The sequence below is a fragment of the Carex rostrata genome, chromosome 18, assembly GCF_964058835.1.
Source record: "Carex rostrata chromosome 18, lpCarRost1.2, whole genome shotgun sequence".
Lineage (NCBI taxonomy): Eukaryota > Viridiplantae > Streptophyta > Magnoliopsida > Poales > Cyperaceae > Carex > Carex rostrata.
The window spans coordinates 1718929-1789803 of NC_135935.1; the positions used below are offsets into that span (position 1 = coordinate 1718929).

At 33.1% G+C, this 70875-nt stretch overlaps 7 protein-coding genes across 10 annotated transcripts; 4 read left to right on the top strand and 3 right to left on the bottom strand.

Annotated features, from left to right (window-relative positions):
* Nucleotides 1-776: 776 nt before the first annotated feature.
* Nucleotides 777-5155, bottom strand: LOC144569503 (Tetratricopeptide repeat (TPR)-like superfamily protein). Its single transcript, XM_078319881.1, has 7 exons — nucleotides 5011-5155; nucleotides 4226-4541; nucleotides 3077-3367; nucleotides 2667-2915; nucleotides 2242-2366; nucleotides 1793-1891; nucleotides 777-1687 (listed from the first exon to the last, which is right to left on the bottom strand). Exons 1-7 carry the CDS (start codon nucleotides 5058-5060, stop codon nucleotides 1063-1065), a joined length of 1755 nt encoding a protein of 584 aa, XP_078176007.1. The 5' UTR covers nucleotides 5061-5155; the 3' UTR covers nucleotides 777-1062.
* Nucleotides 5156-7312: 2157 nt separating this feature from the next.
* Nucleotides 7313-12924, bottom strand: LOC144569504 (polyamine oxidase 3-like). 3 transcript variants are annotated; one of them, XR_013516079.1, is made up of 11 exons: nucleotides 12539-12924; nucleotides 11124-11239; nucleotides 10614-10702; nucleotides 10411-10524; nucleotides 10232-10319; nucleotides 10056-10141; nucleotides 9831-9933; nucleotides 9645-9742; nucleotides 8832-9261; nucleotides 8211-8319; nucleotides 7313-7951 (listed from the first exon to the last, which is right to left on the bottom strand). XR_013516079.1 is itself a non-coding variant. In XM_078319882.1 (10 exons), the coding sequence occupies exons 1-10, from the start codon at nucleotides 12549-12551 to the stop codon at nucleotides 7628-7630; spliced, it is 1461 nt and encodes a 486-aa protein (XP_078176008.1). In that variant the 5' UTR covers nucleotides 12552-12924; the 3' UTR covers nucleotides 7313-7627. The 3 variants fall into 3 exon arrangements, 1 of the variants encoding a protein (XP_078176008.1); XR_013516080.1 differs by having other exon boundaries at nucleotides 8211-8339; XM_078319882.1 differs by lacking the exon at nucleotides 8211-8319.
* Nucleotides 12925-39374: 26450 nt separating this feature from the next.
* Nucleotides 39375-45197, top strand: LOC144569505 (glycolate oxidase 3-like). 2 transcript variants are annotated; one of them, XM_078319885.1, is made up of 12 exons: nucleotides 39375-39486; nucleotides 39705-39880; nucleotides 41618-41742; nucleotides 41856-41902; nucleotides 42155-42232; nucleotides 42591-42715; nucleotides 43283-43349; nucleotides 43439-43501; nucleotides 43725-43794; nucleotides 44070-44170; nucleotides 44308-44412; nucleotides 44836-45197. In XM_078319885.1, exons 2-12 carry the CDS (start codon nucleotides 39744-39746, stop codon nucleotides 45022-45024), a joined length of 1107 nt encoding a protein of 368 aa, XP_078176011.1. In that variant the 5' UTR covers nucleotides 39375-39486; nucleotides 39705-39743; the 3' UTR covers nucleotides 45025-45197. The 2 variants fall into 2 exon arrangements, with proteins under 2 accessions (XP_078176011.1, XP_078176010.1); XM_078319884.1 differs by lacking the exon at nucleotides 39375-39486 and having other exon boundaries at nucleotides 39631-39880.
* Nucleotides 45198-45308: 111 nt separating this feature from the next.
* On the bottom strand, nucleotides 45309-46538 carry LOC144569506 (uncharacterized). The gene is made up of 3 exons (XM_078319886.1): nucleotides 46350-46538; nucleotides 45951-46023; nucleotides 45309-45732 (listed from the first exon to the last, which is right to left on the bottom strand). The coding sequence occupies exons 1-3, from the start codon at nucleotides 46409-46411 to the stop codon at nucleotides 45517-45519; spliced, it is 351 nt and encodes a 116-aa protein (XP_078176012.1). The 5' UTR covers nucleotides 46412-46538; the 3' UTR covers nucleotides 45309-45516.
* Nucleotides 46539-48500: 1962 nt separating this feature from the next.
* Nucleotides 48501-50369, top strand: LOC144569509 (Signal recognition particle, SRP9/SRP14 subunit). The gene is made up of 4 exons (XM_078319889.1): nucleotides 48501-48679; nucleotides 48824-48917; nucleotides 49032-49141; nucleotides 49910-50369. The coding sequence occupies exons 1-4, from the start codon at nucleotides 48677-48679 to the stop codon at nucleotides 50096-50098; spliced, it is 396 nt and encodes a 131-aa protein (XP_078176015.1). The 5' UTR covers nucleotides 48501-48676; the 3' UTR covers nucleotides 50099-50369.
* A 1306-nt stretch (nucleotides 50370-51675) lies between these two features.
* On the top strand, nucleotides 51676-55082 carry LOC144569507 (Glycine cleavage T-protein family). The gene is made up of 4 exons (XM_078319887.1): nucleotides 51676-52165; nucleotides 52891-53108; nucleotides 53508-53626; nucleotides 54351-55082. Exons 1-4 carry the CDS (start codon nucleotides 51856-51858, stop codon nucleotides 54898-54900), a joined length of 1197 nt encoding a protein of 398 aa, XP_078176013.1. The 5' UTR covers nucleotides 51676-51855; the 3' UTR covers nucleotides 54901-55082.
* A 6365-nt stretch (nucleotides 55083-61447) lies between these two features.
* On the top strand, nucleotides 61448-64898 carry GLX1 (glyoxalase/bleomycin resistance protein/dioxygenase superfamily protein). Its single transcript, XM_078319888.1, has 8 exons — nucleotides 61448-61551; nucleotides 61651-61775; nucleotides 62060-62124; nucleotides 62285-62500; nucleotides 63464-63511; nucleotides 63615-63722; nucleotides 64161-64313; nucleotides 64653-64898. The coding sequence occupies exons 1-8, from the start codon at nucleotides 61454-61456 to the stop codon at nucleotides 64698-64700; spliced, it is 861 nt and encodes a 286-aa protein (XP_078176014.1). The 5' UTR covers nucleotides 61448-61453; the 3' UTR covers nucleotides 64701-64898.
* The last annotated feature ends 5977 nt before the right edge of the window (nucleotides 64899-70875 follow it).

A 70875-nucleotide genomic window follows, 5' to 3' on the forward strand; every position in this document is an offset into this window, starting at 1 on the left:
AATAAAAAAATAACGACAATTAAAATACATTATATAATAATAACAATTGTTAGGTTTCAAAAAAATATATACACACAAAATTTTATACGCATGATTGATACTTAAGAATATGTAAAATTTAAGGTTTCATGTGTAAATTTCATAAAAATAAATAAAATATGTGAAATGAATAAAGTTTAAACCTAGGCCACAGACTTGTGTACAGTACAAGCCTACTAGTCCTTTTTTTAGAAGAATACAGGTCTACTAGTCCTTTCATTTGGTACTATGTCGCATTTAATGCATGACAGTGTAAAAGATTGAACTTTGAACCGTTTAAATCGTTTTTTTCTTTAAAACCGAGTAGCTGATTTTTGAAAAACCGGTCTATTAAACCGGATTTTATCGGTTCAACAGCATAATCAGTCTTTAAAATGAACCAAACCGGAAAGGCATCCGGGTCCGGTTTTTTTGGTTAAACCGCTGGTCCGGTCCGGTTCTGATAACACTGTTCTGTACATTTGTTCGCATTTTATCCAAAATCAAACCAAAATTTGATATTATGACCTGGCCTATTCCGAAGATATGCTCCACATATATCAGAAGATTTATTCATGGTATTAATATCACATCCCATAAATTACTATATCAGAGAAACCATAAGCTTAGTGCAATGACACGTGACCCGTCTCTCTACTGAGAAGTCGCAGTTTCAATTCTCTAGAATAACAACAGATTTATGCTGGGTGTACTGGGGCCTTTTAATCAAATAAAAAAATATGCTTCGTACCATACCAAAGTAACAACTGATTTGAATTAAAACACCAAAATGTCGTAATAAGAGTTAAAAAAAAAAATACTAGTTACATGGCATATTAAAGAAATCTTATAGCTGCAAAAAAATTAAGCTAAACTATCTCAGGAAAGAAATGGAACTAGCAAAAAGCAAAAATATATCCTGTATATTCCAAAGTGAATGTATAATAATACAGAAAAAATGCATTTTACTGTTCGGAGCAAGGGTCGCTCATAGAAAGGAAAAGGCACCTCACATGACAATTTCACATGATCAGAAATTCAACTCTAGTTGGTAAGTGCCAGTTCTTGTTTTTCTTTAAATGAAACCAAATTTAAATCATCTTCATTGACATCGTCATCGTCATCGTCATTATCAGAGCAATAATCATCCGCACTAATTTCATTGGAATCACTCTTAATTTCTTCGTTGTCTTCTTTTTTCAAGTCCCCCTCAATTGCATTCACTTCACCTCCTTGCAACTCAAGCTGTTCACAACTCGCTTCAATACCCACCAACTCATTTGCTTCCTGCTTTTCCTCCGGTGTCTTAGCCAGAGACAAGAGGATATTATTCGCTTTCTTATCAGGTTCAATTTTCTTTTCAACCATCTGCTTGTACCAAGCAACTGCACTGCCAAAATCCAAATTATTTCCATGCGCGTCCATCAGGGTTGTATATATTGTTGTATTTGGGTTAACACCTTGCACTAGCATTCGCTCATACACCCTAACCACTTTCTCTAGATTATTTTGTTTTGCATACCCTTTCATGAGCGTACCATATGCTACCACATTTGGCCTTAAGCCATCATCTTTCAATCGACGAAAGAATTTTTCGGCACCAACCATATCACATGCATTTACATAGGCTGCCACCATGGTCGTGTAAGAGTACAGATCAGGTTCGCATCTAATTGAAATAAAAAGACAAGATTATTATTCTACTTACAGTAACTTTAACATATAATTTAACATATATTTTTTTTAATTTAAGTATGCTATACCCCTGCCATACCTGTTTCGTCTCATTTTTTTGAAAACCGTTTTGGCTTCTTCGACCATTCCTGATATAGCAAAAGCATCCAGTAATATGTTATATGCTTTACGTGTTGGCCTGGTGAAGAGAAACCAAAGATTAGCCAGAATAATAATTAATTAAAGTATCAACAGGAAATAAATGATGTAACAAGTAAAAAGAATTAATCAGATAATTGTATTTCGCAATTGGGTATTTTCTCAAATCACAGTTTCTTTCCCATCAAAATCAAAGTCATAGAATTACAGTAAAAGAAAATTCAAAATTATAATGTTAATCATCATGTTGAATTTTTCTTCAATATTCTTACTGATTTAGCTTCTAAACTATAAGAAACTTAGGAAAGATTGTTGGCTTTTGTAACAAACAGGGTTTAATATATGTTTTTCTCTTTGTTGTTAAATATATGAATAAGAGGGAACCATTACATGACTCCTGCATCAAGCATCTCCTCAAAAACTTGCAATGCTTCACTTTCTCTCCTGGCCTTACCATAAGCTCTTATCAGGAGAGAATAGCTTAATACATCTGGATTAGCTCCTGATCTGTACATCTATAGAAAAAAAAAGAGTTTTTGAATAAATACCTCCAAAAGAAGCTTTTACAGGCATCTTCTGTATGATGGCTACATATACCACTGGAAATAACTATTACAAAACTTTCACAGATACCTATGTTGTTATTAGTTCACTTTCATTTTGGGTTGGTAAAAAATGTGATTAGCTCAGTTTCGTTTGAAGTCTTCATCTTGACAGGATTAGATTTCTGTAATCCCTTCTTTTTTACTACGTGGGCTACCTTTAAGTTTAGCTGTACATTTTCTTAATTTAAGAAAGAGAAGAGACATGTATACCTGATCATAAATATTAGAAACTTCCTTGTAGTCTGTTTCGAATGACATGAGGGAATTAAAAGTGACTGTCGTTCGAGGGATTCCCCTCTTGGCCATCTCCAAAAATAATTTCTGGGCTTGTTTGTAATTTCCCGCTTTCTTGTACATGTAAATCATCATGTGGTACATTTTCTGATCTGGTTTGAAAGGAGACATCTCTTCTTTCAAAAGGCTCTCAAAAACTGCCTCAGCTTCCTCGTACTTGTCCCCCTGAATATAAATACTTCTGGTTATTTGCACAACAAATGATGAACAACCCCCTCTCCTCCTCTCTCTCTCTCTCTCTCTAAAATGCTCTGCCAAATTCATTTTTATTTTCTTTTTGCATAATTGAAGTTAATTATCCTATATGAGAATGAAAAAGAACATACCTCAACAAAAGTTTTTAGTATAATCTGATAAGTCAATGGTGATGGTGAGGGACCCACAGACTGCATCTCACGAAATATTGCCTCGGCTTTGGTGTAATGCTTGGCTCTCCCATATGCTTCCATCAATGCTGTATGAGAAATTACACTTGGTGCAAAACCACTTTTATTCATATATTTCATGAGTCTCTCAGCTTTCTTAAAAGAGGCTAATTTTCCATAGGCAGTGATTAGCATTAGAAAATCCATCTCAGAGAAACTCCACCAATGTTGTGTCCTTAGCCATTCAAGGATCTAAGAGAGAGGTAAAAAAATGGTTACTGCTATATCCAAGACCTAGTTAAAAATTACAAGTATGCTCAAACTCTGAGATGAATTAGCTTTAGTTCTCTTCTTTTCTAGCAGGGTTAATCAACATAAGGTGTACCACCACTAAAAGCATATCTACACAGTATAAAGATGGTATAAATACTGACATGAATGATTCAATATTAGTTCTCTTCTTTTCCTTAACTAAAAACTGATAATAAATTAGGGTCATTTGACTCGTTGTAAATATGTATTTATCAATGGAATTGTTAGTAGGCATTTAAAGCCACTAGCCTTCAAAAAATAAAAATAAAACTGATAATAAGCACCATGCAGTGATGCACAATTTATGTTAGGCTCTAGCTCTATAAATTTGCATTACTAGTAACAATATAATAATTAAAACATAAATAATAATTAGGTCTCAGCATATATTGGTATTGACTAGAATGCATCAACACCATTTGTCTATTAGCTTTAGTTAAATTTACTTGCAACATTTTACAATAGATAGATGTGCACATTTGATTCTTTACCAGTTGATAACCTTGAAAATGAGATATCCTGGCAGCTAAGGCCCAGGAGTGCAATATTTGAACTGAAACTTCATACTTTTTACTAGGAAATTAATACAATATTTTAGTTTTTTTTTTTTTTTGGAAAAAGAAAAATCCAATATTTGTTCATATTTTGCAACTGAACGCTATACATTTTGAGTGTTACCATTGAAGATCCAAAACAAGTAATTAATATAAAGGACGAATGGCTGCCTGCCTTGTTTCATCAGCTACTAGACTTAAGCCTAATGTATTAATTCACTCAAATAATTCAGTAATCAATTACCTCACTGACAATATCCCATTTCTTCAGCTGCTTAAACCTGACAAGAGTTCCCAAAACAAGTTCTCTTGGGAGAACGTCCACTTTGTTTTTTTGTTTCCTAAGAGACTCAACAGCTGAGCCAGACTGCTCAATTTCGGTCATCAATTTTCTCCAAGTCTTCTGTCTTATCTCATCAGCTGGATTTGCAAAAATCTCTTCTTTCTTTTTCTTCCGCATAAACTTTCGTGGGGCCAACATGTCGTAGCATACCACCTGAAGTCTCCTTGCATGGTTTGTTGTTTTCAGGTTTTGAAGGGGAATAGGTAGTTTTGTTTTTCTGATAAGAATTCAAAATTTTAGTTGACAATTTTCCCAGTTCTGTTGTAACCAAACAGAATTCAAGTAAAAACCAGAAAAACAAATTCCTATTTTGAGCTACTCTATTAATAGCTTGAATTACCCAAGAATTTAATTGAGGAATAACACGATAAAAATTAGAACCAGGGTTTGACTGTTATTTACTGCCAAGTATTTTTATGCTAAAACACCAATTTAACTTCCATGACTGGAAATTGAGGTAAGTTTTACACATCAAATTATGTAAGTAAGAGGCAGGACTCGATCCCTCTTCTAAATTTAGTGAGCAAAATAATAAATTCTCCGGTATTTCTTAGAAGGTTATGCATCCCCCCAGTTCAATTCTAAATTTCACGGCTTCTCAAACAACGAAATCATACCATCTCGCACGCACGCACGCATGCACAACACAATGAGAGAGAGAGAGAGAGAGAGAGAGAGATGGGTACCGGATATTTGAAGAAAAGGAGAGAAGTGACTGAGAGCCAATTGCTTCCATTGATGGGGAGTAAAACAAGTAGAGAAAACCTTATCAGCTCTTGTAAAACCCCACGAGAACCCCACTTTCGCTTTCACTGTACCGCTTGCTGCCTGTGGATGATATAGCGGGTTAAATAATAACGAGTCGTGACCTGCAATTAGCTATCTACACTATATTCCGCCACGAGACTAAATCATCAAAGCCCCAGATTATCGGATTTATCCATCTGCATCAAACGACCCGGATTAAACCACCTGGGTTTGTAACTTAGTTGTGTTGTTCTCTCTCTTTCCACCCTGTTTGGATGGAGAGTAGAGGAAGGGAGGGAATGGAAAGGAACAAAAACTTTTCGTTGAATCGTGTTTGGTTGATAAAATTATGTCGGAGGTGAAAAGTTTAATCTTGTATCATTATAATTAATAGAATCGGTTTTCCTCTCAAATTGAAGTGTAACGGATGTAAATAAATTCTGTTACAAATACTTTTAGAAAAAAATACACAAATATCCAACCCTATATCTTATATATATAATTCGCATATAAGATTTTTTCCTCAAACCTACAACAGTCACCGAATTTCTCATTAACCTCCTAAATTTTAATCAACCAAATAAAAAATAAGACGGAAAGAAAAGTTAAATTTATTTTCTCTCATTAATCATCCAAACACAAAGAAGTTAAATATATTAATCTTCTTTTCTATTCCATTCCATTCCCTTCTATTCTTTACCTCCCATTCCTTCCTCTACTCTCCATCCAAACAAGGTGTTCTGGTTTTTGTGCGTATACCCGAATTTACTTTGAACTTGTTTAAATGGATGCTTTATTATTTGTGAGCTCAACTTCTGTGTGTAGTAAATTGGTGTATTGTGTATGCAATTTTTTTGTTATATGTTTTACTCATTTACCAGATGAAAGTAAAAAATGTATTAGGTGGTAAAATTAACGGGAGAGATCCCTTGATATTAATTTATTTTGAGAATCTTGACAATTTTATCTCAAGTTATTCAAATAACGTTGTAACAAAAAAATATTTTATAGGAATGTTGTTGGATATCTAAATAGAGTATTAATCAAGTTTAATGTAATTTGCATATTGTTTAGTGATACATCAAGAGCTTCTAAAATCAAATCGTTCTCATTTTTTTTGTAAACATGATATAGGCAAATATAGATAATTCCTAAAATGTTTGATTATAAATTTAAACTTAATTCTAACGATTGTTAAAATTAACAAAATTATTAATTCTCAAGTAATCATCTTTATAATAAATAATTGCAGAAGTATGTAGAAATTATATATAGATGATTTAGGTATGCAAAATTACCACACTATTTGGAATGCTCATTCATTGTTCATTTGTGGTCCTTTTTGCAGTTAAACACATTTTTAACATAACTAATCTTACTACACAAAATGGCACAACTATAGTTCTTTAAAAAAAAAAATTCAAAATGTATTTTCTTTAGTTTAGATCAAAATATATGGCCAGCTTGCTCATCGCATTAAAATGATACCTTAGTATTGTGATCATCACAGTAAATGGCATGTACTAACTACAGCAAATAGCTTCTGGCATTTTGGTAAACTATTTCTTGTAACATTGTAAAGAAAAAAATAAACGTAAACAACTTGCAATCTTTTATGGTTAATATTGACGATTAAAGATTACACTTGTGTTATATTCGCGGCTTTGTTAGAAAACATAATTAATAACAGAGACTACATAACCGTTGAACAATATATTGCATGTGCATTGATTAATCAGATAATTGCAGATTTAATTTAGTAAATATGCAATTAACAAAATAAATTGAGGAAATTCGTCCGGCTATCCAGATCTTGATAATATTAACTCCTTCCATCTTAAGATTTACAAAATTTCACGGGTCTATCACTTGCAGTTGACTTGTCACATGTCAGCTCGCCTTTAAAATATTAAAGTTCAATGAAATGAAAGAAATTAGTGAAATGATGCGAAATGGATCATATTTTTCTGTGTCAAACCTCCAATTAGTCAAAGTTATATCTGAATACAAACCAGACACGTGCCTCTTTCAATTTTGCTTTGACAGAACGATAATTGATCAGGTACTATCGCAAAGAGAGAAATTCATTAGATTTTGGCACGTCTGAGATGATTAGTTAAATCAAGCACTTCTTAGTTCTTACAAGAGAAGCAAATTCTTAGATTAATTGACTGGAGCTATCAAGCAAGCTTCAACTCATTCTCGAGAAAAGCTTTGTTTCAAATTAGATGCACGCAGGTATTTAATCAAATATAATTTATTTTAAGCAAAACTATAATAGCCAAAGAACACTACATAACTAAGTTCTTATAACAAACCAAGCACAATACAAAATCCACTTTATTCCACATCTTATATATTGCCTTCGTATACCCCACAAAATATCACATAACACATCTCCTCATGCTTAGAAAGCCAACAAGAGGAAAAGGCATACTTTAAATATTTTCCTTTGTCATCGTTGTCTCAAGCAATCAAGGGCAATGGTTACACAACTAAAATTGTGGATAACATAACCAATAGGATAAAAACCTTCATTTAGGTATCTTTAAATACTTAAAGTCTTGATATCAACAGCGGCACAGATACCGAGGCAGCTTCCTCTGCCATCACAGGATGGAACGTCATCTCCAGTGAGTTGAGATCTCCGTATCTCTCCAGGACACGCATGCGGCATTCTTCAGCAGCCCTGAGACCGGTAGAATATGCAGCATGTACTGTACCAGTGTACTTTATACAAGTAGCCTCACCAGCAAAGAATAGGTTGTCTACTGGTATGCGAAGCTTCTCGAATAAATCACGAGATTTGCCAACTCCATCATATGTGTACGAGCCTAGTGAGTTTTCATCTGTTCCCCAGTGTGAGACTAAGTACTGGATCTGAAAAGAATAAGATAAAGAAACAAAATTAGCCAATACTTGTAAATTATTAGTTCCTTGATGAAACAAGGGTTCAAATCTCTCTTTTCTTGTACTGGCTACAGATAATAGGTAGAAGTGGCAAAGTTATAGGGGTGGTTGTTCAGAATCTGTGGTAAGGGAACTCTCAGATGGGCACGCACATGGTTTTGTGCATGCCAATATAAGTGTTGTTATGGAAAATTTAGTTGCCAGAGAGTGTAGTTGCGAGTTGCCTCACCAGAGCCTTGCCGTTGTCGCGGTACCATCATCCGATGGCGGCCGGACACCGGTCGGAGTTGTGAGTGAGAAACGGTAAGTCCACTTGCGAGTAACTTTTATACCTGCAACTATAGATGCAACCTCACCCCTGGGTTATCCCACCAAACAACCGTAATATCAGCGCACAACCCACAATTATATGCCAAGTTTTTTCATTTAAACAAACAACAGAACTGGTGACTAGCGAATCGGTTGTTTTTTCAACACTGAAGGTAATTTGACAAAAAAACACAAACTGACAGACAGCAATGAATTAATTGAACTTTTTTTACATTAGTCAGCGAAAGCCCTACTGACATTGATTACTCTTTATATGAAACAAATAGTGTCCCTCATGTACCATACCACACTTAAAGACTTAAGAGAACACCCATATTGGTAGCATACCATGAGCAGTATCAATAGATAACTCGCTAATACGTAAGTAATGGATAAACCGCTGAGATATGATAACAATGGAGCCCACAAATTTATTAAGATTTGGACCTCCACTCTTTATCTACAGTCATCAATATTATCCGGGCTATACTACTAATATTGTGTTAAGTATAAAAAATAATAGATAAACACAAATACGCACCGGTTCACATGCATTAGGTAGGATCTTCTGTAACTGAGAGAATGCAAACTTCGCGGCAGCCTCATCTGACAATTTCTCTATATCATGAGCAAGTTGGCCAGCTGGCATGTAAACAAGCACAGGATACCCAGTTGCCTTGTGTAAATTAAGAAAATAACTACATCCATAAGTAGTTGATGAAACTACCCCTAAAAACTCCACATTTGGCCAGAATACCCTCTCAAAGTGTAATGCTATTTTATTCTCGGTGCCTACACTAAGGTCTCTTATTGCCTCTTCCTTCCATTCTGGTAGTCGAGGTTCAAATTTGATTGTGTTTGCTTTGAGGACACCAACCGGCACGGTTATCACAGCTGCGTCAGCCACAAAAGTCTTGCCACTTTCTACCATTACTTCTACGCCATTATTGTGGCGTACCACTTGTGTAACCCTAGAAGAGAAACAATTTCTTTTTAAGTTAATATAACAGTCATGTTTGTGTCTCAATGTTAACTTACCAATCTCATACACCCAAGATCCATCTAATAACCATTAGGTGCGACAGCAGTTGAGAAGGAAAAAAGGACCTCACAAGGTAAAAGATTGCAATGCAAAACTTTGATCTCATATTTATGCATTTCAGATAAACTGGATATTACTTCAAATCACATTGCCAGAAAAATAAATACACAATCACTGCTAATGAAAGCACCCTTCATAATTCCAGTATGAAACATAAAAAAATTGGGGGAAGTAAACTTCTATTACATGGTGTTTTCCCTTGATATAATGTGCTGAAATAGCCCAAAAATGTAAAACAAGAACTGTACAAACCTATGACGTAGGCGAATATCGATGCCTTTAGCGAGAGTGTTTATGACAGGCCTGTATCCACGCACCATTAAACCATGCCCTCCTGGAAGAAGCTCTTCCTGTATTTATTTTATACAAATTATGGGTTACTATGCATTGAAAAAATGTAAGAAAGAAAATTAAGAAAAGAATATAACTTATGTTTACCTTGTCCCAGGATTGAAGAGATATTGTGTCAGCATCAGTGGCAAACCATCCTTCCATACGGCATAGGTACCACTGGAGCACATCCTGTGCAAGCCCTTCTTGTCTGAAAGAAAAAAAAATGATAAAACAAATAAATTAAGAAAGAAGCAGAATAAATAATCAATAAAATTGTGAAGGAAGTCATTTGAAAAGTCCTTATAAAATTAAGTTATTGTTTGTACAGACCTAAGATGTGGATTCTGTTCCAGTACTATTGCAATAGCCTTTGCAATGGACATGTCTTCACTATTTTCCGTTCTTAGCTTATCAGTCTGTACATGAAGAGAAACAGAAAATACTATTAAGGGAAATACACATTTCTCTTATAATTATCAAATATAATATTTTATTAAAACAGGTACCTCCTTGAGTATTGTCTCAAACACCACTCCTATATTTTGTACAAGCTCTTGAGGCACTTGATGCCCACTGGTGTCAAAGAGTGCATAGCTATGCATAGATAGCAACAATTATTCAGTCACATATGATATACACTGAGACCAACTTTTTCTTTTAAGAAGAATAATACAGAAGTCAATACCTCTCCAAATCATGATCAAAAAGTACTGAATCATCTCCACTGGTACGGTATAGAGGAAGGCCAAGCCTTCCTATCAGAGGTGCCAAGGGGTTCTCTTCGCACACACCATGTAACCTAAGAAAATTGAAAATTCATACAAATGATAACTCGAGTGTAAACTAATTTTACAAATTTGAAATAGTTTCAGAAAGATTTCAACTCACCAAGAGGCACCCAGGTCGACAGGAAAGCCAAAAGAGAAGTCAGTACATATTCGGCCGCCTATCCTATCTCTTGATTCGAGAACGACAACCTTAAGAGAGTAGAAAATCCATTTAATCATTGGATTATTTATTCAGGTCCAAATAAAAATTTACAATATGGTACTATTAAAAAAGGCACACTTTTCACTAATTCTTTACTTAAAATCCTCTACACTTACTATCTACTGAGTGCTACTTTGCTAAAAGAGTTCATTTATATCTTCACTGAAATCTAAGAAGACAACTGGTACCATCTTTAACAAGGCATTCATTTACATGAGAGTGAAATTAAAAACTAAGATGCTAGATCTAAGAAAAAAGGAACAAAGTAAATGACTGCAGATATCATTCACATAAATTGAGATAGATATTAAATCCAAAAGGCTAGCTTCATTCCTATGCAACGGCACTCCCATATTTTTTTTGGTCTATTCTTTCAGAAATAATGTTCAGAAAAGAATAATAAAGTACCTTGAATGATGCATTTTGGAGAGCATGAGCAGCAGCTAGGCCAGCAAAACCACTACCAATTACAATCACCGAAGGAGAAAGTGATTTTCTTCTAATGTTCGATACACGTGATGACCCTTCAAAAGAACGCAGATACATTAATTAGGTGTCCTATAGTAATATTACACACCTTAAATGTCAGAAATTCGATTCCTTAAAAGGCAGGTGATTAAATTTGGTCTCCAAAAGACTGGGAAACATCAAACAGCATACTTCCTACAAATGTAGTTCCCAAGTAAACTACTTAACATAAGACAGAAAAAACAACTAAGCTTAGCTTGTGCACATCTTCATGCATATATCAGCGACAATAAAGGCATCACTTAAATGATATATAGATAATTCAAAAAGGATAAAGGACCCAGGCCAACCAAATATATTAAAATAACTTAGTGGAGATGCACTAATAATCCCACCTAAGCATACCTAAAAGGCACAAGAATATACCACAAAATAATATAGCACCAATTCTCCACCATACAAATACTATTTCCCATCCTTTCATTCTATATTTCTATGTTGTATAATTTTACATGTTGGCCCTTGAGATCTCTTGCTTTCCAATTAACAACTATCGAGTTATTTTTCTTATACAAGTTCATATTCAAACTTAACATTAATTTAACTGACAATTGTGACTTATTGTTTGTCTAGACAGACTACTTGGGGGGGGGTTGCTCGAGTGTCAATCAAGGGATGATTTTGAGCTAGTTACTCTAATCACAAGGTTTTCCCTTTTTAATGTATAATTTCAACATATTCATAACTACAATCTTATATTGGAAAACTGTTAAACTAAATCAGACCCCCACAAAGTGGTCTGCGTGCACCAACAACCACATATTTTAATTTCTTTTCTCTTATTAAAGAAAGAGCAATAGCACAGGCAATTAAGCAAGCTTTAGAAGAAACTTCAAATTTGAATCTCCTTACGGTGTAGAGATCAACAAAAACAGTCAATTGGCTAAGTAAATATTTATGCAGAAGCTGAAATCACAAGTTTGATAAAGTGAGAAACATCTTGTCTTGCTTTGTTTTTAGTGGAGAGAACTGATTCCTACTCATGCTGTACACAGTTTGATCGATTGGTGAGTTGCTCATTTTATAAAAAGCAAAGGGAATAAAAAAGATTGAAAATTATGCAGTCAGTAAAAGAATTCAGATGGTACTTGTCTTTTCATGTACCAAAAAAAAATTACTGGATCAATCGTTAGCTTATCAAAATCTCAGTCTTCAAGGGTTTCATGACTACAGTTTCAAGTTGTAAAACACCGACTTAATTAAGCTTCAATTCACAGACATGCAATTTTGTCCAGACTATACAACAAGGATCTGGTTAAGTAAAAAAAAATAGAAAATAGAACAAGGAAAATTACCTTGTTTCTCCATTCTCTATTACAATTACTAGTCGAAATACAATTAGAGGGGGGTATCTGCAACTGAGGGGAGAAATGGAGGACAAAAATGAGAAGACAAGTGACGAAGTGATTCGAGTTAGAGTTCAGCCCCAAATTCACGAACCAGCTCATGCGGTATTCCCCGCAAGACCGTACTACAGTTAATTCGATTTAATTCCTCCCAAACCCTTCTAATCCGATCCAATTAGAGAGATCTCGAAGACCGTGTGGAGCAATTTTAGGTTCTTCGTGGAAAGGTCGGTGGCTATTTAGGCGTAAGAGATAGCAATAGAAGGCGATCAATGGAGAAACGAGAGAACTCAATTTTGTTCTGTTTTCTGGGCGTTTTAGGTTTGATTTTCCCATAGCAAAGGGGCTATTTTTATAGTTTGTTTTTGGGAGATTGCTTTGGCGGTATGTACACCTGCGGTGAGCTTGTCTTGAACGGAATAATGGAAATGTGCCCCCAATTTGGCTGTTTCCTTGTGATGAGTCGATTATTAAAGCATAATCTTTTTCTTATCTGGATTGCAGCTTTCCTAATTAGTTTTCGTTGTTTAAGTTCCTACAAAATTCAATGTGCATGCAATGCTTCGTCGTGTACAATAATATCAAATGGATACATAAACATATAAACTCTTAGAACAAACATATTAATTTTGATATTTATTATTTAATTAAAATTTGAATTATTGATATAATAATAATAGTATAACATCAGATGACATAAATAAATAAACATATAAACTCTCAGCCCAAAAAGCTTGGTTTCTAGTGTTAGAAAAGTAAAAATATTTTAATGACAAGATTTTAAGCTTTAATTAGTTTATTATCAAATATAGCAATTGAACCGAATTTAACTTGCTAATGTGACAAGTCAGGCCCACATAAGCAGGAGTCACAGTATTAGTCGATCAATTAAACAAAATAATTATCTTGATCTAAATTCTTCCTTAGATTTTATGAATTATTTAAACACATATTAGTGCTAACATATTTATTATTAAATAAAAATAGATATCAAACATATACAACCAACTTTTTGAATGATCAACTTCGGAGATACAAAACAAACTAAAATACCTGATCAAGTATATTAATTAATATACTTTCAATTTAGATCAATACTAGTTATTTTCTAGTAACATTGAACTTAAATTTTCTTTTAAGTTATTTGTTGATTCAATATGAGTATATTCTATGTGATCTCATCAAAATTTAGATTAAACACATGAGAAGTCCAAGTGTCAACTTAGTTAGCTCCAATGCATACGCTAAAAATTCTTAGTTGTCACACAACTTATCCAAAAAAATAATTATAGTAGTTTTTTTTAATGGATTCCTCATCATATAACTTACCATATTTAGTATATAAATTATAGCAATTTTTATCATTATTGTGTTGTTTAAAGATATCCTTATAATCAAATTATAAAAAGAGAATAGAAAATAACTTTAGTTGATAACTTGATATTATTTATTTCAATTAGTATGCTAAAAGAGATTATTTAAAGAATTTTAGTATACTATATTAAAAAAACACTAATCTCTTTTAGCATAAATTGCCGCATGCATAAACAACCATTTTTTCTATCATTTTTTGTCAATGTCTGTTCACAATCTTCACCGACAATCATCATATCTTCTTCTTCTTCTTCTTCTTCTTCTTCTTCGAGTTCTCTTTCAAATTGAGTCCTCATTTACTGCAAAAAAAAAAAAGTTAGAAAATCTCTCCATACACTTTAAATAAGTCAATCAGAAGTATTATATCTCGAACAAAGACCCCTTCATCTCCCAACACCCAAACCCCTAATTAAACATAAAAAGACCCATAACCAATTTACAAATGTATTCCTCATCTAAGTTCTTCGTCTTCATATATCAAAAATCAATATAACTCTATTCAAAAGTCGTTGAAAAACCTAAAAAACTGACGGGATATTGTTATCAATATCCAAATCAATCAATAGTGTTACAGATTTCTTAACAAAGATAATATCATATCATATTTATCATTCTCAAACATTAATATATTACTTATTGCATAAGCAAAATGAATTTATCATTTTAAATTTCAAAATCATTGACAGTAAATTATGAATGATAATGGTAGGAACCAACAAATCCTCCACATAATATGTCTAATTAAAGAATAATTATTTAATATATCTATTTTAATTGTCCATATGTTAGGATATTTGATAATTAAAGTGCGATCACACAAGAAAATTACAGACATCCTCTGTATTTAGATAATATAAATATTAAATTTAATGATTCTATTTGAAAACTATTTGAGCACCTTTCAAACAATTTGAAAAGGTAACGGTGTGGGGGAGCTCATCCATGTTGCCACAAGGTGGTCACACCACTTAACGCCACTGAAGACCTCGAGACTCGTATTTTTTAAATAAACACGCTGGTCATTGGACGGTGACAAGATCCGTTTATTCCAATACCATGTGAATTCGTATCCTCTGAGATATCTCAAACTTTGCGTGACTTTATGGAAAATCCGAACTGTTTAAATACGTTCTACACGAATCTCAAAGCACACATAATACTGACCCCTACATCACCCCCGAATAGGCACCGGACACGTCGGTCACGCAAAAGTTGAGATATCTCAGAGGATACGCACTCATACCATGTTATGTCAAACCGACAGATGGATCCACACACTCTTTTTTGGGAGCTTGGAGTAATTTTCACGTTAATGATTTCCACTTTTGCGGCAGCCAATTTCTGTTCGGTGGTGTGTATCAACACATGCAACAGGGGATCCGAGATCCTCATTGCCTGTTTGCAACGAATGGTGACAACGAAAGGCAACGACCCATGTGACGTCAGCCAACGAAAATCTTACGTCGCGTGTGTTCCCGCCAGCCACCTGGCAACTTTCCTCCTGTCCTCATTTAATTCGTTCAGGATTCATTCACAAATTACAATTATAATTAATTCGATTCAATTCGTTAGTACTATTTTTTTGTTTTGTACATTCAATTCTCTCTGGCTGTGATTTCATTTCATCCTTGTACACAAGCAAACGATTACGTGATGCAAAAGCGGTGTCGTGTTTTAATGAAAAATGTTTTTTCAGATCTGGAATTAAGAGAGGAATTACAACTACTACTTCTTTATTTTTTTATTTTTTGTTTTGAAAAATTTATAGACAATTGCATTGATTAAAAGAGTTACAAGTGAGTGTTACATAATATTAGACAACGAGTGTCTCTGAAAGCACACAATTGTAAACAAACAAAAAATGCACAGGGAATATGTGCATCTTGCGGGCATATATTTGATCATCCTTGCTTGATTGGAATGATAGAAACCTAGTGATTGTTTTTTCTGTATGCATATAGCAGTCGAGTAGGCACTGAATCGAAACCGGACCGGGAACTGAATCGACCGGGTTAGGATAATCACCAGTCAGCCGACAAGGCACTGAATCAGACTGAACCAGGAACTGAATCAACCGGTTAAGAGCAGTTACCAATAAACAGAGAGAAGGAAGAAGACAAGACAGGAAGCATCACAAAAACAACACACAAATATCAAAGCAAAAACATAAGGTGTACATACTGTACACAGACAGGAGACCACTCGTCTTTCCATCACCAAAGAGGAGAAGACACCTGTGACTGATCCGTTACCTCAGTCTGATACCCAGCACGACAAGACAGACTTAGCTAGAAACGCATGTTTTTTTCCTTTTTTCTTTTGCCTCGTTTCGTCTTGCCTATCCCACCGGGATCCGACTCCGCTGCTCTTCAAATAGAAAAGCAGAACCTGCTATTTAAAACCTAACTGTTAAATTTTTTCATGTACAAATCTCAACACAAATAAACGGTTAGATTTTGAATAACAGGACCTGCTCTCTTATTTGAAGAGCAGCGGGGTTCAGCGCATCCCACCGCTCAAGCACCGCTCTTTTATTTTATGTAGATCTCGAAGGGTGGAATTACAACTTTGTAAACCAGCCAAGCTGTAGGGGCGAGTTTGACTTGGTCAATGAGCAAGATGACATGGAAAGGGAGCTGGGCCGGGCATTTGGGCCCAACAGCCCACAAGAAGAGAAGGCACGAATGAGAAGCCGAGTCGTTAGTCCAGCGGTGCAAGTGGCAGCTGTTTGAACTTGAGCAAGAGATCCGTTTTGGATTGCAGATTAAATCAAAGAATAAAAAAAAAATATTCATTTAAATCGTTGAATAAGAAATAGTTAAATTGGACTAAAATGACGTAAGTTTAGTTTTAAATGATCCAACTTGAATAATTTGTTTATTTAAAAACTTAATTTATTTTATCTGTAGGATCCGTTCTATGTAAAATTCTTTTTTAGAAAGAAGGACAGGAATCGAGTTATATTTTATGTAATATATATGCTTGTTAAGAGAATAGTACCACGGACAAATATCACGTAGCATTGAACCCCCAATAAACGTGTCAAAGACACAAAAGACGACGATCGAGATCATAATTAATATATGGGTTCCAGATATTTCTATTTCGTTGTCAAATATTACATCAAATTAATGACAAAAGAATTTTTCCCGTATATTTTTTTTTTCTTTGCATCGATTGATAAAACACGTGATAAAGGAGAATGAAAAGTAATTAAGGCAACAAGGCTACAACCCAACCTAACAAGTGTTAGCTATGGTATTTCGCAAAATGCCAATGGATCTGTATGGTGGATTCATATTTATATATTTTAAGTTCAAATAGTTCATCTGTACTGTTCAATATAATATATATATATAGAGAGAGAGATGGGCTATGGTGCATTGCAATGCATGGAGGGGTTTGTGCATTGGACCATAAATCTAAAATTCAAAATTCAAATGACCGATCCAAACCGTTCATCTTGTTCTCCATATTAATATGTGCTTGGAGACCAAATTTTATATTTTTCTGAATTTGTTTACTATTTATTAAGGATTTTACAAAATTGTTGATCCAACGGTGGCTGCTGATTTTACTGTTTTGTTAAGCCACCGTTGGATCAACAATTTTGTAAAATACTTAATAAATAGTAAAAAAATTCAGAAAAATATAAAATTTGGTCTCCAAGCACATATTAATATGGAGAACAAGATGAATGGTTTGGATCGGTCATTTAGATTTTGAATTTTAGATTTATGGTCCAATGCACAAACCCCTCCATGCATTGCAATGCACCATAGCCCATCTATATATATATATATATATATAGGTTGGCTAAGATCAAAGTGGTAGTTCCTGAGCTTTGGTGCTACCAATTCGTTTTTTTAATTTTTAAAGTTCAAAACGTCGATCCGAACCGTTCAAGTTGTTCTCCGTATTAAATTGTGCTTGGAGACCAAATTTTATATTTTTCTGAATTTTTTTACTATTTATTAAGCCACTTTGAAAACAGCTGATCCAACGGTGGCTTCTGATTTTACTGTTTTGTTACGCCACCGTTGGATCAACGATTTTCAAAGTGGCCTAATAAATAGTAAAAAAATTCAGAAAAATGTAAAATTTGGTCTCCAAGCACAATTTAATATGGAGAACAACTTGAACGGTTCGGATTGATGTTTTGAACTTTGAAAATTGAAAAACGAATTGGTAGCACCAAAGCTCAGGAACTACCACTTTGATCTTAGCCAACCTCTATATGTATATATATATATATGTGTGTGTGTGTGTGTGTGTGTGTGGCTAGTATCAAAACGTTTGCACCAACTCTCCCGTGCAACCGAGTCAGTTTCCAATTTTTAAAGTCCAAATGATAAATCTAAACCGTTAGATGTGTTCTCCATATTAAAATGTGCTTGGAGACCAAATTTTACATTTTTTGGAATTTTTTTACTATTTATTAAGCCACTTTGAAAATATCTGATCCAACGGTGGCTGTTTGGAACAGTAAAATCAGAAGCCACCGTTGGATCAGCGATTTTCAAAGTGGCTTAATAAATAGTAAAAAAATTCCAAAAAATATAAAATTTGGTCTCCAAGCACATTTTAATATGGAGAACACATATAACGGTTTAGATTTATCATTTGGACTTTAAAAATAGAAAACTGACTCGGTTGCACGGGAGGGTTGGTGCAAACGTTTTGATATTAGCCATTCTCTCTCTCTATATATATAGGCTGTGGCTAATTTGCTGCCAGCAGTGCTGCCGCTTTTTTTTTATTTTGTGATGTCCAAACAATAAAATCCAAACCATTAGATGTTTAATCTATATTATAATCTACTTGGAGACCAAATTTTACATTTTTTGAAATTTTTTTGACTATATATTAAGCTGGTTTGAAAACCACTGATTTCAGTAAATTTCTGCAGCATTGAAATACTATTGTTACATCTTTTGCATCAGATATTTTAATATTTGTAACATTTATATTATTCAAGATACTAAAAATCATGTTCGCTCTATTAATGCACACAGAGATTTACCCTTTCAACAATAAATTTCGTGGGCCAAGATGAATCTTAATTCTATGAACGAGAGCAACAGAGATTTTTTTTTTTTTTTTTTTTTGAATTGAGTATATGATAATCCCTGTACATGCTTGTTACAGAAATATATATCGAAGTCTAGTGCAACGTCTCTCTACTCGTGAGTAATTTTGCTCTTAAAACATGGCAATGGCAATAAAGGATTGCATGCTTGTTAATTATTGTTAATGGAGGTTGGCGATGCATAATTGATTTTGAAGGTTATAATCACCAGATAAAGACTATAAAAGCTCAACTCATAAAATTAATTTTCTTAAAACAAAACGGATTGACATAATTATATTACGAAATAATTTTTTTGCTTTCTTTTCCTACCCAGCTTCAATAATATGAGTCTAATCTTAAACGGACTGTCCAAATTCTTTTCTTATTAATTACATATATAGCCTAACTCATATATATATATATATATATATGAGGTGGGCTACGGTGAGTTGCGAAGTAAAGCAACTATTTTACTTCACGCTCATATTTTGCGATTTCAAAGTTCAAAACGTCGATCTGAACCGTTCATCTTGTTCTCCATATTGAAATGTGCTTGGAGACCAAATTTTACATTTTTTAGAATTTTTTTACTATTTATTAAGCAATTTTGAAAGTCGCTGATCTGATGGTCCAGAAAATTTTACTGTTTTTTTACTGTTCACAGCAAAACAGCAACTTTAAAAAATGCTTAATAAATAGTAAAAAAATTCCAAAAAATGTAAAATTTGGTCTCCAAGCACATTTCAATATGGATTAAATAGCTAACGGTTCGGATCGGTCGTTTGAACTCTCAAAATGAAAATACGGCGTGAAGTAGAAACGCGTTTTACTTCGCAACTCACTGTAGCTCATCTCATATATATATATATATATATATATACACACACACAGAGCGGATCTAAAGCCATGCCAATTAATGAGCCACCACTATTAGTTTAAATGTTTTAATCATGTATATTGAACTTTGATTTTTTTTTTATTTTGTATAATTTAATCTTCTTCGTAAAATATCAAATATGTGCTTGTAGTTTATTTGTTAGGATTTTAATTTGTGGTTGTGGAGACTTGACTTCAAATTGCAATCATAATTAATCTAGTAAACTCAGACATAATTAATTACAGCAACGCTTAATTTAAAATCTTTGCCCTAGAATTTGTTTAGATTTATTTAAAGCATAAGTTCAATTGCGCACATAAATTTTAAAAAAAAAATATGGTAGACAGATTAGCAAGTTTTTTTATATACGCATTAATTGTATCTAGAAATATTTGAATTTTATTTTTAAATAAGTTTCTTAACATGTGTGTATTGAATTAACTAAAGCGGAGCATTTTAGAGTCACCTAACCTAAGTCATGTCCATAAAATTAGTAGATCATGATTCGTATGGTTTTGCTTCGGTTTGAAATTAGCATCTCATATTAATTATGTGTTGCGTGGCAGATTGGCAGAGATGAGACGGTTAAGTCTTTGTTGCATTGTCCTTATCAAATTAAAAACAAGGCATTGTCCTCTCATAATTAATTCCTTAATAAGTAAAACACATAATATTTTAAAGGAAATATGCATCTGATGTTAATTATATATCGTGTGTGGTAGATTAATTGGTAGTGACGATATCAAAAGTTAGGGTGGCAACGAGCTGGCTCAGTCTGAGCTAGGTTCTAGTTCAGCTTGTTAATTTTGGACCGAGTTACAGCCGAGCGAGCTGGACCTAGGGTATCTGAGTTAAAACCTCATGTTGAACTCGTGACAAGCTAGCCCAACCTAACTTGCGAGCTGATGAGCTGGCTCGCTAGGACTGATTGAATCTTGTTTTAAGAAGAAAATAAATTCTACAAACTTTTTAGATCTAGCTGAACCGAGCTGGATTGAGCTAAACATTATAAAATGCACACAGATTCACTAATTGATGCCTAATCGAGCTAGCTCGTGAGCAAGTTAAGTTCCAGCTTGAACTCGTTAATTCTGGGCCGAGCTAGTGACGAGCTAGTTCGTTAACAGCTCGGTCCAGTAACGAGCGAGCTGTTAACGAGTGAGTCAGGTGCGAATCGCGATCGAGCCACGAGCCACGAGATTTTTTGCCACCCCTAATCAAAAGTACAAAAGTGGTTAATTAGGTTTTGTTGCATTGTCTTTATTGAATTATAAATTAAATAAGGTATTTTCCTCTAATGATTAATGCCTTAATGAATAAATCACATAATATTTAGTGAAAATATGCATCTGATATAGGGCTGGCAAAAAAATTCGTAGTTCGTGATTCGATTCGGGTTTGAAAATATGCATCTGATATAGGGTTGGCAAAAAAATGGGTTCGAATTGAAACAAACCAAACCAAGTTTGGCTCGAAATTAATTCAAACCAAACTCAAACCTAGCCTGATTCGATCGAAATGGGTTCAGTTACTTTTATGGTTCGAATCTCATAATAACTGTAGGGTTTTCGGATACCACTTTTGGGGTTTCGCGGTAATCAAAACCCGTTTAGGCTTAAGCTGCGGAAAGAACGTAAAACAAAAATTTTTACTTCTAACTCAAGCCGTGAATTAAAAGGGATATGCCGGAAAGACCAAAGCAGAGTTCCTTCTGAAGTCTTTCATTGCAAGGACCCTTTTAATCCTTTTACAGATCTACTCCATGATTGATTTCTAAAACTTTAATCTACTTACAAATTAAATAGATTAATATAACATATTTATACCTTGTTTCCAAATCACAGTTGGAATGCAGACCGAGCGAGTAGAGCCTCACCAGGGAAGGAATCGACTCGGAGTATCACACGTGTGATACCTCTATCGGTTATCCACCAGGACTAACCGGAGAGCGGTTTATTTCTTCTGCCAGAAATACCGTAAACCGCGGAATTTTGCAAAAACACTATTCACGGGGAAAAGACGAAAACCCGTAAACACGAATTTTCGGTTGCTCAGTTTCATCAATATGCAAAACTGACATACCGCTAAATTCGGTAAAACACTATTCATCGATCCCGTAAATATTCTCCACAACAACCCGCAAGATTATACGTCAACTATGTATAACTTTCTTTTCTCAACCGAAACACTATTTGGGAGAGCAACCGAGAAAGAGAGAAAATACCGATTCGTTTCTGCACGAAAAGATACATGTGAATGTGCATATGTATATATGTGAATATATCTTTCTCTCTCTACCCCTCCACCCCTATTTATAGTGTTTAGATTCGGTTGCAAAAGACCAAAATGCCCTCCAAGTTCGGCCTATTTACAAGATATGCCATTGACACCTCATCCTTTTATATGTGAAATGACCAAAATACCCCTTCCACACCCTTCCACATTCTTCTCCATGCTTCTACACATGCAAGGTGGCATAGGTGTGAAATGACCATTTTGCCCTTGTGGATAGGATTGATGACATGTCATCTGGATAGGATCAATGACGTGTCATGCGGATAAGCATGAATCTGAAAAGACCCGAATGCCCTCGGCCCGAACACAAATAATATTCGTATAATTATTCTGAACAATTATATATATATTTTTCTTTCGGTTATTTGTTTCGGTATCGATGACGTGTCATCTGGATAGGATCGATGACGTGTCATGCGGATAAGGACGAATCTGAAAAGACTCGAATGCCCTCGGCCCGAACACAAATAATATTCGTATAATTATTCTGAATAATTATATATATTTTTCTTGCGGTTATTTGTTGTTTCGATAATTTATACAATGTGTCCTGCACATTTATAAATTAACCGGTTAACTTTTATACAACGTGTCATACACGTTTATAAATTAACCAATGTTTTTGCTTGTTATTTTTACATAACATTTATAATTTAATTATAACACGTATAATTAATTATAACCATCTTAATATTAATTATAATCAATTTATAATTAATCAGTAAGATTCTCCGAGTAGCTCCTATATGGTGTGACCCAATAGGATCTGTGTTATGTTGGTAAACAGAGTTAAAACTGTTTTAACTTCTGTTAGTCATGGGTGGCATCTGGCAACACATCATGACCATCCAATTACACAGATGATGCTGTACTGTACAATATCACGATCCAGTAAACAATTTACTTGTGTCTGTTCTTCTGTCTCATAGCTATCAGATTAGTTTCAAGGTAGATGTGTGTCATCCTTGCTAACTTAATCTTTTCTTGATCTTGAGCAGATTATCAAATATAATTACTCTTGTAATTATACCGCTAGCAGATAATCTTACTCTATCAAGGGGCCCAGTGATGCTATAGCTCGTATAGAGATACGAGGGACAAATAGTATTCTTGGTAAACTATCACTTCCTCAGCTAAGCTATACATATGGAAAAGCTACCGTTATGACTGCTTTTTACGGACAGCGGTGGATAACAATCACACATACATATTTCTCAGTGGGAACGATAAATACCTCATACTGTAGAACGTGACACTGAATGAAAACATAAATGACACGAACACAATTCTATTTAATGTTTCATTCGGGGTCTGTCAAATACCATGTTTCTAAAACATGTATCTATGTGATTAAAATGACATCTCGTGTCAGGTGGTTTGTAAAACTTAACCATCTTTTAATCCACATACTAACCTTATCGCGGTAATTAGTGTTCCTGCTAATTACCTTGGTCAGTGACCTTTTAAGAGTATATATCATCTATATTATGGAGTTTCACAATTTCAGTCATGAACTCGAAATGATCCATAAATTCAATAATACTCAAGGCAACAAAATGCTATATAAATAAACATTCAATTCATGAACAAAGCTTTATGATAAATTATCGTATTATTGACTTCTAGATTATTACAAACTAACAATAACATCGGACGTCTATTTACCTGATGAAATTAAAATCTAAGATAGAGAGTCATAATTTAACTTAGCCGACACTCCATTGCTCTCAAATCTCAATAACCTAGTTCTCTCTCCACCTCTCCCTATAGCTCTAAAATCTAGCCGACGCTCTCGGCGACTGGCTGTCACTCCTCTCTCCGGCCTAGATGACTGTCTCTCCTCTCTCTTCGGTCGTCTCTCGTAGTTCATACCAGGAAAGCCGTCTTTGATGTATTTTTTCATGAACAATTTTTTAACTTAAAAACACTCATTTCATAGTTCATACCGGTAAAAGGAAACCATGTGAATTTTGTCCCGCGAGAAAAAATTAATGTATAAACTACCGATATAACTAGGGCTGCTAAAAATTAATTTAGTTCGTGATTTGATTCGGGTTCGATTCGAAAAATGTGTAGTTCGTAATTAATTCTATTCGAAATGAGTTCGGTTCGAAACGAATCAAATCAGGTTCGGTTCGAAATTAATTCAAACCAAACTCAAACCTAGGGTAAATTCGGTTCGGTTCGATTCGTTGCCACCCCTAATCTGATATATGTTAATTATATGTGTGTTGTGTCGCATGAATCACAATTACAAAAAGTGGTTAACTAGGTCAAGTCTTCGTTGCATTGTCTTTATCGAATTAAAAATAAGGCATTGCCCTCTTATAATTAATGCCTTTCGGATAGAACACATTATATTTAGTGGAGTGTGACATCTGACATGCCACTTACCTACTTCAGCACGCTTAATTTATGCACTTTGGTAAATGGTATTTTAAACACTGCATATATAGTTCTACTTACAATTTACTGAGTTAATTTAGATATTTAGAACTCACACTTATCCAATAATTCTATATATGAAGTTTCTTAATTTTGAAAAGAAATCAAAATTTCTTTTGTTGGTGTTAATTAAACACGTCGAGATACCAAGTTACTGCACGAAATTGTGCAGCCACAGGATGCTAGAACATCTTTTTTTTTTTTTTTGGGGGGGGGGGGGGGGGGGGGGGGGGTGAATTTCATGTGTATCCATAAAAAATTTGAAACAGGTATTCTCACCTCTAAAATTTATAATATCATATTTATCTTTCTCAAATGTACCAATTTATTGCATCTTTATTCAAAGAATTTTAAAATGTACACATTTTACCCTTTATAAAATATAAAAATATGTAGTTTATATAAGATATATGTTTAGTCTTCTAATTGGTTGATTTCAGTAGCATATGATTAATTTCTCTGCTTGATGTGCATACATAATGACATTTAGAAGTGCGCTTTTGTACGAAATTTTTATAAATGCCCAAAAAAAATGATGAAATTACGGAATCTACCCTGGTTTGTAAAGAATTTCGAAATCTACCCTATCCGGTTACCCAATAACCAAAATAAGCCCTTCTTTCTGGTCACCCAATTCCCGGATTTATTACTTTGGTCCGGTTAATGGTTAACCGAAAAGAATTTGAAATTCATAAGGTCCGGTTGATGGTTTACTGGTTTTGTAGATTTTGCTTTTTTTTAAACAATTTTTTTTTATTTGTTGTATTAAAATATTAGAAATGTTGAATATTTTTTTTTGAAAATAGATGGAATACAATATAATTTGATTTATTAGAAAGATTGCAACAAATAACCCGGATCAATATTTTTCGCGGCTGTAAGAAAAATTAATATATTTCTTTATGTGATATTGGAAAAAATATAAATGCTTGGATTGTGAGTTATTGATCCCGGTTCAAAAGTCACTTCTAGGTAAATCCAGAAAATATTGTCATGCTTCTAGTGCATTTAATTTATAAAAAGTTGTATCTATTTTTGAAAAAAATAATTTTTTTTAGTTATTTAATGATTGTTATTCAAAAAGAATTCTCAAAATAGATACAACTTTTTATAAATTAAATGTACTAGAAGGATCACAATATTTTCTGAATTCCTAGAAGTCACTTTTGAACCGGGATCAATAACTCAAAATATAGGCATTTTTATTTTTTTTCCAATAACACATAAAGAAATATATTAATTTTTCTTACAGCCGCGAAAAATCTGGCCTGAAAAATGTTGATCAGGGTTATTTGTTGCAGTCTTTCTAATAAATCAAATTATATTGTATTTCATCTATTTTCAAAGAAATATATTCAACATTTCTAATATTTTAATACAACAAATAAAAAAAATATGTTAAAAAAGAAGAAGCAAAATCTACAAATCCGGTAAACCATCAACCGGACCTTATGAATTTTAAATTCTTTCCAGTTAACCATTAACCGGACCAAAGTAATAAATCCGGAAATTGGGTGACGGAAAGAAGGGCCTATTCCGGTTATTGGGTAACCGGATAGGGTAGATTTCAAAATTCTTTACAAACCGGGGTATATTCCTTAATTTCATTATTTTTTTGGGCATTTATAAAAATTTCGGTGCGTCATGAGTAAGAAAATAAACAATTTGCCCTTATAAGCGACCAATTAGAAAGCTGAAACATGTTCAATATTTGTATTTTTTAGTAAAGGGTGAAATGAGTATTTTAATTTTAAATGAGTTTTAATAGAAATGACAATAAATTGAATAAATTTGTGACTTTTGAAAAATATAGAAGGATAAATATGTTATTATGAATTTTAGAGGGGGATATGTAATTTCAATTTTTTTAAAGAGTATACATAAAATTGCCCATTTTTTCTTACAAGTTGTTCACACGATCTGAACTATTGACTGCAGATGCAATGGACATAACACAATAATTTTTTTTCAGTGCATTTGAGACAAAATTAAAAGATAGAATAATGAACAAATAAATAATGCATTTATTTCTTCATTATTTTGGCCATGCTTGTACGAAAGGAATTCAAAAGAATTTTTAATTTTTCGTGTGCATGTCTCACAAACAAATCAATGGTTCTTAAGTGATTGTTTAAACTTGGAATAATGAATTATGAATGTAAAAGACAAATTATGAAAAATCCCCACACTCACCACTGGTAGCTTCTACCAGATTTTTAAGAAAAAACATTATCACCAATGAATAAAGCACTACCATGTTTGGTTGTGGCCTAAAAGGTGAAATAAGGAGTTTATGCTTCGTTATTCCACCAAACGTGCTTTAATTGAGCCGGACTAAGATCACTTAAGTCAATCTTTAGACCGGCCTAAATTAAACCACCTCATATGGTGGTTTAATTTTTATTCCACCTCGTGGCCTAATTTGAATGATTATAATAATATTTTATTTGTATATAATTAGTATATTATTATTAATAATTATTATTAGTATATAATTATATAATTAATATCTTATATTGTTAATATATTAAATAATAATTATAATAATATTATATAATTAATATCCTTTTATTAATAATTATTATTAATAAATAATTATACAATTATTATGTTATATTGTTAATATATTAAATAATTATTATATAATATTGTAATATATTAATATTGTGTAATTAGTATCTTATTAACGATATATAACTATATAATTAATATGTTATATTGTTAATATATTAAATAATTATTATAATAATATAATAATATTTTATAGTTATTATTAATATATTAATATTATATAATTAGTATCTTATTATTAATAACTATTATTTCTAACATTTTGTTATTATTATGAAACTAATTAGTTGTCAATAAATCTCCACCCTAAACTTATATTGTTTTCTAATTTGAAGGTGTCATATAGTTTTGCGTTAGTTTATATTTCAGTTTGGACTTTTGACATCTTGGTGGCCAATTTTTAAATAAAGCTTCCTTTGCTTCTAAATACTTTTCCACATACCTCTCAATTTCAAAGTGTTATTATCAAAAGTGTTATTAATATATATATATATATATATTTTTTTTTTGACAACCCGACAAAAAGTGTTATTAATATTGGATAATGCTTTCCTGCTAATGGGTGTTAATTTGGCCACGTGAACATGTCGCGACTAATGGTGACTTGTTGAACATTATAAAGTTGGAATATGCACGTTATTAGTACTTTGGAATCACACTTAGATATGTAGTCAGAATTTTTATTAGTAAATAATATATTTTACTATACAATTATTGGATTACGCACTACTGTGAAGTATTCAATTCATACTATGAGATAGAAAACAATCTGATTATACACATATATCAGGTTTTCAAATTTAGAAATAAATAATTGTCTATTCTTGACTCAATGTGGCTCTGCTACTAAGAGCATCTACATCTCTGAAACTATTAGAGTTTCTAATCTAACGTGGTAGTTTCTAATCTAGTTTCAGGGATATGAGAGGGTTTCTTATCTCCATTATATTATTAAGCACGTTGGATGTCCGATCTGCCAACGGCTACGATTGAAAGATGAAACTTTGGATTTGATCTCAGCCCTCCAATTAAATAATTTGTCTTCTTTTGATTAAATGCATCTATTTTATGTATAAAAGTCTAAATTTAGTTAAAAGTATACTCACCACATGTGCTGTCACACGATGTGTTACAATTAAAATTGAACAAAATTATGAAATTTAGCGATATATTTATTCATTTTCTTATTTTTTTTGTTTCTATATTTCTTCTCTTCAATTGAGAAGACTCCACATTCCATTTTCTTATTCTTTGTTTCCTTACTTCTTCTTCGTTTCTATACGGATCATAATGAAAATCAATTTTTTTTTATTTCTTTTTTTCTCTTTCTTTGTTTCTATAAATATTGGTGTGGGCAATTTAAAATATATTTTCAATATATAATATATCAATGTGTGTGTGTGTGTATTCTAAATTAGAAACAAAGAAGAAGAAGAAGAATACAAAATTGGAATGTGTGTAAGTATATATTTCTCTTATAATATGTGTGTATATATATATCCTATACATACACATGATAACACTTTTTATTTATGTTTTTTTATATCATATTATATGTCGATATTGAATTGTTGTATGATATTTAATATTAGATTCGAATCGAGCTATTATTTGATATTATTGGTACTTAAAAATAAAGAATAATCACATCATCAAATTGTTATTAGAGATCACAATTAAAGTTAATTAAAAATATAAAATCATATAAATTTTCTATTAACATGTGTCTTAATTTTTAGATAATTATTATTTTCATTGATATATTTGTTTCTTATAATATATCCCCGTTGCAACGCACGGGTATGATACTAGTTTAGAAACTACGCAGGAAAGTTTCTTATTAAGAAACTGTTTATAAACTCTATGTTGGCCAAATGATTGGTTCAAATTGTTTCTCCTTTTTAATTTGTTGCTGACGTGGCTTAATAGAAACTCTAAAATGAGTTTCAGAGATGTGAGAGTTAGAAACTTTAAAGACCATGATTTCTAAAAAGTAGTTAACAGTTATTTAGAAATTCTTTTGAATTTTAGGGATGTAAATGCTCTAACCATACCACTATGTAAATAAAAATTTGCATCAACACACACTACACATGAAATTAGTCACATAAAAATTTAAAAACACGACGTATCATTCACATGTAAGCAATACAAAATTACAGAAACTGGACGCATAAAGTTAACGTGCTATTTCAACAAAAAAAAAAAGAACATAGAAAAATGGAAATAGATAGTTGACTTTCCCGCATAGATTTGCACTTGCACAGTTGCACTAAGTACCACACAAAAAGAAAAAATAAATAAAAAGTAAAGCTTTATAATTTTTTTTTTTTTTGAGGTGAAGTAAAGCTTTATAATTGGCAAACCCCAGAATGCATATAAGAGATCTGGAGTTTACATAATTTCGGAAATAAAAAGTTTATTAGCGAAAACCACTTCTGACATTTGTCTTGGCCCAAGTACTGTTATATCATGGTTCAAAAAAAGCCTACATTTTTGTGGGCTTTATTGCAAACAAAAAATAACATTGTTTTAAGACCTTCAGTTATATCATTGTTTCTGAAGTGACCACATTCGAATTTGAATTCAAATGATCGTAAAATATGATACTCCGTTCTGAAAAAGTAATCAAAAGTGCTGTAGAATTCAGAAAACATTTCCCAGGAACGGCCCAGATTTTAATTTGGGCCTTGTGTAGATGAGAATATGATATTGTCTTTCAAATTTTGAAATTCAAATTCAGATTTTAATTTGGGCCTTATGTAGTTGGAAAGGGAAATTAGTAAACTTTGCATTGTCTCGGCGATCTGATGGGTGGAAGAGATAAAAGGTAAGCAGAATTTAACTCTTTAATCAATTTATTTCTGTGATAAGTGCTTTAGCCTTATAAACTACAAACGTTTCAAAAATATATAATCAATAATACTAAAATGAAAATAGGGTTATTATTCTATTTGGATCAAATCCGCGAACATATTTTTCTCTTTTAAGAAGAACATTCGATTAGTGTTGTTCCGCTAACTCAACCCTTTTTTTAGGAAATTAGCACTCTTCATATTAACACTATTTAGGATTATAATTAAAAAAATAATTGCACCATTTTAAATAGCACAATATTAAAACTAATGTTGGATTAGGAATTTTCTCGCATTATTCTTACACACTAATGAATCTGAATAGCACAATTTTTGTATTATTTCTTTAGCAATCCAAATGCACCCAAAAAGCACACTTAAGATATTTGTGTAAATTAATAAGATAATTTATTAACTTGTTTAGTTGAATAACTTAATTGAATTTAAAGTTAATTAACTTGACTGCATAAATTAAGTTCATAATTTCTTTACACTGAATACAAATTTAATTTGCTTTTTTGCTTAAAGAGTGTTTTTAACTACAATACCATCAGGATGACTTGGTCTTTAAATCCTTCTTTCTAGATACATTCTAAATTCAAGCAATCTTCACATTGTTAATTCTATCATCTCACACCTACAGAAATTCCCTAGTGAAGCACAGGTTTTTAATTCTTACTCTTGAAAAGTAATTTTCACATTGCTTAGAGGCCCTCAAAATTTAAATATATTTAATATTATCGTACATTTTTTGTGCTTTGGGAAACCTCTAAGGCAATCTGCACCTTCCCATAAATGGGCCGCAGATTGGCTGTGCGGTCCGAATAAATATAGAAATCCCTCAAATCTAGAGTCTTTTGTTTTTGTTTTTTGTTTTGTTTTTTCTTTGTGCTACAAATACGTCTAGAAGTCCGTAATTTGTTTTTTCTTCTGAGGTCTAGTAGTGTTTAATGGCATATATTTAATATGTGAAGTAAAGTACAAATGAATCAAATATTAAATTATTTTATTGTAGAGTTTAATGGCAGTGGAGTACATGAACTGATGATAGTAATATTAAATATAAAAAAAAATCAAATGTACTTGTGTACAATGTTAGTAACCAGCTAGAGTACGTAGATTAAGGTGGAATAAGTTAAATAAATACCCACAACGAAAAATTTACTTCACCTTGACAGGTAAGGTAAAATTACTCCACCTAATTAGGGCTAAAATCTCCTTATTTAATCTCCTATTGCCGAATTATTGATTATCTATTATTAAATTAAATTAATTTAAATATCCTCCTATCCATAATAGTTTGATGCATATAATTCTCTAGTATCAAATACTAACTGGTATGTGTGTTTAAATATTTTTTTTATAATTTACATGTACCAATGTTTATGATAATTTGTTACTTAATCTTCCTTGTAATCTGTACAAATCTTTGACGACATGAATACATGGTGATCTTTTACTTAATCATAAAGAATTAATGAATTAATGAATATGTTTTGACCTTACTTTAATATTATCTTTCTTTTTGACCTTACTTTACTTAATCGTAAAGAATTAATGAATATGTTTAAACTTTAATTCGTCTACTGGAAATTTTTATTTTATTTTACCTCATTTTTTAATATGTTTATACCTCTTTCGATTGATGTATTCTATTTTCAAAGTACTTAAATTATCAGTACTTCACATGTGAAACATGTATTCTAGGGTGCTCTCACTATATTTATTTTGGTGAATTTAACTCCAAAACATATCAAAATAACTTCAAACAAACAAATCAAAATCATTGAAACCAATAAACTTTACAAATGATAAATTTACATATCAAATTTATAGATTTTTAAATTAACTTAATATAATAGTAAGCTATAAAGAATATTTATAAGTTAATTAAAAATATTTGTTATGTTTTGACTAATTGACTTTAAACTAAACTAATTTAAAAATCTAAAAATCTAACATGTAAACGCGTTGTTTACAAAGTAGACCAGTTTCAATAATTTAAATTTGTCATTTCAAGTCAATTCAATAAATTTTGAACTTAAACAAAGTACATTGTGAGCTTAAGAATACCTTAGTTCTATTCTTCATAATACTTTAAAAAAAATCATCAAAACAAAACATACTTATTATTGTTGTAAGCAATTATCTATTTACTCTATTTGATTAGATTTGCAAAATATATAATTGTTGAATTTTACAGTTTATTGTTTTAAGTTATTGTGCAGGTTCATGACGCTATAAGTTGCTAGGTAAATTAAGGATGAACCAAAGAATGCATCAAGAGGACATATCTCAAAATAATTGTAATATAAAATTGGTAAAATAAACTTGAGATTGAGTTGTCTGAGGACAACTGTTGTAACAGTTAAATTAAATTGATCAATTGCAAAATAAATTTCACATAATGTTTTTCAAAAAAATCACCAGTGACAACCATTACATTCAGTCGTTGTAACAGTTGTGATAACGTTTGAAGTAACAGTTATTGTCAGATACCAAGATTTGTTTCTCTCCCTATAAATAGAAACAAATCTTAGATTTTCATTATCAATCCTAGCCACCTCCAATTTCAAAAACACAGTTTTCTACTAGACTTAGCTTCTACTATTGTTGCTTGTGCTTTAAACTTCAACAAATTTACAACAATCTTATTTCTATTCCACCATACTCGATCTATTAGGATTACAATGATTTGTGTGAGATCTCTTGAATATATGAACACTAGAGTCTTTAGTGCTCGCATCTTGAGCCATGTGACTTTTCAAAGTTTGTAAGGATTCACCGGTTCAACTTTGTATTCATTTTTCATTGAGTAAAGAAAGACATGTCATAAAAAATGTCGAAAGCCTCCGGAGATATAGACATATCAAACCGAACTCCGTAAACATATACTGTGTCAAGTGTCTCTTAACTCTTATGTTTATTTTATTCACACTTGAAAATTTTTAGATTAAAAAAGCAAATTGAAAAGTTTTTATACATATTAAAAATCACAATATTCACCCTCTTTCTAGATACCATTAGAAACAACACTTATTTGCACATCTAATGTGAAAATAAAGAGTTGGAGAATCTTTATTACTTCAAGGCACAACTCACAAGCGTGAGCGCGGTAAGTAATTAATATTATTTTCTCCCGTTTCTTTAAAACTCCACAATTGATTTTTTTTTTTTTTGTTAAATTCTGCTATTATTTAATTAAGAAAGAGAAGAACATCACTCATCATTGGGAGACCTAGGTCGCAACTTGTGCTTTATTTAGTTTGTACTCTATTAAAAAATCAACCTCGTGGGTCCAGTACTTGTTCTTGTGTGACATTTAAATAACCCCTTGATTCGAATAAATCATAGATTATAGCTGCTAATAATTAATTAAGTAAATCTCTGCCTCCTTTCTGTCTTTTTGCATAATCTTTTGAAGGAGAAAAGAGATATATGCTGGGAATTTGCTTACAATATTAGAAGCCCACTTTTCTCTTTTCATTTTTTTTACGAGACTCCAGAAACAGATCTAAAGCCCATTATACATTATACAAATTTAACTTACCAAATATCGGCAATGCAAATTTTTATTTTTGAAATAAGAACTTTCATTAATCACGACATATGAGTTTTTTCAAATAAATTAAACATACTTCTTCCGTAGAGGCGAAATATATAATCGTTTATGTTAAATTAATGGTTCAATGGCAATGAAAGTTAACAAGTAATGAAATAAAATTGTATTATTTTAATAAAATTCACACTAGTAGGCTAGTAGGTGATTGTTCTACCATTTAGGAAAAAAAATGCAGATCACCATGCTTATACAGTAGTTGGTTCTTCTAAGAAAATTTTAGTCTTTCGAAACTTTAAATTTAAATGAAAAATAATTAATAATAATGAGTTTTATTCAAAATAGTCCCTCGCATACTCGCATATATGGCTCCGCCTCGACACATTCAAATTTATTTATTTATTTTTTTAAAAAAAAGGCCAAAGGCCCATTCCATTGAACTGAAAATAGCTTACATTACTAGTTTAATACCGAAGTACCAACAGATGTACTTCAACCCATGCAATATGCCAGCAAAGCAAAACAGTAAAGATACAATCCAACAACAGTATAACAAGCATAACAAGCAAGTCAAATACCAAACTAAAGAGGAGTCTATTGACCAAAAGTAATCTAGATAAGCTATGACTAAGCCACACTTTAAGGGGCTAAGGAGAGTTAGGTTCAAAATTGAGTGGTATGGGGGCTTCATATCGGCGGGGTATACTCAAGTGGCTGGTACGCCACCATCTCCATCGGCATGAACTGAGCTAAAGGTATTGCATCCTCCATAAGTGGCAGCCAAGCATCCACTTCCCTTTGCACTGCCGTGGAGGTATTCCCTACCCAATAACACAGTAAAAATTTGATTAGAAAAATAACGGATCTAGCTGTTTTTACCTGGTAATGATCAAAACATCTCTCATTTCGATGTTTCCATATGGTCCAACACACCACACTTACCACTAAGAGAAACTCTTGTCTTTGGATGGTAGACATAGATAATGCAAAGTTTATGATGTCATCTCAAGTATACCATTGTTGCATGTAATCTTGGCTTTTACCAAGCCAAAACCACACCCGTTGTGCTAGTGTACAATTCAAGAACAAATGGTCAATGGTTTCATCGTGGTTACAAAATTGATATTTCAAAGGACCAACCCAACCTCTAATCAGCAAGTTGTCTTTAGTGAGGATAGAATTACGTGTTACCAACCACATGAATACTCGAATTTTGGGTGGAATTGGTAAAGTCCACCACATCAGGGCTGGTATGGCTGGATTTACACCTCTATAATTCAAAAAATTGTACAAAGATTTGGTAGTAAACTTCCCTGTGTGGTCCCATCTCCATATCAAAGAGTCAGAATTGGATGTGAAGGACTGAATGCTAATAATATGCAGAATTTCAGCCCATTCCATAATGTCAAACCCTTCCAAGCTCCTTCTAAATGAGACTACCAAACCTTGTGTTTCGATAACCTCCCTAAGCAACACATGTTTATTTGTACATTTTTTATATATAATGGGATATCGAGCAGCTAAAGAGCAATTTAAGTACCAAATATCATTCCAGAAACTACAATTAGATGAGAGACCTGGTATGTACCTAACACTAATAGATCCTAATTGTTCTAAACTACATAATGTTTGCCAAAAGGAAGATGGAGTATGATGATGTGTAATGTATTTGTAAATTATCAGATCCTTCCACGTACCCAAGTACGTGTCATTTTTCAATTTCCACCACCATTTTAACAATAAAGAGATGTTCATTTCCTTAAGATCTAATATCCCCATACCACCAAAATGTCTGGCTATACAGATGTTCTCCTATGCCACTGGAGCATTTTTTTTTTTTCAGAACCTTGCCATAAGAATCTACGCCTAATTTTATCTATTTTAAATATAACAGTAAGTGGTATTTGGTAAACAGATAGAGCATACAAAGGTATTGAAGAAAGCACCGAATTTATTAAAGTAACCCTACCTCCTATTGATAAGAGTTGACTTTGCCAACTAGGTAATCTAGCTTCTATTTTATCAACTAAGAATTGCCAATCAACCACTGTGAGTTTCTGTTTATGCAAAGGTAAACCTAAATACTTAATTGGGAATTTCCCCCATCTACATCCGAATGTATGGTTAAGAGTAGAGGCACTGGGGTCAATGTTCAGAGGGTATATTTCAGTTTTTTCAAGGTTCATTCTAATACCAGACAAGGCCTCAAAACCAATCATTGCCTACCATGCAGACTCTACATTCTCCTCGGTGGCAGCCAAGAAAAGAATGATATCGTCCGCATAGTGGCAATTGGTATGGGCAAAGTTATCAACATAAGGAGGGCCTAACCCCTGAATACTTTGCGCTCTTCGCCCTTTGTTAAAAATCTTGCTAAGTGTATCAGCCGCTAATATATACAAGAAGGGGGATAACAGATCCCCTTGTCTAACGCCTCTTTTACAATAAAAATATCCCGTGAGTTCCCTATTAATTGTAAGGCATAATTGGGAGCTAGATAACCAATTAGAGATCCATTGTATCCATCTACTTCCAAAGTTTCTAGTGTGAAGTACCTCTACCAAGTATTCCCAATTTATTTTATCGTACGTTTTTTTGAAATCTATATTCAAAATTGCATCCCATTCCCAAATCCCACCACCATACTGCTATTTGGTCAAGAATATTCCACTCATGACCATCTTCTGGTCTGACACCCACGAGAACGGTAATGCGGCTGAACAGAGCTTTGTTGAATTTGTAAAAACATGGCCGTTAGTATATGACCCAAATTTTTTTAAAATACCACAATGAAATAAAAATAAACCAAAACATCCTAGATTTGAGGATCTCCACATTTATTTGGGTCACACAGCCAATCTGCTTCTCATTTATTAGAGGGGGGGGGGGGACGCATATTGACTTAGAGGTCCCAAAAATTTAAATACATTCAATATTAAAATGCATTTTTTTTTTATGCTTTTGGGGACTCTAAGTCAATTTGCGCCCCCCATAAATTAGTCGCAGATTGACTGTGCGGCTCGGATAAATATGAAAATCCCCAAATCTAGAGTGTTTTGGTTTATCATTTTTTTTTTGTGCTACAAATAAAATTTTTGGGTGTATGACTGACCACCACACCACGGATTATGACGTACACACGGTTAGAAATGCTTAGCCATATTTACTATTATAATTTTTTTTAGTAAGGTGTATTAAAATTTAATTGAATTAAATTTTTTTTTATATAATTTAGTTTCCCTAAAAAAATATTAAATTAATGCTTATAGGTTTTTGTTTTGTGAAGGTTGCCGGGCGAGCTGTCCAACCAACGATTGTATTAATAAAGAAATAAAAGTTTTTATAGCGCCCGAAATTCTATTACAACTACAATATACAATTTAAATTTTAAAGCCTTTATTATATTTAATATTATTTTTTAATTTAATTGGGTTGGATCGGGTTGAGCCATGACATATCTGGATTGGGTCCGATCTAGATACTCTCAACCCGTATAGAATTGAGTCGGATTTGATCTGTTTAAAATAATTGATCCGACTCGATCCAACTCATATTCTTTTTGGTCATGTTTGGTTGTGAAGTAAAGTTAAGCCGGATTAAATTTCTTACTCCAAGCTAAACCGGAGTAAGTTAATCATGTTTGGTGGAGTAAGCTAAACCACCTCTTTAGGTGGTGCAAGTTACTCCGGTTTAGCTCAAATCTTATTCCATTTGAAACCGCCTATGTTACTCCTGATTTGGCTCCTTAAGCGTGGAGTAAGGGGTTTACTCCACCTCTTACTCCACAACCAAACATGGCCTTTGTCTCTTCGGAGATGGATTTACATTCGCTCCAACGCAATGCCACCTGCACTGTATCTGGAACCATTTATGTGCACTTTCATTTTTTTTAATTTTAATAACTCAAATTTAAAGCTTAAAAGTAGAAAATAAAACCATTAGATATGATCTATATCATTTTATCTATGCACAAGTAAAAAATTATGACATTTTAACTTTTTTTTAATTGTTATCAAGAGCTTGTAAAAACATACTAATGTGAATAATTTCTAAACGTTGATTTTTTAATTTATCGATTCACATATAAACAAAATTAATAGAGGAGGGATCAAATGCCTTCATTTTTTGTGCCTCCATCATGCCTCTATTTTTAAAACGTTAATAACTCAAAATTTAAATCATAAACTTCAAAATAAACCGTTAGATGTGATCTATGCTATTTTATCTATGTGTCCAAGAAAATTTATCACATTTTGGTTTTCTTTTTATGTGAATCAATAAGTTGAAAAATCAACGTCTATAAATTATCCACAATAGTACGTTTTTACAAGCTCTTGATGACAACCAAAACAAAGTTGAAATGCCATAATTTTTTACACATGCATAAATAAAATGATGTAGATCATATCCAACGGTTTTATTTTGACTTTTAATTTTTAAATTTTGAGTTATTAAAGTTTTTAAAAATGGAGGTATAATGGAGGAACAAAAAATGGAGGCATTGGAACTCTCCTCAAATTAATATGTGATAAATTTTTATAAGCACATAAAGAAAATAACATAGATCACATATAACGGTTTTATTTTGATATTTATAATTTAAATTTTGAGTTATTAATATTTTAAAAATAAAGGTATGATGAAGACACAAAAAATTAAGACATTTGAACCCTCCTCTTTATTTATATCAAAATTCGCGTCACTAGAGAGGATGTGAATCGAGGGCTCTTCACTGTCAAAAAAAAAAAAAAAAAAAAAAAAAATCAAGGGCTCTTCGCACGAGGGTGCGTTTGGATGAGGCAAATAATAATGCTAATTCAGGTTAGCGATTATTTCAAACTACTATTTTACGTTTTGATGTGTTTGAATTAGCAAAAAGAAACTATTTTTTGTCTATTTTTTGTGAATTTAGTATGCTATTCTACTATCTCAAATTATTTGAGTTAGTTCACTATCTCATTAACCTAAGCCTTCATCCAAACACAAAAATCGATAGAAGTGGTGCTGTGCAAGAGAGGATGAGATAATAAATTTGAATGTGTCTAAAACCACAAGTCTCTTTAAAATTCGTAGGTAATTAATAATGAAAGATTCGGATTAGATCCCTCGTGAAATCTGAGGTTTGATCCTGCTTTTTGTATCATCCCACTGGGCACGGGGCACGGGCTTGTGTTTGCGTACAAAAAAAAAAGGGATCCATATATTTTAAGGTGGTAACTGACATGACCTTCCCAATTAACCAACAAAAAAAAAGACAAGATAAAATACAGAGCAGCCAGAACTTCTATTCTAAAACCCAACAAAAGAAGAGGAGGGTTCAAATGCCTCCATTTTTTGTCTCCACCATGTCTCTATTTTTTAAAACTTTAATAATTGAAAATTTAAAACTTAAAAATCAAAATAAAACCATCGGATATGATCTACATCATTTTATCTATGCACATGTAAAAAATTATGACATTTCAATTTTATTTTGATTGTCATCAAGAGCTTGTAAAAAATGCACTAATTTGGATGATTTATAGACATTGATTTTTGAACTTATTGATTCACATAAAAACAAAATTGAAATGTGATAATTTTTTATGAGCATATAGAGAAAATAATATAGATCACATCTAACGGTTTATTTTGACTTTTAAGTTTTAAATCTTGAATTATTAAAGTTTTAAAAAATGGAGGCATTTGAACCGTCCTCGTAAAAGAAATGATTTTCGAACAAAATTTCATTTCTAATTGGCTTGGTCCATTGACATGGTCTCCGAGTAATTTTTATTTACATACTTCATCAGGCCACCTCACTTTAAATAGGCCTCCCCTGCTCTCCACCCTTCTCAACCCCCCTTCCAAGTAAGTTCCTTTTCTCTTCTTTTTACTTCTCAAGTTTGCTTTGTAACTTGTTAGGTGGTAGCAAAATTCCCTCTCTCTCTTTTTTTTTTTGGAAATTGATTATTGGTCTTAGAACGGTACAGTTCAGCGTTGACTTGATTCGCAAGAATCATTCTATTGCTTTTGTTGATAATTGTATTGGAGCTTGTGATATCTTAGGTAGCCTTTTCTTATAACAGTTGATTTGAGACAAAAGAATCTATCAAGGGAGAAAAAAAATGGAGGTAACAAATGTTTGCGAATATGAAGAATTGGCAAAGCAAAAGTTGCCAAAAATGGTGTATGATTACTATTCGGCCGGAGCAGAGGATCAATGGACACTCAAAGAAAACAGAGAAGCCTTTTCAAGGATTTTGTAAGCATATTTCTAATTACGTATTCTCTTTTCTTTCTTACTTTCTTAAATTCATTATTAATTAAATACAAAAAAGTACATACAACTATACAAGGTATGAATGAATTCATGAAATCCATTTAGATAGCATGAATTATCAGCTATCCAGCCTGGCACTTTTAGAATAGTACAAAACTATCATATCAAGTCTTGGAATCAAATTCCAGCTTGTGGGGGTGTTACAAAATAAATGCGTGGACTATTTTGCTATTCGTTATTTCTTGGGCTCGTGAGTCGTGACTCGTGACATATCAAAAGGTTACATTTTTCTAAAAGGTGGTTCTAGAATATTGGAGTCACTTTGTTTAGATGCCCTTCAGTATATAGGAATATAGGATAGAGACAGCTTGATTGGTGACAAACATTTGTCAAAATTTGATAATCTGAATTTTCAAAGTTTAGTGCCTACAATATTTTAAGTTGGTGTCTATAAATTCATATTTTCAAATTTTAGTGCGGAATGTTCTGTATTACGGATCAATATCTTAATTTTCAAAATCAGCCAAATAGCCAATCAGAATCGATCAACATGATTTTCATATGAAATACTTGCAAACTAAATTTTACATTTTTTTATTTATTTTTTATAATTTTCTAGATATGTAGAAAATCACTGCTTTTGAATGATTTAGAATTAAATCAAGTGATTTTCTACCTATCTAATAAAATAGTGCAAGTGGGAATCAATCCGCACTATGCATAGTACTGTAGCCTCACTCATTCTTTATTATTGTTTTCATTTTTCTTGTGTCACGTGTGGACAGTTTAACATGAAAGATGACAAAATGATCAAAATTCTAATGTTAAAACCAAATATTCAGTCTGCATAGGATGCGTACCATCCTGTGCAGCAATTTGCAGCACCACAAATTGAAAATATATTAGGCCCACATTGCAGTGACCCCACATTGCAGTGACCTGATCTATAAATTTCTACACGGCAAAAGAAATAGTAAATTTGTATATGGTATCTGATCAAGAATCACTTAAATAGTTGTTGGCTATGGGGTCTTGTGGAACATAAAGAGCGCTTCACCAGTATGGAAAAAAAGTTCTATATATTTCTTGCCTTTAATCTGTTCTCTCTTGATAAAGAATAAAATAATGGTTTAGAGCTCACTAAATGTTGGTGAAAGCTACTCATATGGATTTCAAGTTCAAACCAAAATCGCTAACAAGTTAAAAGACAGGGACAACGACAAATGGATACATTGTTTAATGAAATATTAATTGTTAGAAAATCACTTAACCTTGTACTACATTGGACAAATTCCTCAAAAAGTCTTGGACATGACTTTCTTTTTTGAAGGACAGTTGGCGAGTAGCCAGCTGTCGATATATTGAATAAGTATGATCCCTGCATTCCCAAGTCTGCTTGGTGTGAGACACCGTGTAATTGGAGGAGCGTCTGCGCCCATAGACCATTTTCTTCGTTGTGCAGTTTTCATAGCCACTTAACTAGCAGTGCCGCATTCTGGTCTGCTATATCTATAATCCCCAAGCCCCCCTCTTGTTTTAGAGCACACGTCCTTTCCCAGAAGTCCCATGACTTTCATATATATAATTACAAATTGATCACATCATGCGCTACTATGATGAAATAACGTTGTCTTCATCAAGTTGCTTTCCTCTAACTCTAAAACACCAAATCAAAGATAATCACTTCTAAATTTTATTTTAACTGTATAATTTGAATAGGTTTCGGCCTCGTGTGTTGGTTGATGTCACAAAAATTGACATGACAACGACTGTTCTCGGCTTCAAAATTTCAATGCCTATCATGATTGCACCATCTGCAATGCAGAAAATGGCTCATCCTGATGGTATGCAAATTTGTAAACTTTACTTCTTTCAATAATTTGAGGAAAATAAGAATAGAGGGAAAAATCAAATTTTATTTCTCCAAAACTTGAGAAAATTGCTTTGGATTCTTTAGGTGAGCTTGCCACTGCAAGGGCTGCAGCTTCTGCTGGAACCATTATGGTTTGGCTTTTTCCCTTTTTTATTTTATGAAAGAAGAACACAATTTTTTCCCACCTTTCCCTCAAATAAGTAAGGATTCATTAATATATTTGAAGTTGGATTAGAAATGGGGCCTTAATTAATGTTGACTGAAGCTGATGTGTACTCTACTTGTTAGAGCTACTTAGATGTTTATTCATTAATATATCTATTGATTTGATGTGGAATTATTATATGCACGGTCAGTTATTTAATCTTACTTATCTATTTCAGACCTTGTCATCATGGGCAACTTGTAGTGTAGAAGAGGTCAATGCAACCGGGCCTGGCATTCGCTTCTTTCAGCTTTATGTAATTCACTGACTATTATATATTTCCTTCATTTAGTAGTGTTATTTTTTCTCATTCAAATTTGTAAATTAAGTTTGATACCCACTCCAAAAAAAAACATACTTCAAAAGACCCCACCATTAATACAAATGCTGTTTAGAATATAAAGACTATAGAGAATAGCTGTACCTTACCAGCACATGCAAGTTTGTACTAGTCAATACTGACAAGGCTACTTTCCTTTGTTTTGATCATGTTCTAAATCAATCAGTACTCCAACTGGTACCTGAATAAAGCATAGTTATTAGATGCTTTTATATTAATTTAAATCCTAGTCCCTTTCTAAACAACTATATATGTTTATGTACGGAACTTGTAGGTGTACAAGGATAGGAACATAGTGAGGCAACTGGTACGCAGGGCTGAGAAAGCTGGTTACAAGGCAATTGCACTTACTGTTGATACGCCACGTCTCGGTCGGAGAGAAGTTGACATCAAGAATAAGTATTGCTCTTTTTTAGTTCACAAACTGATAACCATCTCCTGTGAACTCCCCCCCCCCTAAACATCCCATGAACTTTTCACGCACCTTGAAATGCACACTTGGCTATTGTGCTGATGTATATCAGTATATCTATGTTATCGCTTCACACTTGCCTATAGTATCGATGCACACTTAACTATTTCAGCACATAACTGTTGACACTTGTCATGTGATTTTGATCAAGTCAAAATGCATTTTAAAAGCTGTCTTGATCTTCGAGAATTGTTTTTCGAATTCTTAAAATGCATAATAAACTATTGCTCAATGCACACTTTAGTACACCAATGCACATTCCACTATTGCGCCAATATACGCTTACTTTAGTTCTTTAAAAAAAACAAAGTTACCAAAATTAGTTGGATGTTGTTTAGGTGGTGAGGGATTGGGGACTACATAAAATATTTCTTTAGCTTATTTAAAACAATAAAAAATTTATCTCTCTTATTCTCAATTTTTTAAATTAAGGTTTAATTTTGCATTTATTGGAATCAGCGGTTGCATCAGTTACCATTTGGTATTATTTTCAGGTTCACGTTGCCACCAAATTTAACACTGAAGAACTTTGAGGACCTTGACCTTGGCAAGATGGAAAAGGTTAAGATTGTAATCTTTCAGCTTGAATTCTCATAGTTTCTAAACTAAAATCTGGGTTATGCTTGATTCACAAATTTCTGCCATTTTAGGCAAATGATTCTGGTTTGGCTGCATATGTTGCTGGCCAAGTTGACCAATCTCTCTCGTGGAAGGTGTGTTGAAAATCGAAATGTAATATTAGTTAACTTATTAATTTTTAGTTTTAGGTTTGTTGTTTGCACGGATGAATTTACATTCATGCATTTGAAATGACAATGTCTTACCTTTTTTTATTCTTAATTATGTTCTTAAAAAGATTAAAAGGAGTAAAATTATAATGAGCACAGCTTAAATTTATTTCTAGATTGAAAATATCTGTTTTCTTATATTCTATAGGATGTGCAGTGGCTGCAGACAATTACTTCTCTGCCAATATTATGCAAAGGAATTATGACTGCTGAGGACAGTATGTATTAAATAGTTATAACATCAAACTAAAATGAAAAATCCTTTGACATAATGTCACAACCTCAGTTTTTTTTTGCCAAGATCACTATATTGTATGGTAATGGTCCTAATGGATGAAATCCCACCTTTCGAGGGTTTCATTGTAAGTTTTATCAAAAACATAAATTTAAGAACAACAAACTTTCATGTATAATCAGAAGAACCTGTTTATGGCATTAGTTATAGAAAATCAAGTGCGATTGGATTAATATTTCATTATGCATCTACAAACAGCCCGAAAGGCCATAGAATACGGGGCTGCTGGTATTATCGTGTCGAACCATGGAGCACGCCAGCTAGACTATAGCCCTGCTACCATTACTTGCTTGGAAGAGGTAAACTTTACTTTTCTATTCTTAATTTTTTTTTTATTTCACTTTCCATGAAAATCGAAGAAAACTAGTGTAACTTTGACTTCTACAGCATATCCCAGCAATCAGTGGTTACTAACTGCACAATGATTTGAATATAGGTTGTGAAAGAGGCAAATGGAATAGTCCCTGTTTTTCTTGATGGTGGGGTCCGTCGTGGAACTGATGTGTTCAAAGCAATTGCCTTGGGTGCTTCTGGCATATTTGTAAGTACAGTTTTGAATTGGTTACTTCTTTTCCTCTATTTATTACATAATTATTCAGGTTACTTTATCCTCTTCATTTCACTTTTGCACATTAGTACATTACCCAAATATGCAACAGTAATGACGACTGGTCTATTTCAATGCGGATTTCACTTTAGTTCTATATGAAGTTGCTTCAGGAATAAAATATTTTTAACCATGTAGTGTCCATTTTCTTCTTAAATAACCAGCTAAAATGGTAATAATTAGGATTCTTAGAATAATTAGTTAAACTTCAATAGCATATCTAATTTCTGCCATCTTTTGGGTCTGATCTGTTATCGGTCGGATTCAGGTCTCCAGAAAATAGACATATACATCATGTACAAGATGCTAAAGTAAAAATCAATAAGAACTTGCTATTTTGATTTGTGGATTTTTCAGATTGGTAGGCCTGTGCTTTATGGCTTGGCAGTGGATGGAGAGGCAGGAATAAAGAATGTGCTAAAGATGCTTAGGAATGAACTGGAGATGACTATGGCTCTTAGTGGTTGCACCTCTTTAGAGGATATTACACGTGACCGTGTGCTAACTGAATCTGATAAGATTCGCCGCAGTCTCTCCAGACTCTAGATATGTGTCCTTTAATATGAGAGAGAGAGAGAGTATGCATGGCATCTTTCATAAACTTTGTTCGGAGCTTACTAAAGCACTTTGGTATTTGTAGTACCTAGTCAAGTGCTTTCCAATAAGTGTACCTTTTGTTAAGCATTGATGATTACATAGAGAGCACTGTTAAATTTTGAGTTTGGTTCGTGTTCTGGTGCATTCTGGCAGGTACAATATGGGACCAGAGCCTTCACTTGGTACCGCTAACTTTTTTGGTTTTACCAGAGAAAAGAAAAAGTTCCCATTGATTTAATATTTCCCCATATAAGAATATTTTTTATTCTCTAAACTTCCTCGTGTAACATCAAACATTTGACTGGTACCGTAAAGTACAATCCAGTACCAGCCTCTCAGGCCGTACATAACCAAAGTCTTGATTTTATAGAAATGTACATACAGTGAATTTCATTGTGTAATGATAGGTACCTCTACTGGCACAATAATCGTCAACAAGAACTAAGAATTAGATGAACTATCATCTAATAATGCGCGCCTTTTGATGCTTCTCCTTTGAAGTAGAAACCTTTGTAGAGATCTCTTCATTGATAGGCCTGAGTTTGCTTTCAGAGAAACAATTAAATCTTCATTTTCAATTTTGCTTCCATTTTCTTTCAAACGATCCTCGCAGATCTTTTCCATCTCTTGCTGTGCTTTGCATATTATCTCTCTAGCCTGCAACTTATAATTTTTTCATGATTTGTGGTTTCATCCGGACAAGTGGTACTCTGTTGTAAGCAAGCATATGCTTGATCATTATGTGGAATTGTTCTTTCCTCTTGTTAGGTGGGGAACTAATTATTCTTAATGTACCCTTTTATTGTCTATTTGAAAAGATCCATTACAAAATCTTCTGAAAAGAAAAAAATTCAGAGCCAAGTTAATGCTTAAACCTGAATCTCAGTTGCATCACAAGTGAACATCCGGCCTCTGTATATAATAGTAATTGGCTTCTCTTCTTGTGCCCTTCATTGTCAAAATAAAAAGAAACATCATAGTTAAACTATTTGCTCATCATGAAGTACATTTTTTTAGAAAAAAATCTAAAAAAAATTGAGAATGCCTATATTATAAGCACTTGACATCACTATGCTTTATTATTCTAAATGGACATAAACACCCAAAATGCTTTGTGCATAGTATTGATCCTATTTGCTGGCATTAGATGCTTAAGCCACACCATGGTATATATCACCAACTAAGAACACAAGTTTAAATGAAACTGGTTTAAGAACACAACTAATTATTGAACTTCTTATCTATAAATCTTAGTTAATTCGAGAATTATATACCCGCCAGATGATGCTGCTTTCCTGCTTGAACTCAGACAGAGCTCCGTGTTGCAATATTCCATGTCTCTCTGTCTCTCTCTGTATCTCTCTCAATGTCTTGTACACTGAAAATTACGGCAGATGAGGGCCTATTTGTATGATTAGAAGTTTATTCATATTATTTGGTACAAATTGGTGAGGGTAGAGATTCAGAGAAAAGCATGAGAAATGCAAGTTTTTCATGTGAGAAATTGGGCATGTGATTCTTTCCATACATAGAAATACTTTGCATCTTGGGTCGCAATCTCCTTTGTAAATAGACACTATAAAAGGGACTGAACAATATTCTTAGATTAGGTTACAAGAAGTAGATGTTGATCAGGTTTCTACCTAACGCCTAAATTCTGGTATTGTAATCAATTATTATCTTTGGTACATTAGTTAGGCGAAGAGGAAATTTTCAGCCATAATAAATCCCCTCGCAAAATTTTATTCTTTTTAATATGATTCTTACTTAATATATCATTATTTTATTTTTACTCAATTTTATATAGGGTATACCGATTTTTTTATTTTTATCCAAAATATAAATTGAATTTTAAAAATTAACCGAACCGGTTGTCAAATTTTAAATCTACCCAAACCGGTTAACCGTTAACCGGACCAAATTTCCGGTTAACGGTTAACCGGACCCTTTAAAAGAGTCCGGTTAACCGTTAACCGGAAATTTGGTTTGGGTTCGCTTAACCGTTAACCGGATTCGTTGGTTCGCTTAACCGTTAACCGAACCCGATTTTTTTTTTTAAAACAGAAAATTTTAAATGTTTTTTTTCTATTGAAAATATACATGAAAATTCGTATTTAGATTTATCAAATTTACACAAAAAAAAATTTGTAAATCAAATATGAAATTTAAAATTATAGAAAAATACACATACACATACACATACACATATACATATACATATTATTTTAAATTTCATATATAATATGTATATGTATATGTGTATGTGTATGTGTATGTGTATTTTTCTATAATTTTAAATTTCATATTTGATTTACAAATTTTTTTGGTGTAAATTTGATAAATCTAAATACGAATTTTCATGTATATTTTCAATAGAAAAAAAACATTTAAAATTTTCTATTTAAAAAAAAAAAAAATCGGGTTCGGTTAACGGTTAAGCGAACCAACGAATCCGGTTAACGGTTAAGCGAACCAACGAATCCGGTTAACGGTTAAGCGAACCCAAACCAAATTTCCGGTTAACGGTTAACCGGACTATTTCAAAGGGTCCGGTTAACCGTTAACCGGAAATTTGGTCCGGTTAACCGTTAACCGGAAATTGGGTCTGGTTAACAGTTAACCGGTTTGGGTAGATTTAAAATTTGACAACCGGTTCGGTTAATTTTTAAAATTCAATTTATATTTTGGATAAAAATAAAAAAATCGGAGCGTTTGGCGTACCTTCAGTCGAAATAGAATATCTATTCCGAATTATATTTAATTAGCAACATACCAAATAGCCCGTATTTAATTATCGCCATATTGAAACTTCTAATTTATGCCCAAAATTATGAAGAATTTATTTTGTCTGCCATATTAAAAAATATCTGACAACACCTTTTTTTTTGTAAAATCTGAGAGAGTAATGTGAGGTCTGTATTTTGTTTTTTCTCCGTCTTGCCTCCTCCTCATTTCGTCATTGTTCTACCTGAGAAGAGGAAAAAAACACCAGAATCCAAGTTGAATTTTCCTCTGAACAAAAAGAAAAAGCCTATACTTACACTAGCAAAACGGAGTTTCTTTGAAAACTAAACAAGAATTATATCAGTACTATAGGTACCAACATGATCTTCTCTTTGCTGCTAATCATATTCTAACTTCTAAAATTGGCTTAAAAATCAAATCCTATAAAGAAATGCCTCTAATTAGTATACTTATTTATTGAAAGATTATTGTTCCATTCAAGTATTCACCTGTTCAAGGAATCAAGGACACACAGGTTTAGTCCAGAGTCTAGACTATAACTGTCCGGGGTACTCCCCTGCCTCCGGGCCAGACTTGTTGACATAAAAGCCCAAACAACAATAGACTTGGGCCGTATAGGCCCTGAAACTGTCAGGATATCTCCATTTTCGACAAATGGAGAGAATCGATTATTATACCAATCGCCCTGGAGTGAATTGCTCCTCCATCGGTCCATCCTATCACAATCGACTATCGACAATCGCCAATCGACAAATCAAACCCTTGTTCTCTCTACCTTCTTGATCGAGACTCTCTCGCCTTTTGATCCGAAGACGAGAGGTTCCATCGTAAGCGAGGTGCACGATTTACCCAAAAGATGGTAAACTATGAATCTTTTTCGGACATTTCGAACTTTGATTTGCTCTGATTAATATTTCTCTGAGATAACTAGTACCCTTTAATCCCTTTCTTACCAAATATTGAGCTTTTCTGTGCAATATTGACAGTTTGATTTCGTTAATAGGTTCTGCTACAACCAGATCCATTTCTAAACGAGCTCACGAGCTTGTATGAGAAGAACACAGAGAGTGGATCTGTTTGGGTCACTATGAAGCGATGTAAGCACTTTTTTTTTATTCTTTTTGTTTTGCTTTATTTTTGTGAATCTTGTATACGGGAGTCTCTTTTTTTGTACGATATTCAATGATTTTGTAATTCTTTTGATCTGATAGCTTGTCTAAAGACAAAGAACAAGAGACAACTGATGGAGAAAGAAGGACAAAAACTTGAGTATAAATGTCTAGTCCGTGCAACTGATGGAAAAAAGACGATCTCAACCTTGGTATGTTTCTATCTAAATTCACTGCTCCTGTTCATTAATTTTCTTTCAGTATGTTTTAGTTGTAATCTAATTATTCAATTAGGATTATATGGATATTTCATGCTTAATAGTACCACCACTAACAAATTTACTGAAATGCCTCCTGGTATAATTTGGTGATGTGCTGCCAGTGTCCTACTGCTTCCTCCATTTCTCCAAATTTCAATTTAGAGTTCCTTTGCTGTTATAGGGATATTAGAATGCAGCAACGAATTTTCAATTTTCTTGTTGTTCAGTTCATACATTGATTTAAGAGTTTGAAATGTGAATGGACCTTGCTGGATCATACTATCAAACATCAGTTTCAGCTTGCAAGTGAATGGAAAAGAAAACAGAAAAGTTAAACAGATGCAAATTCAATCCATATGTAATTGCATATATTAATTTTGAACTTCAGGTTTTTTTTTTTCAGGTACCAATATATAAATTACAACTAGCTTTTTTATGTCAGTAAAATAAAATTTAACTGCTTCACATCAAAAAAAGTTCACAGTTTTCCGGATTGCACAATGTCTATAGACTGATTGCTGTACTAAAATATACCAAATGTTTGTGCTCATATTTTGTATGGTTTGATCTCCTGGAATTTGCAGTATACCTTGGACCAATGGTGTTTCCTAACTGCATCTGACCTAACCAAGTTGATAGTGTATTGTAAATACATGACTCACTGGTAATAATGTCTTCCAATATATTTCTAACTTCTGATATTTATTTTAAATTTTGCAGATTTCAGCTAAGGATCAGCTGAAATTTCAAGCATCTTATGCAACTGTACTGAGAGCACACATGGATGCATTGAAAAAGAGAGAGAGAAAGGACAAGAAGAAGGCAACTGAACCCGAAAAGAAACCCGACCCACGTAAGAAGAGAGCCCCTCTTAAGAAGCCGGGTTCCAGCACTGCTAAATCCTCCTGATATAAACGATTAGTTTAGTTGGATAATTAAACAGGCATCTCCATTTGGTGTCCCAGCACTGGTCATGTTTTAATGTCTGTATTTTCAATTACAACTTCTGCTGCTGAGAAATTTTGGATCTTTGAAGAATTTTTCTTGACATTTTTTTTAGTTAAAAAATGCTTTTCTTTTAGTTGAGGAAAACAATGACTTTTGTATAGTGTGCTCAAAACTTACTATTTGTGACAAATCAAACTGTCTAGGTGAAACTTCAAGAATCAATTATATTTGTCCGACTCCATCTTTGTATTGTATCATGCAGAAACTTCAATGTGCTCATTGACTCCAAATTGTTCACTAGTTTTCATTTACATAAATCATGCATGGACACCAGTAACCAGGCGTTATATTTATGTTGTATAATATCTTACAGCAAATTTGCTAGCACATGACAAAAAGTTTTACTGAAATAAAGGTATAATTTTATATGTTTTGCAAACTGAAATTTTTGTAAAGAAACTAGTTGGTTCATACCAAGGATTTCTAAATATATTATGTTATTATATGAATTTTTTTTAAAATCCGTGGTTCTTATATTTTATTTTTTGAAAATGATAAATCGTGGTAACTAAAATCCCACTTGGAATCTTGAAGATCAAACTCGAGCTTAGAAGTGTGATCTATGTGAAACCTACATAGCTTGGCACAGAAAATCCAGAATGAATTGAGGGAAAAAAAATGCTTAATAAGAAATTAGAGGCATGGATGCCACTCACTGCAAATCCAAAATTGCACCACATCCCAAAATCCCACCACCTTATTGCTGCTGTTGGGTCAGGAATCCTCCACCCACCATCTCACACCTACTCCATCTCCCTATTATGGACCTGGTTCTCATTGAATAGATTAGATACTCCTGTGTAATTAAATGACTATTAGTTGTATCTGCAGTTGAAGATTCCTCAAATAAATTATTATTATTTTCTCGTCAAATAAATTATTAATATTTTTAACAAATACAATATCTAGCAAAATATATCGAAATAATATTTAGGAATAAAAATTAAGAAGTTACTTAATTAATCAAGTATGCGGAAAACTAGTGTGAGAATTTGTACATAATCTGATCTCATATTTTGTTTGAAAAAAATAAAAGTTTTTGGCATCCAAATTTTAGTGCATTTTTAATAAATGATTTTCTCCTTCTGAATTTTAATCATGCAACCTCTCATTGTCTTTTGCCACTAAACTTAATCTAACCTTATATTATTATTTGTAATTAATCGAAATGAGCAAATATATATATAATATCAATTACAAGATTAATAAAGAAACGACTAGAAAATAAAATAATATTAGAAGTAAAAGAACAATAAAGGATAAAAAAAAAGAGTATGAGGACAAAAAAAAAATATTTTCATAGTTCGACAAAAAATAATGATAATTTATAAATTTGATGAATATGTTAACAATTGACTTTATACCAACTTGCATGATTTACAAAATCAGCAGAACTATTTGGTGAAATTGAACGATCAATATTTGAGGAAAAAGATGCAGCTATTTTTGCAAAATTGGGAAATCAGATAATTTCCGGCGGGAAGGACTGGTTCCCGCATTTAGTTCTTACACCTTGTCTTAGAAAGAAAAAACACAAGCAAACACCAACCTCGATCAAACAAATACATCTCATCTCCATTATCGCACCCGCTCCTCGCTCCCTCTCTCGAGTCTCAAGCCACTCCCCGCACACTCGAACATACACTCGCGCGGCAACGATGAGGGGCGGAGGCCTCCTCCTATCCGTTACCCGTCGCCTTTCTCGGCATTTCGCAACTGATTCTGCTTCTCTGAAGAAAACTCCTTTGTTCGATTTTCATGTCGCTAATGGCGGAAAGATGGTGCCTTTCGCTGGTTGGTCCATGCCAATCCAGTACGCCGATTCCATCATGGACTCTACTCTGAACTGTCGGGCCCAAGGGAGCCTCTTTGATGTCTCCCACATGTGCGGCCTCAGTCTCAAAGGCCGTGACGCCGTGCCCTTTCTAGAAAGCCTAGTCATTGCTGATGTGGCTGGACTAAAACCTGGTAATTATTATCAAATATTATTTTTTTTAGTGTGTTATCTGTTATGTAAGTACATAATGGATCGTTTAGATAGCATGGGATAGGGAGTGACATTACGACTGTTGTGGTAATGATATTGTTCATTCCTAGTTGATTGCTAATTTCATAATTCTTCTATAATTTAGTTGGTTTATTGAATTGGTTGTGATAAATTTTACTGCAGGGGTATTACTACTTCCGTGGGGCTCCTTAGGAAAATTGATACTTTTTTATTATTTTTTTATTGTGATTGTTTTTTTAAGTGAATCACAATTATGCTATCTAGTATATTATGGACTGATTTTTCCAGTATGATTGTACAATTCACATACTAAAATAAAATTCTGATAAACTAAGTCCTTTGGTTTCCAAATTGTACTGGCATTCACTTAAAATTAAAGCAAACAAACAGACTGTAAATGTAATGGAGGAGATTTTATTTCAAATGAATCTTGTAATTCTTTATTCATCTCAACTCAATTGTCTGATACAAGATATGGCCTTTATATAGGCGTAGATACAGAGATACTGTGATATATTCTAACCTGTAACTAACTCAATCACTAATTACAATAATACCAGTGATACATTCTAATCCTGTAACTAACTCAATCACTAATTACACTAATGCCCTTGTATCACATGAGCTGCTGCTGACTGTATTCAATACGGACCTATAATTTTCACCTTTACAAAAATTTCTACAGGTACAGGCAGCCTGACAGTTTTTACAAATGAAAATGGGGGTGCAATTGACGATTCGGTGGTGACAAAGGTGACCGACGATCACATTTACCTTGTGGTAAATGCGGGCTGTAGAGATAAGGACTTGGCTCACATCGGGGCCCACATGGAATCGTTTAAGAAAAAGGGCGGGGATGTGACTTGGCATATACATGATGAAAGATCCCTGCTAGCTTTGCAGGTAAAAGAAAATATAAAGAACTTGTTTGTCATTAGATATTTCCTTGTCTATTTTGTTTTGGTTGTTGTTGGATATTTGTTTGGTGAAATGTGCAGAGAAGATACTGCTGGAAAATTTTATTGGTTGGTAAAAACTTGAGAAATTATTTAATATTTTGCAAAAATGTTACATCAAATTTAATATTTTGCAGAGTTATATCTGAAATCGACACTAAAAGTTATGCTTAAATCTCATTGGCAAATTATTTACTGGGTAAGAGGACTTTGCAATTGTAGGTTCTTAATCTGAATTCCAGAAGCAGTCTTCATAGAGGACTATAATTTCATGTTTTAATTGAGTTACAAACTTCAAATTTGGTTTCTAAAAATCACTAAAAATGAGCTAGAAATATTATATCAGGGACCACTGGCTGCACCAACACTTCAGCTATTAACAAAGGATGATTTGAGCAAGATGTACTTTGGTGAATTCAAGATGTTGGATATTAATGGTTCCGCTTGCTATCTCACTCGGACAGGGTATACATTATCACTTGTATAGTTATTTAATTTCATTTATTGTCTTTGCATTTTTTTTCTTTATTTTTTTTTTTATTATTTTTTTTTGTTTCTGTTGCAATTCTAAGCCACTGTTGATTTTCTTTGGTCATTTTTTTCATTGCAGCTGAAATCCAATCTTGAGGGAATATTATATGAACCCTAACAACCTTAAATATTTTGCAAATGACCCTTTCAGTGATTTTTATATGTATAACATGAAAACATTTAAAAAAATTAAATACCCTTGTTTTCACATACTTTTTGAAAGATCTTCCCCTATTACTGTAACACTGCAATCAGATTTATTGAGCAAGATTTGAGTTCTTTGGTAGTTTTAATGGAACCCAGATGAAAATGAATTTATTCTATTTTCTCATTGTTCCAAGGGAGTCTGCATCCTGTTAGGTACCATCTATCGATGCATGATCAACTTTTTTTTTCAGTTCTGATATTTGGGAGGACTGATGGTTCTGATGCTGACCACCTTTGGTACCCGAGTGAATGTAATGTCATTCAAGGGGCATATGAAATAGTTCTTGTTATGCATTAGTATTTAGTCTGCATTGGATGTTGATTTTTAGGACACAGATGAATTATTTTATTTATATATTTTATGCCATATCTAAGCCATGAGCTAATGTTAGTATTAAGTACTACATAGACGGGCAAGTCAACAGCTGATAAGTTAAAAATATTTACCCAGGTACACTGGTGAAGATGGGTTTGAAATCTCTGTACCAGCTGAAAATGCAGTTGACCTTGCCAAGGCCATATTAGAAAAATCTGAAGGGAAGGTTAGGCTAACTGGTCTTGGAGCCCGTGACAGTCTTCGTTTAGAAGCAGGTCTATGCCTATATGGCAATGACATGGAGCAACACATCACACCAGTTGAGGCAGGCCTCTCGTGGGCCATAGGCAAGCGTCGCAGGGCTGAAGGAGGCTTTCTCGGAGCCCAAGTAATCCTGAAACAGCTCGAGGAGGGTCCCAAAATTAGACGGGTCGGGTTTTTCTCTCAAGGCCCACCTCCAAGAAGCCATAGTGAGATAACAGATAAGGGTGGTGAGAAGATTGGGGAGGTGACAAGTGGTGGATTTAGTCCATGCCTGAAGAAGAATATTGCAATGGGGTATGTTAAATCGGGTTTACACAAACCTGGTACTGAGGCGAAGATTTTGGTTAGAGGGAAGCCATATGATGCAGTTGTGACTAAAATGCCCTTTGTACCAACCAAGTACTACAAGCCACCGAAGTAAAGCACACGGGTTTTTTTGGTTTGAAACAAAAGAAAAAAGGTATTCCTTCTTTGATTGACCAAATCACCGTAAATTTCTGTTTTCGAGTTTTACATTGTCTTTGCATAAACTAACAATCTGACTGTGATTTTGTTCTTTCTTTTCCCTATTTGAGAATAAATGTACTTTGTGTTGTTTCTCTCTTTGATTGATTGAAATTTGAAACTGACTTGTGGTCTTGGGGGAAATTTATTGTTCAGTTCTCACTCCACTCTAAATGGAATTATGGAACCCTCCAAACATTAACTATTATCTGTAAAGTCGGGATTGGAAATGAATTAATAGTATATGCTCCGACATGACTTCATATATGTGAAAATGTGAATTTGGATTGTAAATTTTTAATATCGGTGTCCAAATTAATACGGGTATTTCTGAATGGATAAGGATATAGATACAACATGGATAATCTGCACCTGATGCTGATGGTGATACGGATGTGATGGGTATTCCAGTCTGAATATAATGATTTTAAATGTATCCCAACACGGCTATAAATTTGAATATCCATGTACAGATTTTAGGCCATGTTATCAGTTTACAAAGTTTTCCTCAAATTTTCAATTCAGCTCTTGGGCTTGTCAATAAAATATTCTTATATCAGTATTTGGATGCGTAACATAATCTATGTTTCTTCAGTACTTGATTATGTTAGAAGAAAAACCTATTTTCTGATTCTAATAAACAAAAGGTTTTTTGATTGTGCACTAGTTTCAATTTTTTTTCAAGCAATATTAAAACCTTGCTGGTAAAGTTGTTCAAACTGGCCGTTTTAATAAGCCCGACGTACACATTCTTAACACAATTTGTATATCCATGTAATAGATATGGCTTAGTTTGAACACTGTCCGATCTGTATCTGCTCTGCTTTTACCCCTACAACAGGCAAGCAAATCCAATTCCAAAAGAAAGGTTAGTCATTACGCCTCGGCCTGGTTACTGTAAATCTGTAATTGTCATTTCATGTTCAGTTGGCTTACGTAGTTACGTAGTAGATGACATGAACTAAAATTTCAGACAAAAGGAGGTTAAAAGAGGTAATTTTAATCCTCATTAAGGAATAAATGTTCAAAAAAATTAAGCGACTAAGGAAATTAAAAGACGCCTAAAATACTTAAGGGCACTTAATCTCTCCTTGCGAACAACACCCGAGGCCCGAGGGACTAAAGATAAGTTATTTAGGGAAGGATCTGTAAAACAGTCCATTGGATATCTCTCCAAGGAGTGCGGAGTCAGAAAAAACAAAATAAGAAAAATGAAAAGGAGGTTAAAATGAGTTGCATTTCAAAATTAGGGTAAATAAAAGTTGGATTGTATAGAATAATTTGTTCAGTCTTCTGTTAAGTGTTATATTCATTCACCTTATTAAAAGTAGAATTTGGGAGTAACGAATTTTTCTCTTCTAATTTTATCCTTCCTGGAATTCAGAAGCATAGCGTAAAGAAAATAAACAAGAAAAGAGGTCAAAACTCAAAAGCACCAACAATTATTGATTTTAAGTTTTTAACGTATCAGAATCACGGTGACACCAGGGCCGGAGTTGTCATCTTCATTTCAAGAGAAAATAAAAACACATATATTGCAACATTTTTAGTTGAAACTTCAAATAAATTATCTGACATTTTTCCTTCAATTTATAATATTTATTCAATTTTTACCACATTTTTAGTATTTTACAATTTTCTCCAACAACAATTAAAAATCCGGATGATAAATTTATTTTTTAAATAAATTTTTAACAACATCATTTATTTATTTTTAATAAAAATCATATTTTCAGAATTTTTTTTCCAATAAACTAACTTACATTACGAATAAATAGTTACACTTAATCAAAATGATTAATTACCACATATATTATCATTACATGACTAATGTGCCGTGATTGATTTCGTAATTAACTTGATCACTATTCACTACGACACTACCCGACATATGACTCAAAATCACAATGAGGAGGGTTCAAATGCACTCAAATTTTTGTGCACCCAAATGCACCCTATCTTTCAAATTCTTTTTCTCCGTTTTCAAAGTCCGAATAGTCAATCCGAACCGTTAGATGCGATCTATATATTAATATGTACTTGGAGACCAAATTTTACATTTTTTGGAATTTTTTTACTATTTATTAAACCATTTTGAAAATCGCTGATCCAATGATCCAGAAAATGTAAAATCAGCGATTTTCAAAGTGGCTTAATAAATAGTAAAAAAAATATAAAATTTGGTCTCCAATCACATCTTAATATATAGATCGCACCTAACGGTTCGGATTGACTATTCGGACTTTAAAAACAGAAAAAAAAAAAAGATTTAAAAGATAGAGTGCATTTGAATGCACAAAAATTTGAGTGCATTTGAACCCTCCTCAATCACAGTATATTAATTACTACACACCGTGAATCATTACGTACAATGCAAGAGATCCCATAATTGATATGCAAGACTATTTTGCCCCACCATAACTTTTTAGTATTGAATATTTACTCATCAAACTTTTACAACATTCTATTTCTAGTTTTCTACATCTATATTGTAACGCCTCTGAATTCGGGTATATTTTAAATTTAGAATCCTAATTAGAACAAAATATAAATAAGAATAATATATATATAGTTCAGAAAATAAATTATAAAAGGACAATCAAATAAATAGAAAAAAAAAAAAAAAACGTTTTATTTATTTAATGAAAGGTATATCCAAATTCTGCATACAAATTTTAATTATATATATACTTAGCCCAATTAGAAAGCCCAAATTAGAAAAAAATGCAAATCTAAATTAAGTCCAATTTCCACCCATATAACCTATCCCTCTCCTCTCTCCTTCCACAGCCAACCCTCCTCTCTTCTTCTGTAAGTCTCTTTCTCTCTTTCTCTTTCTCTTTTTCTCTCTTTCTTTCTCTTTTCCCTCTTGGCCGCCCCTCCTCTCCTCTTGGTTGCCGCCGGCCACAAGCCAGCCACCACCCGAACTCTCTCTCTCTCTTGGCCGAAACCCCTTCCCCACTCCTCCTCCTTGGCCGAGCACCCCCCAAAGCCGACCCCCTTCCCTTGCTGCTGCCGCCGGCCGAACCACCCCAACCCAAGAACCAAACCCGAAATCCTCTAACCTAGACCCGAACCCCTCTCTCCCAAAACCCAAACCCGAAACCCTCTAACCCTAGACCCGAACCCCTCTCTCCCAAAACCGAAAACCCAAGACCTAGACCCGAAAACCCTAAGATTGAATTCAAAAACCCTAGCCTAGACCCGAAACCCAATAACCCGAAACCCATTAACCCTAGAGTGTGATCCTATGAACCAAAATTTGCTTCAGGGGGGCAAGCCCCCTAAGACCCCTGTAAGGGGGGCCGCCCCCCTCTAACCCCCGGCCCGCTTACCGGCAAGCGGAACCGCCAATTGGATATACGGGGTAAGGAAACCAAAACTTAAACCCAATAACCCAATATCCGAACCGAACCCCTTCCCTCTTTAAAGTCAATCAAATTAGTACGAGGATCAAGGTTAATACCAATTTAATAATACCAAATTGAACTGTGGGGGAAACTGAATTGAGGGTTTTAATTATGTGTAAATTCTTTGGATTTAAAAAGAAATAAGAAGTTAATTAAGCGTTTAAAACTTAGGAGCAAACCGCGTGAATTTAGGAGACGCTGAGAATACGCGAGATCCTGACAACCGCTCAAACGAAGGCACTGAAAATACAGGTGCGGGTTCCTGGTCTTTTTACAAATAATACAAAAAATGCATGGATTGAGGTAAGTAGTCATTTTTCTTAATCTGGTGGATAAACTGCATGTTGTGAATGTCGAACAATCGTTTGAATTTGTGTAGAATTGCATGATAGGAACTCTTGATGCATGAAATTGAATTGACAGGAATTGAATTGGGAATTTGAGAATGGGGAACTTGAATGAATCGTTGTAAATTGGGGCCGTCCGTGTGAGGCGGCTCTGCATGTGTTTTTTTGAAAAGCGGGCTGTCCATGTGTGGCAGCCCAGTGTGTGAACAGGACAGAACAGAACAGAACAGAACAGAACGGGTCGCCAAATTCGCGGCGGTTCGCCGGATGGGTCCCCGAAATGGCCCATCTAGAGTGTGATAATCGGGTCGTCCTTGCGTGGCGATTCGCCGGGTTTCCATGTGCGGGCATGGATTCCCAGAGTGTGGAATTTTAAAACCTTTTGAAATGAGTTAGAAAGGGGCGGGAATAAAAACTGGTTATTTTAAAGTGATTTGCATATCCTAATCGATAGGGACATGGGGAAAAATTCAAAAACCTTATTTTTATGTTATTTGGGGAATTAAATGCATTGATTTGTAAAAGCACCGGGCTGGAACTAAATCCCGCACTGAGAGTTCGTTCGATCTCTCACCGTACCACCTGTTATGTGGGTTCCAGGAAACGAAGAAGAAAGCATGGAGGAAGGCCGCGGGTGAGGAAATTAGCGGAAGTTGTTAAGATAGCCACTATCTGTTTATTTTATATTTGTATGAACAATATTTTGTGTGGACATGGCAGTGACTGTTTGACTAGCCATGTCTGACATATTGTCCCTTTTTTTTGTTTGTTTGTTGTGAACTCCATTTACTTTTAAATAAAGTGGCTTGTTGAATGTTTTTTTATTGATGATGTATGTGATGTGCTTAACGCCTAGCGCATAAATGCGCGGCGGGTTGTCCGGGAGTGTGACATATATTCAAATACTTTTATCAATTGTCGCTCGATATAATGGGGGCGAACCCAAATAAAATTGGAACAATATAATATAATTGCAATGTTTAGCAAATCAGGAATTGAAGACATGAATATAATGACTTGTAATCGGAGAGGTGCATATATATTGCTGGAGCATCTCTTTCCCTCTGAAATTCAAGTCATCTTCCCCACAAAAAAAGGAACTGAGTGGACACGAAGGCTAAAAGGAAATGGTTAAACTAATTATTTCTCTCCGAGAGGTCGAGAGGATAAATAATTATTTTTTTTAATTAATATTATTACTAAATAAATAATCAGAAATAAAGTAATTAGTGAAGTATTGAAATTGGATGGATGTTAAAATTCTGATGAACAATATCTAATTTTAAAAGTTTTAATGGGTATAGTCGTATGAGGGTTCAAATGCCTCCATTTTTTGTGCCTCCACCGTGCTTCCATTTTTTTAAACATTAATAACTCAAAATTTAAAACTTAAAAGTCAAAATAAAACCGTTAGATATGATCTATATTATTTTCTCTATGTGCATATAAAAAATTATCACATTTCAATTTTGTTTTTATGTGAATCAATAAGTTCAAAAATCAACGTCTAGAAATCATCCACATTAGTGCGTTTTTCACAAGCTCTTGATGACAATCAAAATAAAATTGAAATGTCATAATTTTTTACAGGTGCATAGATAAAATGATGCAGATCATATCCAACGGTTTTATTTTGACTTTTAAATTTTAAATTTTGAATTATTAAAATTTTAAAAAATAAAAGTATAATAGAGACACAAAAAATAGAGGCATTTTTATATAGATAATTTTCTCTAAAACAAATTATACAATAACATTTTTTTTGCCGACCTCCTTGATATCTCTCTCTTCCTATTCCTACTTTCTGGACACGACAGTACGACACCACATCTCAGATATGAAGACCTCAAAATCCGGTCATATACATGCCACGTTATCGTGCTTGTAAAAGAGCGTAGAAATGGTTCGTGCGGATAGGACTGTGAATCACGATAAGCGATATTTCTGGAAAAAATTCCCTCCTCTCCAGTTTGTGGTTTCTGGTAGAGGGATCTTACCGCTAGATTCGTTTAGATCTCGATCCTACGATTAAGAAATTTCTAATAGAGTAGAGTGCGTGCCCACTGGAGACAACCTGGAAGTAATTATCTGCATAAATACCTCCTGATCCCGACATCTCCTCTCCGGGCAGAAGCAAACAAGGAGGTTCTGAGATCGTCTCACTTTTTACTAAGACTGTAAGACCTGAATCATCTTTCTTCCCTTCCTAATCAAATTGTTTAAAATTTTAGTTTTCTTTGGATTGCTTTGAAGCTTGGATTTTTTTTTCTCAACGAATTAGATGTCAATCACTCATAAAATGGAAACAGTGTGTATCGAACCGTATTTTAATGCTTCAGTCATGGAGAATAAGTTTTAGTGTTTCTTTGGCAATTGATGGTTTTTAAGTTAGTTATTATGGAGCGGACTTCGTGCTTAGAAAGGGAATTATGAGTTGATTGTCAGGTTGTGATGAATTCGCAACAGTTACTCTTAAACTTTTGGGACGGACCTTAGGTTAAATTTATTTATTTAATTTACAGAAATATCAGCTTATCTTGACATTTGAAAAAGGGGAGAGAAAAGTTAATTCTTAGCTTCATAGGAAACCAATGTAATTACATACTGAGCAATTGTCGAGCCAGGTTGATTATATTTTATGTACTAAGCCATGTTTCATCCAGGCTAATTATTCCTCATTGATTTTTTATGATAAATATAGACAAGTCAAGGTATGGCATCAAGTGAGAATGTGTTGGAGTGGGCCCAGAAAGACAAGCGCCGGATGTTACATGCTGTGTATCGTGTTGGTGACTTGGATCGTACCATAAAGTATAACTCTGTACCATACAAGAGAATTTTTTTCCAAATGTTCTGTATATTATGATTTGTATATCCACTTTTCTTACACAGCTAGTACTTTGAGAATAGGTTTTATACTGAGTGCTTTGGCATGAAACTTCTGAGGAAAAGGGATATTCCTGAAGAGAAATACTCTAATGCATTTCTTGGATTTGGTCCAGAGGATACAAATTTTGCAGTTGAATTGACATATAGTATGTGCCATTTGTTTTTTTTATTGTTTATGTTCATATTTTATAATAAAAATTATACTGCAATTAAAAGATTAGTTTTCTCACAGTCTCCCCCTTGCTGCAATTAAGTATCAATTGAATACACAAGAGAAATTTTTTGTTTCTATCTCTTCTCTCCATTTTACATTTTATATCTAGTCGTTCCAGTCTTTGGCAACTCAACCTTGTGATGCTTTCAAGCTTTCGAATTGACAATTTTCTATCTGATTACTTGTCATTGAATCAACTTTTCATCTAATTTGCAGATTATGGAGTTGACAAGTATGATATTGGCACTGGATTCGGCCATTTTGCCATTGCAACTGAAGATGTACATCATAATTACCTCTTTATTTTTTACTTTGTTGCTGTTTAATTTTCAACCTACTACAAATTTAATTTCAATTAGAAAACCTGAGAGCATAAATATCAATTAGAAGGCAAAATAAGACAATAAATAATCTCAACATAATCTATATTTTAATACATAGATAACTAAGCTGGTGGAGACTGTAAAAGCTTCTGGAGTAGGAAAGGTAACACGTGAACCAGGTCCAGTGAAGGGCGGAACGACTGTAATAGCATTTGTGCAAGACCCTGATGGTTACATGTTTGAAATAATTCAAAGGGGTCCCACACCTGAACCTCTCTGCCAGGTCATGCTTCGGGTAGGGGACCTTGACCGTTCCATCCAGTTCTATCAAAAGGTTAGTAGTTTCGTACCGTAACTTTTAAATTGTAGTGGTGTGCGTGTGTACATGTGCACATTTGATGAATTTCTCCTCTTCATATAGTTGCCATTGTCTTTTGAATAGGTTTCTACAAGTAGAAATGACTTTTCTTTGTAGCAGCTGATATCATCCATTATATCTGATATTTGCAATTAGCGCCTGACTAAATGAGAAATGTGCAAACAGAACCCAGATTTCTAGTTAAAATGGAAAAAAAAACTATATTTTGTTAAATGATTGACAATATTACCCCAAGGTTTTATAAGCCAAGTTCCTCTTCATTCAAATTAAATTTAAAATGACATAAATAATTGGAGGGCCTGTTGATTTGTGTTACTTGTCAGAAATATGGTTGAATCAAGGTGAGAAGTTCAAAAAACTTGACGGTTTGTTGGTACCTGTAACAAACAAAACAAAATTGATGATAAAAAATATGTGAAAATCATGTATTTCCTGCAAAAATGTATAGTAAGATGTTGGTTTTGAGTTTTAAGAATTTTTTATGGAAGTGAGTAGATCTTCAAATCATGTATTTGCTGAAATAATTAAAAAAAATATATATTCTAGGGATGATTTCTTGAATAGATCTTCAAATTTGAAATAGCCTAAGCACACTGAAAAAAGGGAAATTGTGCTTGTAAAAGGAACACGGGAAATGTAGCCTATACACAAAATATAACAAATTGTTCTCATACTTCTCCCTTTACATTGCTCAACAATTGTCCAAACCCACCCACCTGCTTATCCTTGCACAAAGTAGGAAGAAAGAGACAGCTTGACTGTGCTAAGATATTCTTAGGATAGGGCACATGAATTTTCATGTTGTACAAGGCTATATAGTATCGTGATGTCTGGGAGAGAACATGCATGATATATTCATATTGTTTGATAGATATTAGCTTTGTCCAACTTTGTTCTTATTTGTACTCTTTAATTCAGGCTTGTGGTATGAAGCTGCTGAGGAAAAAGGATGTCCCAGACTACAAGGTATTACTTCTATATTCCGTCGATCACAGTACTTTGTTTATGACTCATTGATCCTGGTTACTTCATATCTGCTAAATTATTTTTTATATGGTCTCCTCCGTAGTATACAATTGCCATGATGGGGTATGCTGATGAACAGGAAACTACTGTTCTTGAGCTGACATACAACTATGGTGTGACTGAATACACCAAAGGCAATGCATATGCTCAGGTTTATTTCTATTTTTTATTGTTAGATCTCTCTTTATAGTTGCTCCTGATATTTGACCGTGACTTATTGGAGTGTTTTTATCTATGCCCCCAGCCCTCCCCTCCCCACACACACACATACAATCCAATAAACTATCTTATTTTCCCTAATAAAACATAGTATATGCATTTTACATGTCAGTGCGGTCATTTTCAATATAAAAAAAATGAAAGATCTTCCATTCTTCTGTTATATAAAGATTAACCATGAGGATGAGGTATGCTTGCTGTATCTTTCTATGGTAACCAAAAAAGTTAACGCACTGGAGATAATTCTTGTCTTTGATGATGTGATACATTCTATCTTTTGATGCCTCTCATTTTTCCTGCGTTCTGCACATCATTTCTGCATTTTTGCAATTGCAGATAATTTTATTTTATTTTCACCATCTTTATGTAGGTTGCTATTAGCACAGAGGATGTGTACAAGAGTGCAGAGGTGGTTGATATCACGACGAAGGAATTGGGAGGCAAAATAACAAGGCAGCCAGGCCCGATTCCTGGGTTAAATACCAAAATTACCGCCTTTCTTGATCCCGATGGCTGGAAAACGGTATGTATGTTTCTTGAGCGTTTTAACTTCTTTAGATTATATTTTGAAGCTGAATAGGGTTTTATTGAGGCCTTTGTATTATGATTTTGCAAAAACTCAAGTTGCCAAAGTCAAACTGTTAGTGTGATTTTGATACCGTTGATCAGATATCCTTCAGTATTTTTTTTTTTTTGATGTGAAGATATCCTTTAGTTATGGTTTCTGGTATGGTAGAACATGTCAAGTTGCTCAACTATCGACATAGGAATCTAAGTTCAATTCTAAAATATTCAAATAGAAATTGCAAATTATTCTTCTTTATTCTGATAAACCTGTCACATCAATTCTCCTTATCTTCAGGTCTTGGTAGACCACATAGATTTCCTGAAGGAGCTGGAAAAGGCTTAATTCGGCAACTGCGGTTAGAATGTTTATGTTGAATGTAGAACTACTAGGGTTTAAATAAATGGCAGGAGAGCACTGTGATGAAATGTCTTGTGAACTATGCCACTTAGCTGCTTGTATTTACGTGCCCCTTGAACCTTTTCATGCAATATGGCACATGGGATATCAGTTATGAATGCATTTGGTGTTTGTTTATTTTCATGCTAGTAAGCTAGTTTTTGTAAACTTGGTCTTGTGATGTGTATCTTTCCCCAAGTTGGTGGCCAAGGTTAATAAATCAAGTTCTTGTGCATTCTTTTAGGATGCACATCTGGTGAAAGTTTCTTATTGTTTTATGCCGTAGGTTTTCTGCTGGATATCTGCTAGCTATCTAATTACAAGATGATGTTATTGTCGTCAGAAGTAAATTGTCCATAAATTATTTGACAATCCTTTTAATATGATTTACGGTTCCCATTTGTTTTGATGCTCCAGGGTCAATTTTACGGTAACCGTGATATTTTACTCTAAAACTATATAAAACATCGTTAATAAATGCAACAAATTTGAAAAAAAAAAATGAGGGTCAATTCTTCATTCTTTCTTACTAGATTGACCTTTTTAGTTTCTCGTTAATATCACATCAGCAACAAAACAAAATATATTGAATGAGTCATAACTCTTACAATGTTATATTTTTTGCTTAAATTTTTTAACAATATGCTTCTATCATTAATATGCTGAGTCAAATTAATCTTTTTTTCATGTAATTTAATGTATATGTAAAAAATATTTTTTTTTCCTTTTGGCAAAAATTAAAAGGATCCGAATTAATTGAACTAAAAAAAAATTAGGAGAACCTATATTTTATCACTCGACATTATTTTATTTTTATAATATTTAACAATGAAAGAAATCTAAAAGTTATTTAAAAAATTTATAATCACAATTTGTTCCTCACTAAATTAGAGTTTTAACGTGTAGCATATGCATTTGACAACTATCTATTCAATAAAATTACACAATAACCGCTGAATTTAGCAATTTTATCCCCGCTACAAAATGTGAAAACAAAACGAGACGGATTGCTTTAACCGTGATCCCCTCCATTTTCGATATGTTCTTTTTTGTTTTTCCCCTACTTCTAGAGTGGGAGGGCGTGTTGGGCGGATGGAGTGGAATAAAAGTGGGAACGGAATTGTAAAAATTTTGAACTAAAAATTACTGTTCACGTGGAAAAAAAAAATTTAGTATGAGTGAATTTTTTTTTCCCCACGTGAACAGTAATTTTTAGACTGCCGCTGAACAAGGCCGGAATATTTCAACTATCCTAGTTGAAACAAAGGATTGAAGTCGAAAAACAAAGGATTGAAGCCGAAAAAAAGAGAGCTATCACATTATCTCTATGTAAGAGGTCATGTGGCAAATGTGCATAATTTCTATGTAAGAGATAATGAGTTTGAATTCAAATGGGAGAAATCATTTATAGTACTACAAATGTATTAAATAGTTGGGTGGTTTGAACTCCCACTTTTATTAAAAAAAAAAAAAAAATACTGAAGTTCATAATATTCATCAAATTATAATGGTAAATAACATAATTTTTTCATAATACATATCTACTATTCAAATACAAATAATTAAAACATAAAATCATATAAAATCATATCTGTATTTATATCCACAAAGATATTTGAATATCAGATATCCACAGCTAATTTGTCAAATACAAATCGAATATGAATTAGATATTATCCATACCATCTTCAACCCTATTTCCTCACTAATTCTTTTCTTACTTTGTTAGTGGGGTCATGCACGCCACAAAACTATGCATTCATTAATTTATGTCAGGGATGTCTGACAGGTACAATCAACACTGGTTTGTTCAATTCAAGCCTCGGAATTGGGATGGTACAACTTGTTAAAGACTTCATAAAACCTGATGGATGTTTGACTGGATTATTTAATAACTTCATAGGATTAACCGGTAACCAGAAATTTGTGTGCGGATTTGAACAGCAAGAGTTCCCAAGAATTTTGCTCAAGGCAGCAACGGAGCAAGGGAAACTTTTTGTATGGACCATTTTGTCCATGTTTCAAAAAGAAAATTAATAAAGCAACGCCTACTGCTTCTCTAATGCACAATCAGCATTAATAAAGCAATTAATTCTTCAAATAAATAGAAATATTTACTTCCTAAGCCGTTGAAGTCAATTTTAAAAAAAAAACGATGAAGGTTACGGGTGAGGATTTTAATAGCAAAAAAATGACTCAATGCAGCAATTAGGTGAGAGAATTTTTTCACTTAGACCATTATGTCCCTGTTTTAAGAAGGAAACTAATATAACAGTATATTACAAGATCATAAGCATTAATGGAGCATCACCTCTTAATAGAAATATTTTCTTCAAATAAATTCAAAGATATAGATATGAAATCAAGGATATTGCATTTCCCTTTTCATTGTTACAAAATAAGACGTTATTTTCTTAGAAAAAATGGCCCGTTTATTTTATATTAAATATTGAATTTCTGCATTTGGAATTTTATATCCTGATTTATGCTGTTATTATTTTTCAACATCATATAAAACACGTCTGATTTTTATATATCTTTTTTTTTTGTACAATTCAAAATTTCTAACTGGTCTTGTTTTATTTTATTTTTCTTTTGATTTTGTGAACTACATAATTAATTATTGAAGATACACACACAAGTAAGATTATGAAGTAAATAAGCTGATTTCAAAAATTAATTTTTAGGACTGCATGCCTTTGCTTCTCTTGATGGAACTGTTATCTTGAGAATCTGAGTCTATTTTATATAATTTTTTTTATATCAAGAATGAGTTTAACAATAGATCAATCAGCATATTACATACAGATTTTGAGCTGTTACAATCTATAACGTAATAGCATAAATATAACAACCATTAATCCTAAAAATTTCATTTTAACAATAATAATTTGAATAGGGTTTTTGATAAATATTTTATTATTATGCTAACCATAAAACTAAAAATTTAAAAACTAGAAAATTCATTGAAATTAAGCATAGTAGTAACATTATTCTCAAATATCATATTAAGACCTTCATTTTCATCCGTCGCTTCATTAGCTAGAGGGGCTTTTTTTTTTGAAAAATAAATGTAAAGGAAGTCTTCAGATTCTATTAATACATCAGAGATGTCAAAAAATACCAAGAAAAGGGAAAAAAAAAAAGACGAACGAAAAAGAGAAATAGAAAGGATTACAAATTAGGCAATAAAAATGAAACCAGCATAATCTGTCTTTCCCACTTCTTTTTTTTTTTTACATGCAAGTGAAAATGTGACATTATTAAGTCATGTATATTTTACAAAAATATTTTGAATTTCTAATTGTTTTGTTATTATCATCAGAGGGGGATTTAGGATTTTCGTCAGGAGAGGGCAAAAAAATATCGAATCGGATTTAAATAGTTTATCGGATTTAAACTCATTAACTAAATGGGTACTCGATAAAAAAACAATGTTTTGACTTATATTTTTCAATACCTTGACTTATAATTTCTGATCCTATAACTTATAATTAATATTACTAATCATAATTCAAGAAATTTATTTTGATTTTAACACTAAATTTAACCCGAATTACAAATCAAACATTCAGAGTGAGACAAAAAATTTTTCAGAGAGGAGCAAAGTCGACCGGTACCAATAAATTACCACTAAAACTCAAAATCCAGAGAGGCGGCTGCTAGCACAGTAGATCCGCCCCTGATTATCATTACCATTATTTAAATATGGAGGCATTATGGATGGATGGAGGCCCAACTGTGGAGACTGATGCCATTAATAGCTCTGGCTTTCACATTCCATTCATTTTTCTACCTTCAAATTTAAGAAAGCTTATCAAAGTTTTTTTAATTTGGCCCTTCTTGTCAGTCTCTTCACCAAAAGCAGCACCAAATTATTCTTCAACAACCGGCCATTAATAGCCTTGCTAGCAAAACTTTTACCAATACGCAAAACAAATAAACTATTGGTCACTAAATATATGTATATATATATTTTTAAATTTTGACAGTGCCTGTCAAGTTGAATTACAGGAAGAAGGCTAGAATTTATTTTTAATAAATATACACTTAAGACTTACCTTGCATATCATTACAAAAAGAATATAATTAAAATGTCAACAAAAAATTATACATTTTTTCCAACATGTTAACCTAAAATAAGAGTTTTTTTTTTTTTTTGCACAACGGTCACTATTGTAACAATGTAAATTAACAAGCCAGATAAGCACCTAACGTGATATTGGCACGGCTCAATTAAAGAGTGGGGCCCCCATTCCAGCGGCACCAACTCTCTAATTGAACCGGACCAATATCTTGTTAAACTAAATCATGCCTTGTAAACATGACAATTTAAGTACTTGTAACGGAGCTAAAACTATACAATTTAAAAAGAGTTTGATCTTAATTGAACAGAGCTTTTAAGGCACTACAAATTATAGAACAATGAAACAAATTTATATTGAATAAAAAAAAGAAACAAATCTACAATGTTATTCTTTCTTTAAGTCTTTTTTATGCAAAATGGTACCAATCTTTATGAAACTTGATTTTCTATTCTCATCTTGTTATCCACAGAATAGTTTTTTCTTTCCCTCTAAATACCAATCTTCAAACGTGCAAATAAATCAGTCCTTTCAAAGATACATAGCCGATCCTCAGTAGTAAATTAATAGTGAATTAAAAAGGTGATAAGAAGAAAGAATGCCAAAAATAAAACAAAATTTAGATTTAAAAAATGGCATATAATTACTTACAAAAGAACAAACAACGAGAATAAAAACTTGTAGACAAACATGCTTAGACTCAACAAGACATGCAATTTTTTGGCGATGAGCGAGGCAGGTAAAGGAACAGAGGATCATTTTTCATTCTATTTTTAGAGAGAGAAAGGGGGTTGAAAGACCTAGAACAGACAGAATGTGAGATGTGTGGTTCTTTAATAGAGTGCAAACAAGAGTGAGAAAGGGGGAAAGAGAGAAAGAGAAGAAGAGGCGGCCATAAATGAGGAAACGATCAAACAAAAAGGAAGTTGGAGAATTAAATGAGGGAGATTGGAAAGTATCCAAAAAGGTTTGATTTTTTTGATTCCTGCTATTCTTTTAAATGCTTGCATTAACTTCGTCATGCAGACCTTGTTTGCTATCTACAAAATATGCAAAATAGTCCTCCTAATAATCCAAAATTTGAGCAAAAATGCCATGTTAAAATTTGTATTCTTATATCAGAACTCAGAAGTGAATCAGCACTATAATGGCATTGCATAACAACTATATATATGAGATCTCAATTTAGATTTTTTTTTTTTTTAAACGAAAAGGCCTATAATTAACAAGAGAGAGAAAAGAAAAAGATGATCATTGGTAAAACTCGAGATTTGTATTATTAGACTAAGAGGATCGTTTCTGTAAAACTCGTCATGAAAATACACTGTTGGGATTGTACAGATCAAGCAGAAATCTCAAAAAAAAAAAAAAAAAGAAAAGAAAAAGAATCTAACAGAAGGGTCATTTCAAATATTGGCGCGACAATTCGCGGGACACACATTGCCACCCAAAATTAGCTGTAACTTTGATACGAAGTACCCTTTGTCTTCAATTTTTTTTAATGCTGATCCTATTCATTCATGTAGGGCTGGCAAAAAAAATCGAGGTTCGTGATTCGATTCGGGTTTGATTCGAGTTTAATTCGATTCGAAATGGGTTCGAATTGAAACGAATCAAACCAGGTTCGGTTTGGAATTAATTCAAATCAAACTCAAACCTAGCTTGGTTCGATCGAAATAGGTTCGTGATTTTTTTGTGGTTCAAATCTCATAAAATCACCGGCCACCCATTTACCTGATGAAATTAAAATCCAAGATAGATAATCATAATTTAACTTAGCCGACACTCCATCGCTCTCAAATCTCAATAACCTAGTTCTCTCTCCACCTCTCCCTAACTCACTCTCCCTCTAGCTCTAAAATCTAGCCGATGCTCTCGGCGACTGGCTGTCTCTCCGGCTGTCACTCCTCTCTCCGGCCTAGATGACTGTCTCTCCTCTCTCTTCGGTCGTCTCTCATAGTTCATACCAGGAAAGTCGTCTTTGATGTATTTTTTCATGAACAATTTTTCAACTTAAAAACACTTATTTCATAGTT

What these genes read in the sequence shown, in the direction of transcription:
- LOC144569503 (XM_078319881.1), bottom strand. Translation starts at nt 5,060, where the DNA reads ATGGAAGCAATTGGCTCTCAGTCACTTCTCTCCTTTTCTTCAAATATC. An exon ending in AATGGGATATTGTCAGTGAG is followed by an intron (nt 3,368 to 4,225) that starts GTAATTGATTAC and finishes CCTCTCTCTTAG; the next exon opens with ATCCTTGAATGGCTAAGGAC. An exon ending in TTTCTAATATTTATGATCAG is followed by an intron (nt 2,367 to 2,666) that starts GTATACATGTCT and finishes TTTTTTCTATAG; the next exon opens with ATGTACAGATCAGGAGCTAA.
- LOC144569504 (XM_078319882.1), bottom strand. An exon ending in TCCAAAATGCATCATTCAAG is followed by an intron (nt 10,703 to 11,123) that starts GTACTTTATTAT and finishes TACTCTCTTAAG; the next exon opens with GTTGTCGTTCTCGAATCAAG. An exon ending in TTGAGACAATACTCAAGGAG is followed by an intron (nt 10,142 to 10,231) that starts GTACCTGTTTTA and finishes CTTCATGTACAG; the next exon opens with ACTGATAAGCTAAGAACGGA.
- LOC144569505 (XM_078319885.1), top strand. Translation starts at nt 39,744, where the DNA reads ATGGAGGTAACAAATGTTTGCGAATATGAAGAATTGGCAAAGCAAAAG. An exon ending in TTCGCTTCTTTCAGCTTTAT is followed by an intron (nt 42,233 to 42,590) that starts GTAATTCACTGA and finishes CGGAACTTGTAG; the next exon opens with GTGTACAAGGATAGGAACAT. An exon ending in ACCTTGGCAAGATGGAAAAG is followed by an intron (nt 43,350 to 43,438) that starts GTTAAGATTGTA and finishes CTGCCATTTTAG; the next exon opens with GCAAATGATTCTGGTTTGGC.
- LOC144569506 (XM_078319886.1), bottom strand. Translation starts at nt 46,411, where the DNA reads ATGGAATATTGCAACACGGAGCTCTGTCTGAGTTCAAGCAGGAAAGCA. An exon ending in AAAGCAGCATCATCTGGCGG is followed by an intron (nt 46,024 to 46,349) that starts GTATATAATTCT and finishes TTGACAATGAAG; the next exon opens with GGCACAAGAAGAGAAGCCAA. An exon ending in GTGATGCAACTGAGATTCAG is followed by an intron (nt 45,733 to 45,950) that starts GTTTAAGCATTA and finishes TATAAGTTGCAG; the next exon opens with GCTAGAGAGATAATATGCAA.
- LOC144569509 (XM_078319889.1), top strand. An exon ending in TTGGGTCACTATGAAGCGAT is followed by an intron (nt 48,918 to 49,031) that starts GTAAGCACTTTT and finishes TTGATCTGATAG; the next exon opens with CTTGTCTAAAGACAAAGAAC. An exon ending in AAAAGACGATCTCAACCTTG is followed by an intron (nt 49,142 to 49,909) that starts GTATGTTTCTAT and finishes TAAATTTTGCAG; the next exon opens with ATTTCAGCTAAGGATCAGCT.
- LOC144569507 (XM_078319887.1), top strand. Translation starts at nt 51,856, where the DNA reads ATGAGGGGCGGAGGCCTCCTCCTATCCGTTACCCGTCGCCTTTCTCGG. An exon ending in TGTGGCTGGACTAAAACCTG is followed by an intron (nt 52,166 to 52,890) that starts GTAATTATTATC and finishes AAATTTCTACAG; the next exon opens with GTACAGGCAGCCTGACAGTT. An exon ending in TGCTATCTCACTCGGACAGG is followed by an intron (nt 53,627 to 54,350) that starts GTATACATTATC and finishes ATATTTACCCAG; the next exon opens with GTACACTGGTGAAGATGGGT.
- GLX1 (XM_078319888.1), top strand. Translation starts at nt 61,454, where the DNA reads ATGGCATCAAGTGAGAATGTGTTGGAGTGGGCCCAGAAAGACAAGCGC. An exon ending in TGCAGTTGAATTGACATATA is followed by an intron (nt 61,776 to 62,059) that starts GTATGTGCCATT and finishes TCTAATTTGCAG; the next exon opens with ATTATGGAGTTGACAAGTAT. An exon ending in ATCCCGATGGCTGGAAAACG is followed by an intron (nt 64,314 to 64,652) that starts GTATGTATGTTT and finishes CCTTATCTTCAG; the next exon opens with GTCTTGGTAGACCACATAGA.